The following is a 71,743-nucleotide window of genomic DNA, read 5'->3' on the forward strand; positions in this document are numbered from 1 at the left end:
ATCGAGTACGCACTTAAAAAAGAGAAATGTGGAAAGCTCAAGGGATGGGAATATGGATTTGGAAAGGTTGGTTTGGAAGATCTTTATAGGCCAATTCTGATAGTGCGTGACAGTGTCACATCATTTTCAGTCTATAGGTTTTCAATTAATGAGCCCTTATGTCACATGTGGAAGTGACTTAGTGAAAATTTTAATTTCATTTTAAGGTAGTAATTGTCTTACGCAGTTTTTCTTTCTGCAATTTTTTATTTTGTTTTCATTCTCCTGTATTTTATTTAATTATAAGTTTGAAATGTGCAGAAAGAGAAAAAAATGATTGCAAAAATCATTTCATTTGTTGGATTCTATTGTCTTTTTTTTTTTTTGTGTGTGTGTTTCAAGTCAAACGGAAAGCGGGAGATTAAAACCCTAGTTATAGGCATATAAGAGTAAATATTCGCCACCACTAAAAGTACAACGCCCCTGTAATATTATTACTCCTTAATAAAAGTAAATGATAAACGCACATATTTTTTTAACTTTTCACGTACTTTTGTTTAATTTTGACTGTTATTTCTATTTAATTTATTCAATTCGATGACTGAAAATAAAAATTATGTGTGAAAAGCTAAAAGTACGTGTCACAGCCCGTTCCGGAAATGTACATTATTTTATTATCATTGATGTGAAAAGACTAAAATGCCCTTGAGCGTTTGTGACATTGTGGGGCATGTGTGGTTAAGGGCCAATGTGTTAAGTCCCTATTATTTTGGACCCAATTGGAAGTAAGAAAATTATTAGTTGTGATTGGTGACTTTTGGATCACACACACACCCATAACTCTCTCTCGCTCTCTTCCCTCCCGTGTTCTCTCTCTATCACTCAGACTCTCTCTCTCTTCTCTCTCGTACGGACTCAAACCCAAAGTCCTTTGAATTGTGATAGATCGAGGATTCTAAGACCACCATTGTGTTTGTGAGGACCATACGAGTCTTAGGGTACACATTTCAGGTGAGAACTCCATCGTTTTCACGTCGAAACCATAACCCTGATTTGAGGTACTATTCATGCTCACGTAAAATGTTGATTTTTAGGGAAATCTAAGCTCATAGGAAGCTTAATGAGGTCCTCACGAGTCTCGAGGTAGTTCGTTTAAGGAATTTGGACGTCGGGATCGCAAGAAACGTCGAGTTGCAGTTTTGGTCGGAATTTCGAAGCTTCCCTGACATGATTTCGTGAGATTTGAAGCTTCAAATAGGTATAACGCCATTCTTCTCACTCTAAGCTTTCATATGGTTCAAATTTCATGAAAAATCGTTCAAAAATGAGTGAGAACAAAGGTTTTAAAGTTTTACTCAGTTTTCCGGCGACCGGCGAATCGCCGGGGACGAAGACGGAATATTCCTAACGTTGTTTCTGTTCCGTTACACGTGCCAGGCACGTGGCCGCGCGTTTTGCAATGCCCTTGCCGGCGCGTGAGGGGTCGGAAAAATAATCTTAAAATATGGGGATGTTCGTGGAGTTGTGTAGGTCACTGTGGTATATTCATATACCCATTTTGAGCATTGTATGAGAAGTTATTAGCTAGTTTTTCCTATGTGCTTTAAAATAAGGTTTTTATAGTTAATTCGCATATAGGTGAGGCTTATCCCGAGACGAGCGTATCCACGTGCGACTCGGCGGCTACGACCCTTCAACATACCAGTGAATGGGCATTTGGTTTTCAGTATATATTTATATACTTGATATTTTCCCAGAAAATGTGTTTAAATGATAATATGCCATGCATATGCAATTATATTTCATACATGAATTGGTATGTGATGCTTTATATATTCAAATGTGGTGCTGTGGACGCTCAGGTAAGCTCAGGTAAGTTGTGTTTGGTTATGTGAATCATCGATGATGTGATATGTGATTGATTAATGCTGAGCTCATAAAACTGCACCTAGGGTGATTGTGATTTAGCCAGAAATATGATACATGTTTGTTTATTATGTCACCCTTGCACTATATGCTCACATTGGATCCAATTTAAGTACACAATCTTGTCGTACAGACCTATTTATGGTTCCGACTCGTAGATGACTAGCGATTTATCACCCGGCTATTATGTGAGAGTTGTATTGAGCATGATTATATTACACCAATTATTGTCGTACAGACCTTTTCATTTGATTCCGACTCTTGTGCAATATATTGCCGTATAGGTCATTATAGTGACTCTAGCTAGATTGACTTTTGAGCTATGATTTCAGCCATACAAACTACCACAGGGGTTCTGGCTAACATATCACATTTCTATAAAATCATTCTTACCTGGATTGTTTACTTTGTTATATCTTGGCATGGCATACATATGTTTATGATTATGTGAAGTATGATTGAATTGATATGATTTCATATATATATTTATGTATATGCTTATATTCTGATTCTGGGAAAAATTATACATGTACAGCGAGGGGTTAGATATGTTGATAAACGAAATGGTTTTGTAAAACATTTGTTTTTGCCCACTCACATTTTCTGTTGTGTGCCCCTCCAGGTTTTAGTAAGCTTGTTGTTGGTGGCACAAGGACGTCGGCAGTTCTTACCTATCTAAATAATAGTAGGACATTCCTGGTACTGTGTAACTAGTACTTGTCCTACTGGACTGCACCTAGACTTTTATGCTTTGATTATGAGTGTTTACTGTTGTAACTAACTCCTATCAATTCCTGTTTAGTAGTGCACTTTAGTATTTGGTTTTTAATTATTCATATAATTCCTATTTTTATTGCTTCCGCACTGTGCACGTGGCTATGTCACTCTCACGTGACGGCCAGCATACCTCGATCTCGGTTGGGGTGTGTCAGTACGTGTAAAAATCATTTCCCTCAAAAAGTGGGAGACAATCTATTTGTTTTCTAGTGACATGAAAAACTTTAGGAATGCATGAAATCCAATTGTCCCCGCATCAAAGAAATAATGTTTTAGCATAGAGTGAAAAAAGCTTCAACGTTTTAATCTTTATCTCTACTAATAGAATGCCAAAAGTGAGTTTTGGTGTCTTAAAGCTTCACAAAAAAAAAAAAAAACTGGACACAAAAGCCCTTGAAACAAAAAAAAGTAAAACTGAAGTAAATTATGAATCTAAATGTTCCGTGGGCATTTGTGTAAATAAAATTAAAAAAAAAGAAATTCAAACGTGGGAAAAGGCTGGAGAAAACTGCACCACATTCCATACAAAACAGTTTCCCTCAAACTATGTAACTTCCGTAAATCCCATTTCAGACCTCACGCTTTCTTGGCAGTTAGAACTTAGAACCCTATATATATTTACCCAATTGGTAAAATTTAATTCGCAATACATTGCAGTGGAAGCTTTTTTACTAACTATTTTTTATGTTATTTTGGCATGCTTTTTCAGCACTGGATTTACTTGAGTTTAGATTGTAGAAAGCGAGGATAAGAGAATAATTAGAGTTTGCAAAGGTGTTGGATGCGTGTGAAGAAGAAAGAGGGAAGAAATCCATGATTCCCATATCCGAAAGGTACTACAATTTTCCGTTTTGCAATGTTGCGAAAAGTTATTAACTTTCTATAAGCCAATGTCAAATAGTTAATAAGTTGTGTTTTATTGTAATGCTTCAGGTTCATGGGGATGAAAGCTGCTATTTACAAACAATTCAAGTTTGAAATCTTTTGGTACCAAACTTGATTTCAGCATGATCCAAATTGACGGTTTTTTTTTTTAAACAGTCCAGCCAGCACTGAATAGCCAGTTGATTTCGGAGCATCTGAGTTTTTGGTTTATCTTAGCTGAAGGAAGATGTAGGTTGTTGTTTTGTTAATGACGGTGGATGATTTGGATGAAAGTATGTATCTTGAGAATTTTTTTGCTTTCATTTGTGTAGGCCCGAATTGAAGTTTTGTGGAATGAGATTCTTATCATATTCTTATACCAAATTGTTTCTCCGTTCATTGCAGGTAATATAAGATTCAACGATTTTTCTCTGTTTATATGCCTTCATCAATTTTCTTGGACCAATAAATTACATATTTATAACTAACTTTGATAGGTGGTTCAACAAGTAGCTGATTTCCTTTTGCCCAAGCTTGAGTACTCTCAAGATTATTGCTCAAGTTAGAACAGGGCAAGTTGAAGACTATTTCTAAAGTATGACGTGATCCCCTCTTCCCTTCTCTATTAATTTTTATTTTACTAGATAAAAATATCAATCCTTGCACGTACATTATTTCACTAGAACAAATGTTTACCTGTACCAAAGGATGCAAGGCCAGCAGTATTGGGGGATCTGGAGTGAAGAGCAAGTCTTAAATACTTCACTGCATTCTTAAAATTGTCATTAAAAATTGCCTTGCGCAAATGCATGAAATCCTCACTATTTGTAGAGTATGGCAATGGTATGGGCAGGAACAGTGACTTCAAAGCCCTCTGGTATGGGAACAATGTGTTATAGTAGAAATATTGCTTTCAGATTCAATCAGCTATTATAAGAACATGAACTGAATTAGTTGGTGATTTCGAAGTAATATGATATCATTTCCAACTTTATTGTTGTACTCCATGAGAACTAAGTCTCTTTCTACATGGTGACTTTGAAAATAATTTGAGTTCATTTTTGTATTCATATTTGACACCCTTTTAATGATTGGAGTAATGAACTTATTTCAAGGGATTAATGAGGTCAAGTTAGTCTTGAATGGACTAGAAATGTTAGATAGATGCCCTACATAATTGTTACAAAGGGCATAGGAGTTATGAATGACTGATACCTTCATTCACAAACCTTTATAATGCCTACGAAGTGCAGTTATTTTCTTCTTTAATAGTTTGTAGTTCATTCCTTACTAATTTGACCTTAATTCTTTGGAACTTTGATGTCCCTCTCATCCAAACATATGATCTTTTGGGCGGTCTTTTGCATGCGCAAGAGCAAAACAATTAACATGAATAAATATATTTACTTCGTTACGTATTATGTCTTTATGCGTTAGTGAATGTAAAAAGAAAAAAATGACTCTAGACGCTGCGCTTAGCACGCTGTGATGTAAAAAAGGCATTTCGCACGCGCATAAGCGCGTGCAGAAATGCTAGTTATTTATAAAGCCAAGAACCCATTTTGGGGTCACAAGCTTCACCAAAAAGTTTTGGACAAAAATGCCCCCAAAACAAAAAATTTCAAAAGCAACCCAAAATAATGAACTAAATGATGCAGAGGTATTTTCGTTATTTTAACAATGTTTTTTTAATAATGAATTCTTTTTGTACAATTTTTTTTTAATTAGTACCTCACAATAGGCTAGCAATAATGTGATTCAATCAGTTGTTCATTAAATATTATTTTCTTATCTTTAAACATATTCAAAACATCTTAAGACTCGTGTAATGCCGGTTATAAAAAAATATATATTTTGCACGCGCATAATAATGTGATTAAATTAGTTGTCAAATAATTTTTTTTTTAACAAACGATATTATCTACATTAAGGGGGAGGGGGTGGCTTAGCCTCACAATGTGCTAGCAATAATGTGATTCAATCAGTTATTTTTTAAATATTATTTTCTGTAGTCTTAATGTAAATTCAATAGAATGTAGATGGAAATCGAAAGACCGATTTTATTATGTGAATTGAGCTGCTTTGATTGGTTTGTGAGGGGTTTTTTCTAGCATGATCTAAGATTATTCATTTACTTTAAATCGCCCCTACTTTAATGCTTCAACGACAATTCTAGCTCCATACCTATTCATGGAATCTCATGAGTTGAAAATTAGATTACGTTTAATAGATGAACAAACAAACGATGAAACTTCATATATTATTTTATTAGTTATTTTGTGGATTGGATTTCCTGTCTACGCTCCATTGTGTGTGCTCGCGGTAGATGTATCGCCATGTTATTAAGTATTTTGATTTAAATTCTTTTCTTTCTAAGAGGTGGAATAAAATATCCCGGTTGAAACGTAATGATCATACGTCTGTAATGGATTGTATGTCCCGTAATAGTGCCCATACGTTTACCCTTTGAGTCAATGCGATTCATAGCTCTTACCTTGACACCAAAGAAGAGTTCGAAAACAAATTGTTATGGCCCATCTCTAATTTGGCGTATTTTATTTTTTTGAAGTTGTAAAATGACGAAACTGTCTATGTTGGGCTAAGTAGAATCCTAGAATCCTACAAAGGTTATAATAAAACCTTATTTTTTGCCCACTCTCACTTTCTATAAGGCACCCTTCCTGAACTTAGTAGCTGGATTTCGATGGCGAGCGAGGGATAACTAGTCATTATGACATTTACTCCAGTTAATGTCAGAAATTTATTTCTTGTTTGTAATGTAATATCCATCCTACCCAGGATGGGAATATTCTTTGATGTATTGTACTGTTATCTATGCTTTGACACTGCATGCAATTGAAATAATGGTTTCATCCCGCACTGCACACTCTCACTCTTAGAATATATTAGTCTAGACTTTGGTTTTAATTTATTGCACTTTTTATGCACCAATTGCATATTATGCTTAGTCACCTTTCAGGTGTCGACCATCACACCTTGATTCTAGTATCCACTTGGATATTCGGGTTGAGATGTGTCGCAAATAAACAAGATTATCATGACAACTACAAATTGAGGGCTACATTTTGATTAGCTTACCTCTCAAACTAAATTACAAGCCATATTTATGGAGAACTAAATTTACAAAATCTTAATACGTAAAACACCAAAAATACCCTAACTCCAAAATAAATCTAAAATACAAATATTTTCCAACGTCATGTCCTTTCTAGATGTTGGATCGTTTCTTTGTCTTAACTTGGAGCAACTTTCATTAATTTCAATTTGTTTTTATCAAATATTATTTCAATTTCAGTTGCTAATTTAAGCATGGAATGATATGATATTTTCTGTTTTTGGATCTAGAAAGTGTGAGATCAAAGTACGCTCTACAAGTACTTCTGAAATTTGGTGGCAGCAAAGTATTGGGCGGTGCCCCAACTGGCAAGGCACATCGATAACCAATCAAGATTGGTGAGTGGTCCGTCTGTACGGACCGACTCTGAAGCAAACCGAAACCGATTAGATATCATATAAATGCAGCTACTTAATTAGACCTGTTGTCAGTATTCATGCAGTCCTGTTGTCACTGGTCATGCATGTTACTGTCTATTTGCTAAAGAGTCAGGACTTGTAATTGGACTCTAAAGTTTACATAACTTGCACATGCAGGAACCAGAATGCGTGTTACTTTCAGTTTACCTTGTAATTTTGATATGCAACTAGCTACATTTTAGAATTAAAAAGGGGTTGCTTAAGCAACTTGGATAGTCATATGGAGATGCTGGCCGTTGAAATTTAAGTACAGTACTACATATATACTATAAATGATTTAAGCAAATTTAGTAAAGAGGAGCCTTAAGTTGTCATAGGAGCTAAAAGGCATTTGACTGTCGGATATAGAAAATTTTCTTCTTTGAATAGTGATGAAAAGCTCTAAGATGATTTTTTTTTTTTCCTTTGTGGGAACGTTGCTCAAAGTTACCGAGTTCATGGGGCACGTCGGTATGTGAAATGAGTATAGGGTATGAGATAAGTTGGGAAGGGGCGATCACTTTGACTAGCTCATGTTGTATGTAGACAACCAGACTTTGTATTATATGTCGTACACAATAATTTCTCCGAAAGTGACCAAGCTTTGGATTACACATCAAATTTTGAATTTCCCTGAAAACTCACATGAATACAAACGTGGAAATCCAATGAAACACCCTCAGCTAGAGGGTGTTGAACAGCACTGGGGCTAAGTTTTTAGGGCTTTGAAGAAAGGGACATTGAAATATATTGAATACAAACATGCAGAATAAATTCACTGAGGTAAGGAAAGCAACACAAACCTGCCATTCATGGCCCTTATCAAAATTTAAAGGTGTAGGTTAGGTACACTTTTGTCCGAGTTCCCCAGCTGCGGCTTGTCCTCACAGACAACAGAAACAGCTCATTAGTGATCATAAGTATACTCTTGGAACGTTTTTACTATGTTGCCCCCTATTTTTCTAATCGAATCCATCCTACAGCTTTAAACTTCCAATTTAAGTGCAAATTTATTCTTCAAACTAAGTTATAAGTTGAAAAAAGTCTCTCCTATGACAGGGAGGAGAAAAACTTGCTTAGTCAAGTAGGTTTATTCGTGTCACATGGCTGTATTTGAGTTGCAAAATAGTAACACTAAAATATTTGGATGTGTCGAAAAAGCTAATGAAAATAATATATTTTACATTTTCTATACAAGTTGTCTTTTATCTCTATCATTTTGCTACTCAACATTACTACGTGACATGAACATGTAAAACAAATAAGAATTGCATGTTTATTCAATGCAATCAGAGAGATCATTAAAAGGTCATTAAGAGATCGTTAAGCAATAACCGCATTCAATTCCAACTTCCTAAACCACGTATTAACAAACTATAGGTCATAGTTTATGCAACAATGAAAATTAGTGAATCTTACTTGCATTAGAAGACGTGATGGTCCAACAATGGCTTTGTCTTCTCTTCTTTTGGACTCAGAATTGATTCTAGCTCTCAATAGGACAAGCTATATTACATAATGAACGTACATGTCTAAGAAGAACCGAAACCATTAACTTATATTTGCAAATCCTCCCTCCTATTAAGGAAGTAGTTGCCGGCAGTTCCAAGTGGTTTTAATTCCCCTTATTCAAAAGTTGTTCAATAAACTTTCCTCCAATAAGGTTTAATCCGGGTTTAAACCTTCATAAAGACCAACATAATAATTTGATAAAACTCTAAGTAAGAAGACTCTTACACAGCGCCCTGCACAAGTTTCTGCATTGGCAAATCTAGTGTCGATCGGAGCTCATCGTGTGTGGTCTTGGCTTTGTTTTCTTGCATGTTGTTTGGGGTTTGTGTGTTCGAGTTGGGTTTTGTGTCATTCCAACTTCTTGGGTTGTGTTTTGAAGGCCCATAATTCAGGAGCTAAACTTCTAGTTTGCCAATTTCTCACCTCCCATGGTCTTCTACTGGTGCCTCTGCCACAGTCGCGGTCAAGTCACCCTCAGTCCACACCCACTGCGTTTGACCAAGCCTTGAGCTTTTCCTTAGATCAGTTATGGCAAAGAATTTGGCAGACTACTTTTCCCATTTGGTTCGAGGATTTTCTAGAATCTCTTCAATCACAGGGGACTCAAATTTATTAACGCGATGTTGGACTTTGTTTACTAGTTCAATTCATGAGTCCATCATCATCTCTTCATGCAGCATCGAAATAACATGGAGGAGTCGAAGTCCACGATAAACATGCATGTTCTTTTGATTAGCTTTCTTTTTTTCTTTTTTTTTTTTGGTCAAGCTATTTTTTTTTTTTATAAATATATATGTTTTTCACAAAAGCTTAGGTCATTTGATTACGTTCAATAGTATAATGAGCCTAGCGAGTCTAGATTATATCATCATGCAAGAGAGCATGCACCCAGAAATTGCAACAAATACCTCTAGGTTGAGAATAAATTACATGAAACAGATTTACCGTTATTGTGGCGATCAGGGTTAATATTCTTATGTTATGTGTAAATTTTTCTCCACATAATATGATATTATTGAATTAAAACGCTACTTGTCACTGAATCTACTCTGTATAAATTGTTCTTTTTATTGGTTACAGAAGAAAATACAATCCCTTTAATTGGTGACTCACAGAAAGCACTGTATACCATTCCACATTGTATTTTTTTCCGAAAGAAGCCTCCGAATCCGACCAGACCTAGAAAACTTTTGATGTAACGTACTAACGTAGCTTCATTTGTGTTGACCTTGACAAAGTGTGTATAGAGCTAGTAGTAGGACCCTAACAACGTTCAAGACAACATGATGCTTTAAGGACTAGCTAATTTATTTATTTATTTTTAAAGATGGGGAAAAAATAATATATATATATATATATATATATATATATATATATGGTATAAACCCAATGTGAATTACGATGTGCAACACAATTGTCAATTGTTTTTTTCCTAGATTTAGGATCAAATCATTAATTTGGTTTTTGGAGCCACACTCGCTTGCAAGTTATATGAGTTAAATTGCAACGATAAGTCTTTTTGTATTGGTGAATTACACAATAGTAGTTTAAATGAGACTAAAATGCCTCTGTGAATTTTCGAAATTCTCGAAATAGTGGACTACTGTGAAGAAATTATCAGCTGATTTAAAAAAAAAAATGTAGACTTGAGTCACACTGATGGATCTTCCAATCACGTCCCACTTAATATTATTGAATTAAAAAACTATGTGTCACTGAATCTATTCTGTATAAATTGTTTTTTTTATTGGTTACGGAAGAAAATACAATTCTTTAATTGGGGACTCACAGAAAGCACTGTATACCATACCACATGGTATTTTTTTCGGAAAGAAGCCTCCAAATCCGACCAGACCTAGAAAACTTTTGATATAAGGTAGCTCCATTTGTGTTGACCTTGACCAAGTGTGCAGAGAGCTAGTAGTAGGACCCTAACAACGTTCAAGACAACATGATGCTTTAAGGACTAGCTAATTAATTGATCTACATTCAAGGATGGGGAAAAAAATACATCTATGGTATAAATCCGGTGTGAATTATGATGTGCAACACAATAGTCAATTGTTTTTTCGTAGGACAAATTTAGGATCAAATCATTAATTTGGTTTTTGGAGTTATATATGGGTTAAATTGCATTGACAAGTATGTTTTACATTGGTTAATCACAAGATAATAATTTAGAAGAGACTAAAATGTCTTTATGTTTTTTAAGTCTTTGAAATAGTAGAATGCCTTAAAAAAATTATCAATTGATCCCTATTTTAAAAAATCAAAAAAAAAAAAAAAAAACATTGCAGACTTGAGTCACACTCCCATGGATCTTCCAATCATGTCCAACTCATGACCCCTAGCTACTTGATTGGACATGTCCAATCATGTCCAATTGAGGGCAGTCTTCAGATGCACGGCAACACACGATTTCCTTTATTTAGCTGTTAATTACCAATTATAAGTCATCGATCTGAATCATTGTAAAGTTGCACAAAAACATATTTTGTTGTGTAAAATCATGTGGATATTTTGCACTTCGCTTTTACGTATATTACTGTAGCTATTTCGTGTACATGTCAAATCTGAAATCATACTAATAGTGATTATGACCCATAATATGTACATACATTATTGATATGTTATAGGGTATGTTTGGAAGTATTTTTAAAATAACTAAAAGTGCTTTCGTATTCTCTAAATAAAGTGCTTCTGACTATGTTCGGCAAAAACAAAAAAAAATACTTTGAAGTGCTTTCTAGAAGAAGCACCTGACCATATGTTTGGCAGAAACTTCAAATACAATTCCAAGAAACAGTTGCATTTTTATTAAAAAGTAAAATGCTCCTAATAAAAGCATACACTCTTCAATCGACTACTTTTGATCATTTTTCACATTTTCGTACACAATGGTCTATTTTTTAGACCACATTTGAACTATGATTTTCTACTCCTCTCACATATATCGCAAAAGAAATGTTGCAGACAATTTTGCTAACATGGGCTTATTTTCTCCAACTTTGGTACGGCATGATTCTTCTTTTATTACGGTTCGTGCTACTTTGTTTTCATATAATGTTCGCTTGCCTAGCTTCCGTTTCTCAAATTAATGCATCTCGTCATATAGGTTTGTCTCAACTTTTTTTTCCCTAACCTTGTGGTGTTGTTCAACTTATTTTGCAGGTTTAGGCCTTTGAAGTTTGGCTTTAGAGGGGTTAGGTTTCATATTCACCCCTCTTTTCCTTGTATTTTTTTGCTTTCGTTTCTAAAAGAAGGTTTAGGTCCCCCTTCTTTTTCAAGTTCTTTTTCCCCTTTTCTTGTATTATAAGGGGTAAGGTTTATATCTCCTCTGGATAGATGTAAATTCTTTTTTTGTTATTAATAAAATTTCTCTCATACCACCGATGTTTTCTAAAAAAAAAAAAGCGGAGAAATAATTTTGTTTATTCTACTAACTTTTCATATGGTAATTTTTCTTGTTCTATAGTTGGAAGCTGGAATTCCTGCTTCCGAATTAACTAAAACTATTATATAAAAAAAGGTTTCTTAAAAAAAAAATAACAAGAACAAAGAAAATTGCTTTATTAGTAATCAAAACTACAGAATAGATAAGTTAATTACATGGGCACATATACAACGTCACAACCTCTGAGTCTGACGAAGCACACAAAGACACCTTCCAAGTCCCACATTAGAACAAGCTAAATTCAAACACCACCCCACCACGAAACCGGCCTTTGCCGATCCCCTCGCGTCTCCTCTCTCTTACTAAAATATCACTTTCACAAGCTAAGCTTATTGCTAGTAGCCAATTTTTACTAATTTCATGATTGTTGGAATATTAATTAAATCCCCTTCGAATCATTGACTTGCTCTCTCCTTTTGTTAAATATTTCATCTCACCACATTTCTTCCTCTTTATATCTATCCCTTGCCCTTTGAGTTCTGACTACTAATATATAACTTGATAGAGAACTATACTACTTAAGATTCCCAAAACATCACCATAAACCCAGTAGAGTTAAACTCCCGTGTTCTTTCCATCGATCTTCACCTTCATCGGCATGGATTATTCAACAGGAAAATCTCCAAGAAGAGAGCTTCAACTCCAAGGTCCACGTCCAACGCCTCTCAAGATACACAAAGACTCTCACAAGATCAAGAAACCTCCAGTTGTACCACAACCGTCACAACTACCAAACCAGCAGCAGCAGCCCCATCACTACCAGCAGCCACGTCAACCGGTCATAATCTACACGGTGTCCCCGAAGGTCATCCACACAAACCCTAGCGAGTTCATGGACCTTGTCCAACGCCTCACCGGCTTACCACCATCGAATTCTTCTACTACATCTTCTTCCCCGCCTAGAAATAACAATATTCATCCTCCGAATTACGTTAACTATAATAATCCTCCAGCTCATGATGATCAAGGGATGAAGAAAACTAGTACTGCTCAAGATGTTGTGGAAGAAATGGAAATTATGGATGGTGGTGGTGGTGGTGATGGTGGTGTGAGGCAAAAGGGTTTGTTTCCAGGGATCTTGTCGCCTGGGCCCGCTTCGCTTACTCCGATTCCTTCAAACTTCTTCTCTCCACCGGCGGATAGCTTCTTTCATGATTTGAGCCCCGTGCTCCATGGCAACAGGAACTTCATAGAAGGTAGTTTCATGCCTAGTCCGTCAAACTTCTTTTCCCCGTCTACATCCATAGACTTATTCAACAATTTTCCATATCAATAGTTTTTCTCATTTATTTTCTTGTTATCAAATTCTTTTACTTCAAAGAAAGAATGGGAACACATTGTAGGAGAATTATTCAGAGATGTGGATTCTCTTGGTTTAATTTCTTGGAGTTTTCTCGGTTTCTTGAGGTTCCCTTTTTTTAGGAGAGTTTGAGGGTTGAATTTCATTAGTGAAGACAATAGAATATTAAGGGATTGAGCTGGAATTTTGATTTTCTTTTTGGTGGGAAGGCAGGTGGGTAAGTTATTGATTAGTAGGTAGTTTAATATTGTGGACCATAAGATGGAGAGTGCCTAGCTCTCATATATCTTATGATACCCATCCTTTTGTTTTTATACCATTTCTTGTCATGTTCCTTTGGCATGTAATTTGCAATACATATATAGTTGACCTTTCTCATTGCTCTTTTCAGTTTGTTTTCTCTGTGCTGTTGAACTAACTTATACTAATGTACTTTCGCATCTTTCTGCTTGCAACACATATATAGCTAACACAAGTTTAATGTATAACTGTACATGTATGCATGTTTCTTTTGTATACATAAAAGCAACATTTAGGGAGAGAAAATCGAACGTATACAAATGCACATACATATTAGTTATTGATAAAACTTGACATGAAAATGACAAGGAATTTTTGTTTTTCTTGAAAAGTATATCATATAACATATGCATTGTTAGCTGCCAACGATTGAGTTGTAATTGATAACTCATTATATTTACGCTATGTTTGGCCAAAAGAATTTCAAAATTCTAAAAGATTAAGGTCAAGTTAGTAAGTAATGAATTATAGAATGTTAGATAGAAGGATTAAAAAATGCACTCCATAAGCATTAATTGCAAAGGCATTGTATGGAGGATTCGTAAATGCCCTCACTCAAACAAGTGATTTGCAAATCCCCTCACATGTCTTTGTAATGCTCACGAAGTTGATTTCTAATCCTTCACTAGTACAAAAACATGTTTGCGCGACGGAAACTTGCGCGACGCATAAAATTTCGTCGCGCAAAGTATGTTTGCGCAACGCTAAACACAAAACGTCGCGCAAACATACTTTGCGCGACGACACTTTGCACGACGAAGACTTGCGTCGTGCAAAGCTGTTTTGCGCGACGAAGGTGCACCTGCGTCGCGCAAAACAGCTTTGCACGACGCAAGTCTTCGTCGTGCAAAGTGTCGTCGCGCAAAGTCGACAACTTTTTTTTCTAAAATAAGCACACACAAGAGCCTTTTTTCTTCACACTCAACCTCTCTCTAACTCTTTCCCTTTCACTCTCTTTCAGACTCTCCATCTCTCTCAACCCTCACCATTTTCACCTTCTCCTTTAAAACCCACTCACTTTGTTCTGCTCACGTTATGAGTTAGCAGGTTCTTGCGTCAGGTCGTTCAAACGGGGCCTTCAAGTAATGTATTTATTTGATTAATTAATTAACTATTTATTGATTACATTTATGTTTGGTTTTTTTTTTTTTTGGTATATTTATGTTTTTCTTTAATTATTTTCTGGGCAATCTGAACATAAGTTTTTTGGTTACATGTGAGACTAGCAAAGGAAAAATGGATGTAATATATGTAAACGACTCAAACCATAGGAAGCCTTTGTCCAATTCCATGGGAAACTCGTATGTTACTTTTATAATCGCTTAGTTACACTAATATACGTGTGTGTGTGTGTAAGTGGTTATGATTTGGAGACACAAATTTTGACACTCATACTATAAGGTCCATTTCATAACATATTTGTTTACTATGAATTGTAATAAATGAGTGTCTTATTTGTTTATTCCAAATATGGCAGTTTGTCTTTTAGGACACGGATAAGTACTATACCTACGTCGCGCAAAGTTTTTTTTTTCTTTTCCCCTTTTGCTTTTCTTTTGGGGTTCTTGCATTGCCTTTTTTTTGTAGTATCCACTTGTGTAAATATTTTAAATTGACGATCGAATTAGTTCATTGTATTCATATAAAGTTAAAGAGTGTAGATATAAAAAATCATCAAAATCGGAGTTAAAATAACCGTTAAATCGTGATTTTTTGTTTATAGCCGTCGAAAAGGTTTGTCCCGTTATTTGATATCTGAATGTTTGTTTTTTGTGATTTTTGGCGTATGCAATCTCGAAGCATATGCAAACAAGTTTGACGGTTGGATCGTTGAAACTAGTTTCGTACAATACGTTTCCCATCAAAATGATACATTTACTAACACTTCGAGTTTTATTTATACTTTCATTAAGTATAACATAAGATTTTGTGGTATCCACTAGTGTAAATATTTTAAATTGATGATCGAATTAGTTTATTATGGTATATATATATTTACTAAGTAGATTTTTATTTATTTATTTTGTACTTATAAGCAAAAGGGAAGAAGGAAAAGGGGCAAAAAAAAAAAAAAACACTTTGCGCAACGTAGGTACACCTGCGTCGCGCAAAACAGCTTTGCGCGACGAAGACCTACGTCGCGCATAATGTTTTTTTTTTTTTTTTTTTTGCCCTTTTCCTTTTCTTTTGAGGTTCTTGCATTGCCTTTTCTTTTCTGGTATTCACTTGTGTAAATATTTTAAATTGACGATTGAATTAGTTCATTGTATTCATATAGGGTTAAAGAGTGTATCTATAAAAAATCATCAAAATCGGAGTTAAAATAACAGTTAAATCGTGATTTTTCGTTTATAGCCGTCGAAAAGGTTTGTCCCGTTACTTGATATCTGAATGTTTGTTTTTTGCAATTTTTGGCGTATGCAATCTCGAAGCATATGCAAACAAGTTTGACGGTTTGATTGTTGAAACTAGTTTCGTACAATACGTTTCCCATTAAAACGATACATTCACTAAGACTTCGAGTTTTATTTATACTTTCATTAAGTATAACATAAGATTTTGTGGTATCCACTAGTATAAATATTTTAAATTGACGATTGAATTAGTTTATTATGGTATATATATATATATATATATTTACTAAGTAGATTTTAATTTATTTATTTTGTACTCATAAGCAAAAGGGAAGAAGAAGGAAAAGGGGCAAAAAAAAAAAAACACTTTGCGCAACGTAGGTACACCTGCGTCGCGCAAAACAGCTTTGCGCGACGAAGACCTACGTCGCGCAAGGTTTTTTTTTTTTTGGCCCTTTTCCTTTTCTTTTGGGGTTCTTGCATTGCCTTTTCTTTTCTGGTATCCACTTGTGTAAATATTTTAAATTGACAATCGAATTAGTTCATTGAAAAGGTTTGTCCCGTTAAATCGTGATTTTTCGTTTATAGCCATCGAAAAGGTTTGTCCCGTTACTTGATATCTGAATGTTTGTTTTTTTTTTTGGCGTATGCAATCTCGAAGAATATACAAACAAGTTTGACGGTTGGATCGTTGAAACTAGTTTCGTACAATGTGTTTCTCATCAAAACGATAGATTCACTAACACTTGGAGTTTGTTTATACTTTTATTAAGTATAACATATGATTTTGTGATATCAACTTGTGTGAACGTTTTAAATTGACGATCGAATTAGTTCATTATATTCATATAGGGTCAAGGAGTGTAGCTATTAAAAATCATCAAAATCGGAGTTAAAACTACCGTTAAATCGTGATTTTTCGTTGATAACCGTAAAAAATGTTTGTCCTGTTACTTGATATCTGAATGTTTGTTTTTTGCGATTTTTGGCGTATGTGATCTCGAAACATATACAAACAAGTTTGACGGTTGGATCGTTGAAACTAGTTTCGTACAATGCGTTTCCCATCAAAACAATAGATTCACTAATACTTGGAGTTTATTTATACTTTCATTAAGTATAACATAAGATTTTGTGGTATCAACTTGTGTGAACGTTTTAAATTGACGATCGAATTAGTTCATTATATTCATATAGGGTCAAGGAGTGTAGCTATTAAAAATCATCAAAATCGGAGTTAAAACTACCGTTAAATCGTGATTTTTCGTTGATAACCGTCAACAATGTTTGTCCTGTTACTTGATATCTGAATGTTTGTTTTTTGCGATTTTTGGTGTATGTGATCTCGAAACATATACAAACAAGTTTGACGGTTGGATCGTTGAAACTAGTTTCGTACAATGCGTTTCCCATCAAAACAATAGATTCACTAATACTTGGAGTTTATTTATACTTTCATTAAGTATAACATAAGATTTTGTGGTATCAACTTGTGTGAACGTTTTAAATTGACAATCGAATTAGTTCATTATATTCATATAGGGTCAATGAGTGTAGCTGTGAAAAAATCATCAAAATCGGAGTTAAAATAGTCGTTAAATCGAGATTTTTTATGTATAATCATTGAAAGGGTTTGTCCCGTTATTTTGTACGTATAACACTTAAGAAATTGAATGGTAAATATATTTGTTAAGTAGCTTTAAATTTATTATTGTAATTCGGATCGGGTTTTTGTTAGAAAAATATATTATTGTGGGCTTTATGTTAAAAAAATTGAATTTAAAAGGAATAAAGTCACATTTTCAGTATTTAAAAAAATATATATATATAACTTGCGCGACGCCACAATTAGATCGTCGGGCAAAAACACTTTGCGCGACGTCATGATGTATACCTACGTCGCGCAATCTATCAAAATTTTGGCGGCATTATTTTCGTTAATAGGCGCTTTTTTTTTAAAATTATTCCAATTTTTCCGGTCTCTCTTCCCTCTCTTACTCGATCTCTCTCGTGCCTCTCTCTCACTCTGTCTCTCTCTTCCTTCCTCCGACTGCACCCAGCCTCCTCCTCATCCTTCCTTCCTCCCGTCTGCACCCACCCAGCCAGCATCCTCATCATCCTTCCTTCCTTCCGACTGCACCCAGCCAGTACTTATCTTTGCTTAATTCTGTATTTTGCCTGTCTCTCTTCCCTCTCTTACTCGGTCTCACTCGTCTCTCTCTCTCTCACTCCGTCTCTCTCTCTTCCTTCCTCCGACTGCACCCACCCACCCAGCCTCCTCCTCATCCTTCCTTCCTCCCGTCTGCACCCACCCAGCCAACATCCTCCTCATCCTTCCTTCCTTTCGACTGCACCGAGCCAATACCTATCTTTGCTTAATTCTGTATTTTTCTTCTTTCTAATGCCTTAATTTGAAGATTTTGGTATTGTAATTAGATTCAATTAGGAAAATTAAAATAGAAATTGTGGGTTTTAGTGTTAAATCGAATTTTAGGATTAAATTGGGGGTTTTAGTGTTGAATCGAATTTGAGTTATTTTTGTATGTTTTTGTTGGAATTATTTTAGTTTAGCTCACATGTACTGCTTTCTTTCGTTCTTGCAGCTGATTAGTATTGTGTTAAAGCTTGTATAATTACTAGCTCTGGGAAATTAATGGTTATTAGGTGATGGATTTTTCTCATATGATCACAACTAACTAGTTGCATTGCATAGAACAACTTTCCATGAAATTAATGATTATTAGGTGTGGACTATACTATAGTCCACAGGCATCCTTCTGTTTCAATCCACAGTTGCTTCTGTTTGTAGCTAGGACCCTGTCCTGAAACCAAAATAGAAATTGTTCAGAATTTACATGTTCTTTAAGTTGTTTAGATGACTTTATTTGCAGATAATTTGATGCAAACAAGGTTTTTGTATTCTTTGCAGAACATATCATTCAGTGATCAGAACATATAATTCAAAATTTGAAACCCCTGATTTTGCACTTAATGGCAATGCTATCATTATCACAAGCTAACTTCATATCAGTTACATGTCATATATAATTTTGGCTACATTCTTAGGTTTTCCTTTTGTCTTCCCTTGTATTAGATTACGTGCATGCAGATTTTGATACCTATGTTCTAGGTTCTGATACGCTATTGTCTTTTCTGAACGAGTAACTGCCAAATGAAAGTATATTGAACTATTCATGAAGAACCATGTAGTTTAGTTCAATCTTTCGAGTTGATCTAGCTGATAGGGAGGGGTCTTACGCTGCTAATGTTGAATATTTGATTTTAATTACGAATTACGATTGAAGTTTGTGTTCTGAACAGCTAACCAAAGTTCTTCCAATTTTGACCTTCCCAATTTACCAGGCTGCTGCATATTACTATCATGGTTTGATCCTTGATGAGGGTAACACTGAAAAATTTCATGGGATGGCTGTAGCTGCTTTGCAAGCAGCAGATGAGTATTTCAAAGAAAGTAAGGCATGCGAAGCATTTAACGCTGCTCCCCCTTTGTCAAGGTAGGTAGAGGCTGTATTTGCGTATTCATTTTGCTGATTTTATTGGCTGACATCTAGGAGATTATCTGCCTGTTTTTTCTAGGGGCAATAAAGTATATGTTGTAGCCGTAATATCTTTATCCTCTCTCCCTATCTCCAAGAACGTCAAACACAAACACGTACAAGGAACGAACATAAAATTGTCTTTCGTATGAGATTTGCAACCTTAGGCCATTAAGATGGAGTTCAGTTTCTACGAGAACTCTTCCTAAGAAAACTGTCTCCTAAATTATCTACTCTAGAGTCTAGTCCAATCTCTAGATATTAGCAAAGATTATTCTACAGGCCCTTCTTGAAATTTGTGTCGTGTTGTGAAGATCTACCGTCTCGTATGTAGCATTGGATGTTTCATGATTGAAATGTCCATTAGCTGATCAGTTTTCTTCTTCTTGTCAATCTTTCTTCTTTTAATGGTTAAGTGCTTTTTTATACACATTATGCAGAAATCCACCGCTCTGGGGAACCATGAAGTATCTATCTGAGAAAATTCCAAAAGATGCTTCAAGCAAAGTGCGGATAAAACGTGATCTGTACTCACACGAAAAGTATGTCCTACCTGAGAGAACTATTACCAATAGTATTTTGTTTATGCCTAAATGCAATCTCCTTTTCACTCTTGGCACCCCTAATTGCAATCTCAATGTTCTTGGTTGATGATACATAGAAAAAATCCTCGGGAATAATTAACGTGTGTTTTTGGATATTTCAACTGCAGAATCATGGAGATAGCACCAACATTGCCCAATTTCGCATTGGCCTTGAAACCAGAGAAATTCCAACGTCCTCCAGTAGACCCCTCTTGGAACATGGAGCACATGAATAAGGGCTCCAACCAGCTTAGGAATGACAAAATATAAGCAATACATGAGTGTAGTTTTTTGCATTCGATTAGGCCCCATGTTGTAGTTTTTTCTTTTTTGTTTGGACATCTTGTATGTACATTTTCATATATTTCATAATTAAATACTTTTTCTTGGTTTATTAATTATTGTTTAGAATTTATTACAATATTTATTAAAAAAAAAACAAATATTTTTACAAAAAAAAAAAAGGGTTTGCGCGACGAAGAAGATACCTGCGTCGCGCAAAGTGGGTTTGCGTGACGCAGGACCTGCGTCGTGCAAACCCACTTTGCGCGACGCATAAGTTACCTTCGTTGCGCAAACCCACTTTGCGCGACGCAGGTCTTTCGTCGCGCAAAATGGGTTTGCGCAACGAAGGTAACTTCTTCGTCGCGCAAACCCTTCTGTCACTGCCTTGGCGCGACGGTTGGTGCGCGACGAAGGTTCGTTGCGCTAATTTTTGCGCGACTTTTTTTTGACTTTGCGCGACGAAGCTCCTGCGTCGCGCAAAGTGTTTTTTTTACTAGTGCTTCTAACATTTTGTAGTTCATTCCCTACTAACTTGGCCTCAATCCTTAACATAGCCTTAAGTATATTGAATGTAGAGGTGAATGAGTTTTCCTTTTGACAGCATTAGTCAAATTACACATAAAGAAAATTTATCTCTTCCGATCCTTCAATTTTGAGGGATTATAATAAATAAATTTTCTTAGTGAGTAATTCATCTTCTACTTTAAATTGTAGCATCAAGTTGAACACAATTTTTTCATTTCAGCCTTGAACATATCTTTTCTCCCCTCTTCTCTTGTAAACACCAATACCTGACAAATTATACTTGGAAAAGAACAAGAAAAAAAATACAAGGGAGACATGTAGCCCAAATTCTGTGCGCGATAAAAAAACACAAGAAATGTCAAAACAAGTACAAACCTATATGAAATGAGGATGCTAAGTACTAGACCAATTTTGTTCAAGGCTGAAATGAAGAAAAAAAAAAACACAAGAAATGTCGAAACAACTATGTGATGTTTCAACATATGCTTTGAATATAGTGAGATATATTTTTCAATCCAATCCTAGAAACAAAGCCTATAATAAAGAATTGGTATCATCCAACTATTAAGGAAGGTCGCAACAAGTAAAAAGTTGTGTGAAGTACACGAAGGGTCTTTCAACATATTTAGAATACTGTGAGTTATATATCCCAATCCAACCCTTATCAACATACAGGGATATATATCGAATCTTGGACTTATACCAATTACGAAGAAAAATATCATTAAGCTTAATTCCTTTTTTTTTCTTGCTCCCAAAATTTATGTATTCGACAAAAGAAAAAACCTCTCGGCTGGAGGGGTACCTCTATATGATTAAGGGAATTTTACACAAATGACACTAACTGAATCTTATCACTTTTGTGTATTTACCAACTGTGACTACAAAATTACAGTTAATTACCTAGCTAGGCTTGAAACACAATATGCTACATTCAATTACCTACCATGCACACTTTTGTTTTGTTAGTCGCGTGACTTGCATAGTCTAACTTTTTGAGGTCAATTTCGTTAATTTACAAGCAGTGGCAGAATAAAAGTGAAAAGAAAATTCTTATTCTTGCTATATATAGAGAGTTGTTGTTCACACTCCAACACAATACTTTTTATTACGAAACAGAAGTTAATATTATAGAGTTTTGGAACATTCTAAAAATTGCAATTTTGCATGCATGTATGGGACTATGCCCAGGTTATCCAAATGGAAAAATAAAATAGAAAATGTTGTATGGCCAATTCATCCCTCCATAAATCCACCGGCCGGACCCGAACAAAAATTGTTAATGGCCAGCCAAGCTAACCCAACGAAGTACCAAGAACAAAATGCCTTGTGGCTTGTGCTTTGATTACTTTCAACCTTGAATTTTACAGACTCCTCAAAACTCCAGCACTAATTTGTATTCTCCACGAGCAGTCCACGACTCTCCAACTACACCATATAAATATAAATATATGACAAAATGCTAAGGGGACTATCTCAAAAGTATGACTCTTTATAGACTTTCTACCGTTTCACAGTTTAACGTCAATTCTCATGTCAACATTATAAAATATTGTGCAAAAAAAATGATGTGATAGAAGATCCATAGTGAGTCTCCTTAACATTTCTCTAAAGGGTAATGCTAGATAGACAAAAAAATTTAACTAAATTTTGTAAACCAAATGATGAGGTTGTTTATGATTGGATTATTACTTAACTATTGATTAATGTGTTTATTTCTTATTAGTGACACGTCATTTGGTTTGCAAATTTAGTTGTACTTAACATTATCCTTCTATATATATATATGTGTGCGCGCGCGCATGATTAATCTGACTTTTACAGATTAATTTTACTTTAACTAATAATAACAATGTGATTAATCAAAGAAGTTTCCTAGATATGGTATTTGACTACGTAAAAGTAAACTCCTTCACCTGCTCACTTTATTATCCCTTCCCTCTAGAAGATTAAAATAAAGTATTGCCGTTAATTATCTGGTGCTTAACGAGACATCCATAATCCATTTTCGGAGGCCTCAAAGTCAACATATTCATTTGCGTGCTTGGTATACTTTTATTTTTAATAATTTTATATTAAGTATCCGATAACAATGCTTGAAGTGGTTAAGTGCACATAATTAAGGATAGATTATTCCACAAAAGATCAATTTGTAACATTAATTGTTGAAAAAAAGAAGAAGTTACATTTAGGTTGGCGGCCTCAACAGGCTGGATTAATACAGAAGTCCAGGTTGGACATCAGCTTTTCTTAACCTCATTAATACACGGACATACAGATACGTGCAAGTTGTATAACTATAACTACAAAGAAAGGCTAGTATTTGTTTCACGATAGATGATAAAAGAATAAAAGAATATATATATATATATTTATCGGATTGAAATAATGAAAATAATAGAATCTCCTACATTAAGTTAAAATGAAGTAGATTTTAGTTATCAATATTGGACCGACTAATTATTGATCTAATCATATTTTTCTTTCCAAAAGGATAAAATAGAAGTTCGAGTCTCTCATCTCTCACCGACTCTCTCATAGATCTTAAGATATCATCATTCAATATCGCAAATAGGAATGGGGCCAGTGGGATGCCCAACTAAGACTAGTGGTGGCAGAAGTTATAGTAACGGTGGCGGTGATGGTCTTCGGTAATTGCAAATTGAGTTCCATCTCCTTAAACGCAACATCTAAAGAAAATAACAACTCTTCACGGTGAAACTTGTGTTTTTTAAATGTGAAAATTATATATTGTGAGACTCTACACTTTAACAGCCTGATGTCATGGTAAGCCTAATCAACCAAGAATTCACGTATTAATTGAAGAAAGAATACTTCAGTTTAAGTTTGACATATCGATAAAATGCTCTTAATTTAAGTTGATAGTCGATCACATGAGCATGATGACGGGTATGACTATACTGTTAGTAACAATTTCACTTATATATTTACCTATACTTAAAACAAAACAAAACAAAAGTGTTAAAAAGTTATTAACAAGCAGGCTTAGGGCAAGTAACCAATGTTCAAAATTATGCAAGATTTGAGTACCCTAGACACAATTGTTTCATCATTTACCTTTTTTAAACTAAGTGTGGTATGACAGATGAGACACATACCTTGACCATTAAGGCCTATTTCCTTGTAGTTGCGTAGAGTATGAGAAGTGAAAATGATAACATTAGTACTTTCGATCGTTTATAACATGCTGAAAAGGACTGGCAACAACTATAGCACTATGGCTTTGACAATTTTTCATTTATCACTTCAATCTCGCACTCGGCATTCCTTTTTTCTTTTCAATGTTTTCATACTGTGACGAGAGAGAGAGAGAGAGAGAGAGAGAGAAATGGCATGTAAATTTCTCTCCTTCCTGGCATCTTCCGCGGATCATCCTTTACTTAAAGCTTCTGGAGTTTTTGTTTGTGGCCACTCTTGGGCCTCTTTATTTTAACCTCATTGGTTTCTTGTTGGGTGAAGCCCATTTATGTCTTTGTACGTAAATATTTTAGGAGACAAAAACTGTAGTAAATCTCTCCGCACATTCTTTTTTAAGGTATTGAGATCCTCTCCGGATCTCAGAGCCTACGAATCCAACAATCCGGACACTTTAAGACAGAGATATATGAACGTTGGTGAGAGATTGTGTGTGAAGTAAACCAATAGAATGGGCTCATGGGGCTGCAATGCTGCATGACTTAAATTCAAGAGTCTAGATTACTGAGTCCGGCTCCAAAGTGTGAGATCCAGAGAGGATCTCAATCCGGTTTTAAGAAGTGCTGATGTGCATTATTTGGACCCCAACCATACTTTGTTAGGTGGTAAATTGTAAAAACTTTTAGTTCATGGTAGTATTTGCGCACTTACCTAAAAGTCCAAGTGCCATATGTACAGATTTCACAATTAGTTTTCATTCAATGGGAACAAAGCTGCCCTATACATGACAGGCCGGACAAGAAGTCTTAACACTAAAAACTACATCCATGCGTCACTAAAATTAGTAGCATCTTGAGGTTAAACTAAACATAATATACAGGGTTTGATTAAAATACATCACATGACCGATGGACAATATGAATTCAGAGGCACGGGAGCACAAGTAATATCAACATTGTTGCTCAACGTACTAACTGGACTCTGCCCGTAACAGGTTAAGGGCATCGCAACGTCTTTCTCCCCGACACCAACACTACTATTTGTTAACTGTGGAAATTGCTTTGCCCTAAATACTCCCCACAAATAAAACTTTGTCTGAAATCCTGCAACCCGATAAATTCAATCATGTTATTAACTTGTCCAGAAGAGCTATAAGATTTTTGTTTTCTTTACTTGTGAAAGAAAAGGAAGTAGAAAAGCTACAAACAAGCAGAGATTTCGGGACTCACTTCGATACTGCTCTGGCAGTATAACTGACGTGAAAACTAAGAGCTCAGCATCCTCCAGCACAGCTCTCATAGCTAAATCATCCTGGATCATGCTAACCACCAGGGTATCAAAATCCTTCTCATCTCTGTACCAAAAAATAAAAAGAAAAGGGATGTTGCTTTGTAAGAAATCCAATCCATACAGGAAAAGTAGATGGAAACAAGAAACACGGTCAAATTTATCACCTTTCGTTATCAGGAAAGAAATAAAGAGCAATACTCTGATCGTTAGGTCCACACTTCTCGAAAGCTTTGGGCCACACATCTGTTCTATTAACCAGTTCTGGAAAAAGCAGCAACGGTAGCAATTCTGCCTCCTCACGTACTTTAGGACATGCTAAGCTAGAAAGATGGGCTACAAGTCCACTAACAATGTTGAAGTCTTTGTTGAATATGCTGAGACTTCCCCTGTCATTTAGACAAAGCATCTCACAGTTATACCCTGCACTAGATGTGCTTGAACACGTTCACCATAACTCAAAAGAGTCGGAAAGCAAAAAAAGTTTTACCTCCAGATTGGATCAATAATAGGCTGTGCAGCAACATAACAAATGATTGCTGAGATTTTTAAAGGGTCGCAAGTAGTAACTAGAGAGGTTTCCACAGATTTGGCAATGTCATTGGAGGAATTGAATTCATCCTTATGAACCTCACTGCACCGACTACCAAGCTTCTGACCATTATCACAATCATTACTACCCTCGGCCTCATGTTCAGAGGTACTACCTTCACATATCTGCACCTTTGTGTTAGCCCCTTCATATACCTTCATGTTAGGCCCTTCACATATCTGCACCTTCATGTTAGCCCCTTCACATTTCCGCACCTTCTTTTTAGCCCTGTATATAGGTAAAGTCTTTCTGTTACTCTTCTTTTTCCTCTTCTTGAACTTCTTTTTCCTCTTCTTGAACTTCTTGTTAAGACAAATTTCCGTTGATCTTACTGATTTATCAATTCTAGAAGGTTTTACAATCTTTGGATCACAATCCTCACAAAGCCAAGTCAGATCTTCATCAAAAATATTCTGTGCTGGTACATTAAGGCAATAACTGGAAAACAGAAATAAAAGAGAAGATTCGTCATTCAACCAGCAGCACATGCAGAACCAATTACAAAAATATTGAGAGTTCGAAGTAGGTCACTTTGTGTGCTCTTATATTTGTACATATGATTTCAAGGACTGAACCCAAACTTCAATAACCAGGAAATGAGCATATTTTAGAATAGTGTGGCACATATATAACAGTATTGTCACATCTTTTTAAGGAGACTGAAAAAAGAAAAACAAAAGCACAATTGAAACAAGTTATACCGATGAAGAGCGTAATTCTGGCACTTGTCACAGTAAAGCAAAGCATCTTCGATACCTTTGTCCCCACACGTTTGACAAACAGTCACCTGCATCTAAAAAAGGTCGTACCCAGTGCACAAGGCTCCCGCTTTACGCAGGGTCTGGGAAAGGTGAATGTCGGCTAGCCTTACCCCCATTTATGGAGAGGCTGCTCCCAATATGGAGAGGCTGTCACCTGCATCTAGTACAACATAATCAACGTTAGCATTTTTCTTCCCTATTTATTAATCAATAGGCTGAAAATAACAACAATCGGAAGTCCCACAGCCCAAACCAAATATATACTTGCAAAATACCAACTGCACATAAGCAACCAAACAGAAGAAGCTTAAAGTATAAGGTGATGGGGATGTAAAATATAAATTTCACCCATTCAACCCTTAATCATATGAACAATCCAAAGTTCCAAAATTAAAAAAAAAACAAATGTTTCCGTTCACCCTTAATCTTTGAGTCAGCCAAAAAGGTGTGATTTCACAAACCTTGACATTTTGACAAGGATTACCATTAAAAACATCTATTTAATAGCCCTGAATCAAATAACAGCTGCTACACCAATGAACCAATAAACCCATTTTTTATTGTATACGAATTGCACACACATATAAATGCAAAATATATCACCCGTCTTCTTTATTCCCCCTTCCCCTATTGACTGATAAAAGAGGACATAACCACATCAAGCACCGCAAAATTTGGACACTAATGGTAAAAAACAGTGATTCTCAAACACTTGTAAATATAGGGGTTTGATATCCACAAACCCTTTTTTACTTCTCACACACCCCTTGTTAATTTCTGTCATTTGATCTTCTTTAATTCAATCGATCCAATGCCCGCAAATTAAGAGGGTGTGTATAAAGTAGAAAGGGTTGTGTGGATAGCACACCCCTAAATATAATGCATGTTATGCAGTTTAACTGGGGAATGTACAACTACTAAAAGTGAAAAATTAGAACCACTAAAGTACAGGCAGGTATATTGTAATCTGGTTAACCATCATTCTCCAAAATCTTAATACTTTCTCCATCATCAAGTCAGTTGGGCTTTTTTATTTTTTAACATTAGGTTTGAAGTGTTTTTCTCTAAAGATCAAGTACCATCATCTTTTAGGATGGTACAGTACATGCACACTGCAGATATGGCATAGTCAAAATATGGTACACCAGTCTCTACTTTAGACAGTCAAAATAAAAAAAATTAACATAATGGACCATCGTTGAATGTCGTAGTCACTAAAACGCAGCATAGCATATGTCAAATCTACTGCTTTCCCGGTAAAACCGACATCTTTATGGCCACAAAACTTAAAGGAGGAGACCAATCGACAAAGTTCAAACGCTAAAAGGTTTTTGCTTTGCCAATGGCACAAAACCAGATCACCCACCACTTCACTCTCGAAAACTTTACTTCAAAAAACTGCATTATTCCCTAAAATCCCATAATTCTACTCCCTCAAACACCCACCAGAGAGTTCCTACTAACTTAACCTAGGCCCATTCAAGTCTAATAATAATTGGCAGATCCAAACTTTCAAAAAGCAAAATTCAAAAAATCAAACAAAATTACAAAATTCAATTGAAAAATCGCAAGAAAAATGAACTGGGAAATGGGCAAAGAAACATACCATAGTTCGCCAGTAGCTGAGGAGTCCGACATGCAAGTGAAGCGCCTCAATTTTCAGAGAAATTGACTGCAATGCGAGGGTTTTTGGGGAAATTCAGAGCGAGAATGTAAGGGAATTAGAGTTCGGAAGGGGCCATCTTTCTCTCAGTCAAACAAAGAATTCAAATTAGTCAGGAATTCTTTCTTTTGTTTTTTGTCAACAAATTGTCAGTCAGAACAACTCAGAAGATACAGGGTTGAACTCAAATACCTGCTTTCAATCATTTTAAAACCATAACCAAACGAATGGTAGAAGCAATGGGGAGCTTTCGACGGAACTTTTGAAAGGCCTAAATTACCCCCTATATAATATTCAAATTACAACACTTACCCTAACTTGACTCTCTTTGGCGTCTTGGGAGTAGACTGGATTTTGCTCTGTGTTTCTCTCCAGGCAGCAAGCTGTTGCCGCCAAACCTCTCCGCTTCCAGTGGCCGCCAACAATCCGTCGCAGCTACTACCATTAGGTTTGCCCACCCTTTTCCTGTTAGAGGTTTTTTCCTGGAAAATACGCAGAGTTGATCGACCGGTGCATAGGGTCGAAGACGTCACTGAATAGTATGATTCAACTTTTAGATTTATTGATGGGGAATTTATACGAAGAACAAGACAGTTGGAAGTTAATCAAGCAGAATTGTCTATTTCAGTCAGAAAAATTGATCAGGGAAAACAGTTTATGGAGAAGTCTGAATCGAGCTCTTACAAGTAATAGGCAGTACAATTCATCCAACCTCACTAATCTCTTATTATTATGTCGATTCTCTGGGATCATCCAACAGAATATATGAGCCTTCCGGAGCCATCGTCGGTGTCGAATGAATCGTTCATCGCTGTGAAATTCGATACCAGGTTTGATCCTATGGTCGCTGACCTCAATGGTTTACCACATTGGTACTCATGTGAACACGGTTGTGAATGTTGCCTGTGTCGATGTTGTTTTAAGAGGAATTGATTTGACGAGTGGGAGGGAGATTATCGCTTGATTTAGTACAGAGATGCTGTCAATATTTTCGGGTTTGGGTCAGATCTCGTCAACTAGGCTTCCAACGCCTCTTCTTGTTGCTCAGATTGACCTCTCCAACCAGTTCAAGGAGTTCATGCGTGTCACTTTTTCTGCCTAGAATGGGCAGGGCTCTTCAATTCACCTTGTTGGCAGGTGGAGATTCAAGACTTTCGGATCTCTTCCAACTGGGATTACTACGGTTGAGTTTGAAGAAGGGGACTGCTTCACGTGCTCTTCACCAGAAGATTCAAGTACCAAAAGCAGCCCAGAAAATCGTTCTCATGGAAGAAAAACAAAGGTACTGGAGATGGCTCTTGGTTTGGGAGGTTGAGCCGCATTTGTCCTCTCCATATTCGCACTCCATTTCGTCATTTGTTTTGTATGTGTGTAGAAGAGAAAAGTCACTGCCAGAAGGAGCAGAGAGGGCAAAACTTGTTGAGTTGAGGCAAATAAAGTTTTGAAAAGTTTGTCACCAAGATCAGCTAGAATGGGGTTTAACCGAAACAGGGTTGTTGGGGAAGGGGCATCGGCTAAGGTTTATAAGGAGTCTCTGCCCTCTGGTGGATAAGTGATAGTGAAAAGGTTTGAGAGGGCTGATGGAATTGGTAGTCTCCTTAAACCATAAAGTTTGCAACTATGGTGGGTTGTTTGCGGCACAAGAATCTGGTTCAGCTTCATGGGTGGTGATGTGAGGGTAATGAGTTAGTCCTGGTGTACGAGTATACCCAATGGAAGCCCCTGCTAAGTTCTTCACAAAAGCTTCAATTCAGCAATTGTTCTATCCTAGAAGCAAAGGCTTAATATAGTTCTCGGAGTCTCATCTGCTCTTGCATATCTTCACGAGGAGTGTGAGAGGCAAATAATTCATAGAGATGTTAAAACTTGCGACATAATGCTCGATGCAGATTTTAATGCCAAACTTGGGGATTTTGGTTTAGCAGAAGTGTATGAGCATAGTGTTGACATGTGGCTCGATATAAATCTTGGTCAATTACTTTGTATTGGTTATCCTTGTTTTTCTCTCCATCACAAACTTGTTTATGGCTTTACGTATTAGAAGGCAAACCACTTGTTTTGTAATAAAAGGAGCCCACGTAGAAATAATTTGTGTGAGCCAATATGTGAGATTCTTCTTTGTACATTTGTTATCTCAATCAGTTAATAAATTGAGAGTTATTTCTTTCATTTTATTTGTTCCATTTGGTGCTCAAGCACAACAATTGGTATCAGAGCCACTAGGCTCATCCGTATCAAAGTTTGCATTTGAAACCAGCTTGACGAAGATGGGTGATCAATCAGAATCGGGAGGCGCGCATCCTTTGCCGGAATCACACGCTTCGCGTTTGGCAAAAACGACAGTTCAAAATGCAATGTTTGAAGTTGAAAAGTTCGATGGAACAATAACTTTGGTATGTGGCAATGTGAGGTTAAAGATGTGTTGGCTCAACAAGATTTGGATCTGACATTAGAAGACAAGCTAGAGGATATGGAAAAAGTTGAGTGGAACAAGTTAAATCGAATGGCTTGCTCTACAATTAGCTTATGTCTTGCAACACCTCAAAAGTATTTTGTCATGCGAGAAATGTCATCTAAGTCGCTATGGCAAAAATTGGAGGACAAGTACATGACAAAGAGCATCGAAAATCGCCTCCATTTGAAAAAACAGTTATACCGATTCCAATACAAAGAAGATATGAAAATGATTACACACCTCGATTCATTTAACAAATTAATCGTTGATTTGTTAAATTTAGATGAACATGTCAAGGATGAAGATAAAGCCTTGATTTTGTTAAATTCATTACCTGAGGCGTATGATTATTTAGCTACTACTTTAATTTATGGTAAAGACACCATAAATTTTGAAAATGTGTCTAATGCATTGATGAACCATGAAGTTAGACATAAAGATAAGCAAGTCCATAATACAGCATCAGATGCTTTGTTTGTTAGAGGCAGAATGAATAAAAGACGGAGATTCAATAACAGAAGAAGATCTCAGTCTCGACCACGAGGTAATTCACAAAATAGAAAAATATTAGACAAAGATGAATGTGCATTTTGTCATACAAAGGGACATTGGATAAAGGATTGCCCTAAGTTGCACAAGAATAACAGAAACACCAATGCTAATGTTGCACTTAGTGATGATGAATCTGATTATGTTTTGGCTGTTACTTCTGCTTGTGATTAGGATGTATGTATTTTGGATTCTGGTTGTTCTCATCATATGTGTCCAAATCGAGATTGGTTTACTAATCTAGAAGTTGTAAAGACGGGAACTGTTTTATTGGGTAATGATTATGCATGTGATAAAAAGGGAGTAGGAACAATTAAGGTGAAACACCATGATGGCATCGTTAGAGAGTTGTCTAATGCGTGGTATGTTCTTGCTTTGAAGAAAAATTTAATTTCTTTGGGTGCCTTGGACAACAATGGGTTTAATGTAAATATGTCAGATGGTGTTCTAAAAGTTATTAAAGGTGCTTTGGTTACGATGAAGGGAATCCGAAAGCAGAATATATATTTCCTGCAGGGAAAACAGTTTTAGGCGGTGCAGCCACAATTTCTGAAAAATCAGATACTAACAACACCAAGTTATGGCATATGAGACTTGGACATGCTGGTGAAAAAGCTCTTCAAGCCCTTGTGAAACAGGGACTGCTGAAAGGAGCGAAAACTTGCAAGCTCGACTTCTGTGAGCATTGTGTCTTAGGTAAGCAAACCAGAGTTAAATTTAGTATTGTTGTGCATCAAACTAAAGGAATCCTAGATTATGTGCATTCAGATGTTTGGGGTCCTACCAAGATTGCATCATTGAGTGGTAAGCACTGGTTTGTAACCTTTATTGATGACTACTCTAGAAGAGCTTGGGTTTATACAATGAAACACAAAGATGAAGTGTTAAATATTTTCTTAAACTGGAAGAAAATGATTGAAAACCAAACTGGTAAGAAAATTAAAGTTTTGAGGTCAGATAATGGTGGTGAATACACCTCTGATCCATTTTTGAAAGTTTGTAGAGAAGAAGGTATAATAAAGCATTTCACTGTTCGTGATACTCCCCAACAAAATGGAGTTGCTGAAAGGTTAAACAGAACGTTACTCGAAAAGGTTAGATGTATGTTGGCTCAATCTGGTTTAAGTAAGGCATTTTGGGCAGAGGCAATTACATATGCTTGTCACATTATCAATCGTTTACCTTCGTCTGCAATTGAAGGTAAAACACCTATTGAGAAGTGGACTGGAAAACGAGCTTCTGATTATGATTTTCTTCATATTTTTGGTTGTCCATTTATTTCCATGTGACTCAAAGTAAGCTTGATCCAAGAGCCATGAAGGCTATTTCTATGGGCTTTAATAGGGTGTCAAAGGTTACCGTTTGTGGTGTCCAGATTTGAAGAAACTTGTAATCAGCAGAGATGTGACTTTTGACGAAACTTCTATGTTACAAAGCAACTCAAAGACAAGCGTTGATACGACTCAAGTTCCTAAGAGAATTTTTCAGGAGGTGGAGTTTTAAAAGATTGCTACCACTACTCCACTACCTGTTTTGATTGAACAAAAAGTAAATGAAAGTCAAGAAGATGAAGATGTCTCTTCCCAGGATGAAGAAGAGGCTCATACCCAACAGCCTCCAGTTATAGAATGCATTGCTACAAGCAAAGCCAAGATAAACACAAAGAGACCAACAAGATATAGTGATTATGTTGCTTATGCTCTTCCTATTATTAATGCAGAAATCCCAGAAAGTTATAAGGAAGCTATGAACAGCTCTAAAAATACAGAGTGGGGTAAGGCTATGGATGAAGAAATGAATTCTCTTATGAAGAACAACACTTGGGAGTTAGTTCAATTGCCTCTTAGCAAGAGAGCTATTGGCTGCAAGTGGGTGTATACCAAAAAAGAAGGTCGTCCAGGAGAAGACAATGTAAGATTCAAAGCACGAGTGGTAGCAAAAGGATATACACAAAAGGAAGGTATTGATTATAATGAAGTATTTTCTCCTGTTGTGAAGCATTCATCTATTCATATTATGTTAGCCTTTGTTGCACAATTTGATCTTGAACTAGTGCAACTTGATATTAAAACGACTTTCTTACATGGAGATCTTGATGTTAAGACGGCTTTCTCAGCCTGATGGGTATCAGGTAACTGGAAAAGAGAAATGGGTTTGTAAATTGAATAAGTCTTTGTATGGATTGAAGCAATCTCCAAGACAGTGGTATTTGAAGTTTGACAAATTCATGAGAGGTCAACACTATTTAAGAAGTCAATATGATCATTGCGTTTATTTCAAAAAGTTGCAAGATAGGTTTTTCATTTATTTATTATTGTATGTTGATGATATGTTAATTGCATCGAAAAATGTTAAGGAGATTGAAAAGTTGAAAGCAATGATGAAGAACAAGTTTGAGATGAAAGATCTTGGTGAAGCGAAAAAGCTACTCGATATGGAAATTACTTGTAACCAATAAAAAGGCTTGGTGTATCTTACACAAAAGCAATATTTGTGTAAATTGCTTCAATGTTTTGGTATTAATGATGCCACCAAACCTGTAAGTACTCCAATGGCTCTTCACTTTAAGTTAAGTGCTTTGTTATCTCCAAAAAACAATAAAGAGAAGCTACAGATGAAGAATATTCCATATTCTAATTTGGTTGGTGGCTTGATGTATATTATGGTATGTTCTCGACTAGATATTGCTCATGTCGTTGGTTTGGTTAGTCGCTATATGCACAATCCAGGAAATGAACATTGGCAAGCAGCTAAGTGGATTCTAAGATACTTACATGGAACTAGAGATGTTGGCTTATGTTTTCAGCGAAGTGATAGCAGTTTTGAGAATTTTGTGGTTGGATATGTTGATTCTGACTATGCTGGAGATTTGGATAAAAGAAGATCGACTACTGGCTACTTATTTACCATGGCCAAATGGCCAGTTAGTTGGAGGTCCACACTACAATCCACAGTCGCTTTGTCAACAACGGAGGCCGAATATATGGCAATTGCAGAAGCTGTAAATGAGGCCATTTGGATACATGGACTGATAAAGAATCTAGGAATTTATCAAAAGCAGGTGGAGCTACATTGTGATAGTCAAAGTGTTATTCACTTGTCTAAATACCAAGTTTATCATTCGAGGACAAAGCATATCGATGTTCGGTTTCATTTTATTCGTGAGATTTTGTCCAAAAGAAAGATTATTCTTCATAAAGTTCCAACTGCGGACAACCCAGCTGATATGTTAACTAAAGCCCTCAGACTTGCCAAGTTTGAGCATTGTTTGAACATAGCTCATATACTATGTGCCTGAATATGTTTGTGATTACGAATCTCGCCAAAGTGGAAATTGTTGACATGTGGCTCGATATAAATCTTGGTCAATTACCTTGTATTGGTTATCCTTGTTTTTCTCTCCATCACAAACTTGTTTATGGCTTTACGTATTAGAAGGCAAACCATTTGTTTTGTAATAAAAGGAGCTCACGTAGAAATAATTTGTGTGAGCCAATTTGTGAGATTCTTCTTTGTACATTTGTTATCTCAATCAGTTAATAAATTGAGAGTTATTTCTTTTATTTTATTTGTTGCATTTGGTGCTCAAGCACAACACATAGTTCCATCAGTGCAAGGAAACAACTATACCGGCCGGAACAATGGGATATCTTGCTTCGGGATACGTTTATTGAGGTGTTCCAACTGTTAAAACTGATGTTTACAACTTTGGTGTGGTGGTGTTAGAGTTGGCGAGAGCGAGAAAGCCGGTGGAGGATGATGGAACAATGGTGGTAGATTGGGTTTGGAGCATGTGGGAAAAAGGGAAACTGATCGAAGCTACTGATCCAAGGTTGTTGGGGAAATTTGATACGGTAGAGATGGAAATGATGCTGATGATTGGACTTGCTAGTGTGCACCCAAACCTTGTGAAGAGGCCAACGGTGAAGGAAGCTGCAAAGATTTTTAAAGGCGAAAAGACGCCTCTTCTGTTGCCTTCAAGAAAACCAAAGGTGAGCCTTCGGCCTGTTTTGCCTGATGATGTACAATATTTGACTCCGAAAAGCCACTTTGACAAGGATTAGTTGCTTGTAATAGATCAAGTAACCTCACAATTATTAGGATTTCAGTGCAGTTTGTAGAAGAGAAACTAGAAACTTGTTGTTGGCTAAGGAACTTGAGGAACCCCTAACTTGTTTCAGTTAATTTGCAGATTTTGTAGTATGAAATTGTGTTTGATGTCTTATAGTAATGAAATGCTCAGTGTCCTTGTCTGTTTTATCATGATTGACATGGTCTCAAGCATTTTGTTATAAGATGATGGACTTAATAATTCAAATGATGTTCGAAAGATTGAATTAAGTTTCGTGTTTCATCCAAATATTCCTTTCGAATTTTGTTATTTGTACAACAATATATGACTGCAGATCAAGACAACAGTGTTTTTTCCATTAGTTACAAAAACAGACTGAAACACGTCAATTCTGTAGTTCTATAAAATTTAAATTCAACTCCCCGATGTTTTCAGAAAATGAACCTCGTGGTTCATTCTTGTACCAGGAAGAAACATTGAGGCCAACTCCACAGCGCTCGGATAGTATTTGTCCTACTTCAACTCCAGCTTTGCCAATTCTTCCCAAGTTCATGATGCAACTGACTTTACAGGGAACTGAAATGAAATGAAGAAATGAAAAACTATTGCAATGAGAAATTAAGCAGATTTTTCTTCGTTCTTTGTAACTCATGAGATTGAATTCATTGACTAAGATGGCGAAGCAAAAAAATATCTTTAATGACAATAAAGCTGATGGGATAAATCGATGGGACTTGCCTGCATTTATTATAAGATAGTAACTAGTAACAATGTCTTTTGTGGATTTGTTCTGTGTCGTTGAAGCTAGCACTTACAAGTCCACTTGAAGTTTCCTCGTCGCTATATTCATGTGTTCGTTTTAGGATTTTCAATGTTTGGTTTAGCTCTTCCAAATCTTGCTTGTACACCAAACGAGCCCCACACTTCTTCACACTATTGAAGTTTGCGCATTGTTTTGGCACTTCGATATTTTCAATGGAAGTTTTGAATAAAAATTGTTCCTGATGACAATTTTCACGAGTCCAATAAAATACCCAAAGATGTTCTGACAGAAGTGACCCTATTTCAAAACCCAAAAGGTTATCCGCTAAAAACTTAATAATAAAATAACCATCCTGAGAAAGGTCAAGTGCATTGGGAAAGTTTTGGTTAGGATCTTGAAAAACAAGACAAAAGGCAATTCCCAACCAGTCGGTACATGATGGTGGTGGAAGCTTCACATTTACTGAATTTCCCACACTCTGATTACTGAACCACTCTGGAATTTCACTTCCAGGCCATACAGGGCGCATAAAGGTATATGGATTCGGTAACTGTAACAAAAGAACTATTTTAGAGAGAGAGAGAGAGAGAGAGAGAGAGAGAGAGAGCGAGTGTGTGTGTGTGTGTGTGTGTGTGTGTGTGTGTGTGTGTGTGTGTGTGTGTGTGTGTGTGTGTGTGTGTGTGTGTGTGTGTGTGTGTGTGTGTGTGTGTGTGTGTGTGTGTGTGTGTGTGTGTGTGTGTACGTACCGCACGATAAGTGGCAAATCTTGGAATCCTTGAGAGTATTGTATTAATCCAGCCTTCATCTTGAACCAATGCAATGCAATTCTTGCAAGTGAAGTCAAAGTCATACAAATTGGTGAATCTGCTGCTCAACTTGGATGCATCTCTCAACCTTTTTAAGGATGTACAATTGTCTACATTCACAGATAATTCGCTATTTGATGGAAGAGGTGGCAATTCTTGAAGTCTTTTGCACCTGTACAGATAAAGATAGTTGAGCTTAGAAAGGCATCTAATGCTTTCAGGTAGACTGACGAAATTATTTCCACTAAGATCCAATCTTTCCAAAAAGGACAAGCAGCCAATATCATCGGGGATATCTCCTTCACAGAGTTCACAATCTTGTAGAATCAACTTTCTCAAAGAGCAAAGACGATTTAGAGAAGACAACACCAAACCCCAACAAGGAGGATCAAGATGACTCTTTCCGAGTCGTAATAAGCGGTGAATGCCCCACCCCTCCCTTGCTTTAGCTTCCGATCCCTCAAATATTAGATATCTGAGATTTTTCATACCCACAAGCGGCTCTTTCATAGTGGCTCCCAAGTTAAGAAACTCTAAGTGATCCATGTCTCCTGGGAGTTTGTCAATCTTTGAGCATCCTTGCATTCGGAGTTTTCTAAGAGACTTCAAATTACAAATATCCCTTGGAAGGTTCAAGAGTTTCTTGCAGTTACGTAGACACAACTCTTCAAGGCCCACCAGATGTCCAATTGATGAAGGTATTTTCTTGATCGCAGTCCCTTTTAAGGAAATCAGGGACAAATTCTTCATCTGCTCCCCAAATTCTGGAATCTTTTTCACATTTGAGCAGCCATCAAGATTGAAAGTCTCAAGAGAATCCATTTCAAGCTTACTTGGGAGGCTTTTAATGCTTTCACAGCTATTAAGGTTCAGAACTTTAAGTTTTTTAAGGAATGCAATAGACCCGTGGATCTCGACTAAATTCTTACATCCCAAAAGATGCAACGTCTCAAGATTTGGAAAACCACTAAAATCTGGGGTATTAATCAATTGATTGGAGAAGGCAAGATCAATATATTTCAAGTTGGGCAAGTCCTGTACAACAATCGATAAGGTTCAGATCATATATTTGGCTTCTACAACCTTAAAATTTATTCAAAACAATAAATAAATAAAAAGTAAATGATTATTTTGTAAATTAAATAGCATTTATTCAAGGATGAATAATAATTAGCTACTCATTAGTGAGTACTCTAGACTCATTTTTTGTTTTGGTCCAATAAGAAAATGTCACATGTTCTTGTTTTTAACATGTCCATTATTTTTTTTAAACAATAAAATATGTGTTAAAATATCATTGGACAAAATTAGAAAATGAGTACTGACTAGGGATTTATTTAATACTACTCTTACCACTTTTCCCTCCCAAAGCCGAAGAAGTTTGCTATTACACATCTTAAGTTCAGTAAGCAAGTACAGGTGAAAGCTGGTTGGAAGAAACTTGGAAGGATAGAAACTCCAATTTATAATTCTCAAGGAACATGGAAGAAATTTGGGGCCTGAAGAAAAGATCAAATTATTGAATTCCAAAAACCTCAGGCCATGCATCTTAGAGAAGGCTTCGCAATTCCATTGGCGTACCTCTTCTACTTGGGGCGGGCGTAAAGATATAGCTTCAATTGCTCTTGACCCCTAACAATTAAGAAAAAAGGATAAATTAATTTTACAATCAAGTCTACTTTAGTGTCAAAAGAAATAGTATCTTCTTTCAAACTTGGAATTTAACTTCTTACCGTATTGGTCGTAAGTATATGAAAAATGTCATTGGAAAGCCACAACCTACTGCGCAGACCAGGCTCTTCAGACTCTTCACGAACAATTGTCCATGCCATTTCTTGTATCAAATCATGCATCTCTATCGTGTTCCTGGAACCATTGTATACGAGAGATCTCTCAATTAGTACATCTATCATACTACTACTAGAAATTCCAAATGAATTGTCTAGTAGCCGCAATACTTCCGTCGTGGGCTTCCCTTTGTGGAGACATGCAACATCGAGAAAAATTCTCTTCTCCGTCTTTTCTAGTCCATCATAACTAACTTTGAGTGAATCAAAAACTGTTGGATTAAGAATTTTCCTTAGATTATCTCGTACACTATTCCATGCATCTTGACCTCTCTTATACAAAGACGACCCCAAGGTTTTAAGAACTAATGGAAGGCCTTTAGCATAATCTAGGAAATGCTTAGACAGTTCCAAAAAATCTTCCTCAGGTTGGTCTTTTCTAAAGGCGTGCAGGCTAAACAGCTCAAGTGCTTCGGCATCATTTAACACCTCGACATTATGACACAATGATACATCATGCTCGACCAGCAGACGTTCATTTCTAGTTGTAACAATAATTCTACTTCCCATGCCAAACCAATCTTTCTTTCCAGCTAGTACTTGTAGCTGGTTTACTTGATCCACATCATCAAGTACAAGAAGAACCTTTTTGTTGCATAAGCATTTCTTCGTGTAAATGATCCCCCATTGTTGGTCACTAACGTTTTCAATATTTTCTTTCAAGATTGGGAAAAGAGGTTGTTTTTGAAGACGAACTAGAGTACGATCTGTTACAGAAACAACTCTAACGTTTTCAAGAAAGCAATGAACTTCAAAATGATGGAAGATTTTATCATAAACTAGCTTAGCAAGAGTAGTCTTGCCTACGCCACCCATCCCAGTTATCCCAATAAACCGAACATCATTTGCGTCATGAGCTAACAGCAAACTTAGTTGCTCGAGCGCAGAATCAGTTCCGACTAACTTCTGTGAGGAATCTAATAGCGTGCATGTAGCTTGCACTTTCCTCTGCACGCATTTGACAATGTCATCAATTAGCTGTCTTTCAGACCTGGAAGGAAGAAAAGTATAATAAGTTAACCAAACAGGGGCACAAAAGCAAGAAGAACAACGAAACATTCAAATATGCATGCTTACTTAAAATTCTTCGAATGCCACCCAGAAATTTTGGATACTTTTTTCAAATCTGCTCTCCACTGGGTCACCTTCTTTTTGTCTTCGGTACTAATGAACTTTTCTTCATGCTCAGTGAAGGCTTCGGCAAAGGACGCCCTCTGATTGCCTATGTCAGATGGATTTGTCTCGTAAAAGACCGGCATAATTGATTTCCTCGCTTCCATGCATTGAACAATGTTTGTGAGTTCGTCCAAGCACCATTTGGAATGAGCATATTTTGGAGAGAGAACAACGATTGCTGTATGCGATGCTTTGATTGCACCTAGGAGCTCTGGAGAAATACTTGTTCCTCTTTCAAGCTCTCGATCGTCATAGAAAGTCGTAATTCCTTGGCACTTGCACAATTCATGGTATAAATGAGACACAAAACCCCTGCGGGTGTCTACACCCGTGAAACTCAAAAACACATCATACTTCCATCCAGGAGCTAAATCATTCGAAAGAAAAGATGAAGAGGCTCTTTGGGTGCTCCAAGTCAATGCCATCGGAAAAAACAGTTGCTGTAAATCGGGTACTGCAAACAGTAACTGAATGAACAAGTAAAACGATAGAAGATCAACGAGAAGCACAGTTTCACTCTATTCTTGATTTGTTCTTCTTTGAGAGCAGACCTTCCGACCCAACAACCATTTGCATATATAAAGGTCCCCTGCTATACCAACACAAATTCAAATTCATATATATTATCCAAATGTAAACCAATTCTTAGCTAATTAAGTGAGTAAAATTATTGACAAACAGAGTTTAACTAGTTATATATGTATGTGTGTGATTAAAACCCCAAAATAGACTATAAACAAAGCAATGTCCACCTACAGGCATGCCAGTTTAATTAGTTAAACCCCAAAGATTAGAAAACGTAGTTAACAAAAAATCAGGCATACGTGCTTCTTTGTGATAACTATGGATGTAAGTTTATAAATCTAGCTTTCATAGAACCTCTATCTTTTGAACAATGAGCACTTGAACAGTGCCAATCTTTTGATAATTATAAACTTACGTATACAAATGTTTTATAACAATGGGCAGTTCAAATAACGTCCAGATTCCTTTTCAATAAAACTATTTAGACACACAATATTAAGATATTTGATGACATATTAATAGATGTGAGCTTTCCAATTGCATATTGGACTAATCTGTATCATAGAGTTTGTCAATAAATGTGTTAGTTTTGTGTGTCTTAATTTATAGCATCACTATTTCGATTAATAAATTGTCTGCACAGTGAGTATGATAAAATGATATATTATACATGTAACCTAATTAAGTAGCTATATTAAACATTGAGTAAAGAAAAATGTTCAAGCAACCCAATATCTGTAAAAGACTATCCTCTAAATAGCCACAATTGGCAGCACTGATGAGGCAATTTGTACCCCCATGAAGCACCCATAGCCAAAAAAACAGTTCAAAAGCCAGGAATCGATAACCCATTAAGGAAAAATGATAAAGAAAGCAATTGGGAATAAAAAGTTGTTTCATTTGTAACCGATCAGACCTTTATACATTTAGTGTACTAGTACTATATAACTGAAAACACAATCTAAATTCATCAACGTTCAAACTTAAACAATCATAACCTCAAACAACCAAAGTCTAGGGAACGAAATCTGATACTCATAGTACATAATTCATCTCTCTCTCTATGCGTAAAACATTTTAAAAAAATCAAATGCCAGTTATTAGAATGGAAAGTTGAAGTACCTGGCCAAGTTTATCTTTTTATCCGAAGATTATCTCCACTTGCTCTAAATATAAGGGAAAAAACAAGTGCATCCAATCACCAAAGTTTACATAAATTTGTCACGAATCCATGCCACTGAGTGACACAATAGGATGTTCAAAATCAAAGCAGTTAAGAGTCAGTGTACACATCAACAATTGAATGTTATAGATGGGGTGCAAAATCACGTGGAATGAAAAACAAACAAACAGTTAGGGGTTCAGAAATTTTAACATATATTACTATAACTCAACCATCAGAAAAAACCCTCCAAACAGTTAGAAGTTTCAAATTATCAAATGAAATTGCACTCTAGCTAAAGCTACAGTGCCGCCGCTGCCTACTCTTGGAACAGAGTAATGTTTTAAAATTTAAGAATAGAATTTGAGACTTTATATCTTCTCTTGGTAATACAAGATGCAATTTTTATTCATAACTACATAGATTCATTGCGGTCAGATATTGGGCTCAATGTCAACATATATTGGACAATTCGATTTGATTTTACAATCTTCGATAACTCAGTTTAAGTTGTTGAATCATATGCAATTACTGGAAAATGAGTTATGCAAACAAAAACAGTATTCAATGAACGAGTAAATAAAAATGAGCAGGAAAAAGAAAATAAAAACTATCTTGTTTTGGTAATTGAAAATGTATATTAAGCAAAAGTGATTAAGGACGTAGAGAATTATCAAACAAAATATAAGATCAACACAGACTTACACAAGTAGAGAAAAGTGACAAATGGCAAGGCAAGAAGCAGATAAATCACACCGAAAATTCTCGCAACGAAATTGTAGGAATATAAGAAATTCAGAGAGGTAGGATAGGAAATAAATGGGAGGGAGATGGGTACTTATACTGGTAGTGAAGGTGGTGGGGACCATACCGTTCAATGCCGGTGATTGTGTCGGATGAATTATTTCTTTGACAAAGAAACGTTAGTATGATTACTTATCTAAACAGGAGTAAAAGAACTAAAATTTTAAGATGATCTATGGTGAACTATTTAACGGTAAAAATATGTTAAATATCTCATACTCCGTTAAAATTCCAAACAATTAATTGTCCTGGCCGATGCTTACTGTTGAGTTTTGTGGCTCATTCCTATTGGACCGTTTACTTTGACTGAAGCCAATGTTTTTCTGGATAAAAAAAAAAAGGTTTCAGTCACGTGATGACTATGTTAAAGGCAGCAAGGAGCCAATATTATAAGGCATTGGATGCTTTTTCTTTCGGTTCGCACTTCCCATCACCAAAGAGGAAAAGAAAGGCAACCTATCCCATGCCTTTCAGTTCCTAAAAATGAAAGGCAAAAAAATGGAGCAGCATTATAAGGCATTCGATGCTTTTCTTTTGGTTCCCATTAGCAAAGAGAAAAATAAAGATTTTGGGCAATTACACATTCAAGATATTGGTGTTAATGCTTTTGGGAGAGACGAAATTATGTATTTTCATTTCTTCCTTTTTTTTATCTTTTTTTTTAGTGAGAATTATTGGGTGTGTCTAGGATTTGGAGTTTGAGAGTTAAAACTCTATTTGTGATCTCCATTAGTTATTAGTAAAAATTCCTTACCATCTCTGTACTGGATGTAGGCTTATGCCAAATCAGTATAAATCTTTGTGTCACTTTGAATTGTTTGTTTTGTCCAATTTTTCAGAATTAATTTATTAGTTTCACATTTGACGCTTTCAAACAACACTTACTACTAAGACCATCTCCAACCCTTGGTCTAAAACCTAAAATCTAGAAAATTTAGGTTTTAACTCAGAAACAACTTTTCTGCTCCAACCCTTCTGACCTAAAATTTTAGCCCTAAATTATTAAACAATGAATTTAGGCTAATTTTTTTCTTCTTAAAGTAACTTTTTTAAAAGAAAAAATTATGTAGATTATCTTAATTTAATTTTATGAACATTTTAACCAAAAAATATTTAGATTTTGAAAAATCACTAACCAATACCATGAAGCTCGTTAAACACTATGAAAAAAATATGAAACACATAAAAGATTTTTTTTAATTACTTTAGCCGTTAGATTTAAATTTGGACCGTTTAATTTTTATTTTATTTTTACTGTTGAATTTCATCAAATTAAATCTTAACCGTTAGATTTTATGAATTTATAAATATAAAACTAAATAAAATATACATATATGGTGGGTCAGGCCCACTAATATTGTCCTAAATCTGGCTTTGTTTTAGGTTATAGGTTTTATGTCCAATTTTAAGCTTGGGTTGGGTTGGATTTGGAGGGGGAATATAAAGTGAAAAATAGGTTATAGGTCAGGGTTAGAGATGATCTAAAACAATGAGCTAAACCATTTAATCAAATTAAACTACAAGTTTACTACACAAAACTGCTCATATTGGTTTCATTTGACTGATTTGAATGTTTCATCACAAAAGTATAAAGATAAACTTTGATTAAAAGTAAGAACAAATACAAATTAGATGAGAACATCAACAATTAAACATTGGCGTCTAGTATCGAGCCAAAGACAAGTTGGAAGGACCTAGCAAGCAGCTCCATCAGCCAACATTTCTATCCAACACCACCACACAAATTAAACTCTCAACAAAAAAAATTAAATGTGAAAAAGAAAGAATGAATTACATAAAACGAGAATGTCAAAATAGCGGTGCAATTAACCTATTACGTATTATCACACCACAAAATTAATATTTTCTTTAAAAAAGCAACAAAGAAATCCCCATACAAAAACTGTTCACTTTTCAATACTCGTTGAAGAGAAAAAGCTGAAGAAAACACGTTAACACATGGACTTATAAAGGGAAAAGACAAGTATTTTCCACACAAAAAAGTGGAAGACTTGACTCTGATTTCCAATACTCGTTCCAAAGTGAAGGGACATTGGATTTCAAGCAAAAAAACAAGTGGAAGACATCATTGTGAGAAGGACATGGATTGTCTGCCCTCCCCCATTCCATCTCCTTCTCATCCCTTCCTATTTATGTGGTCACGGTTACGCTATGTTAACATTTTATATTGATTTTTTTTATGGAAATAATAAGACAATAAATAATGAAAATATAAAATGCTGACGTGACTTAACCGTGATCACAGAAATATGAGAGAATAAGAAAGGTATGGAATGGGTGGGCAGACAATCTAGGTCCTGTGAGAAATTTCCAAGAAGCTTCACCGTTTCTCTGCTTACCAAAGTGATTAGATGCGAGACTTGTGACTTGGAAAATAATTATGTCACCCACTATGAAACCTGAATCTAGGTTTTTTCACACAAGAGCAGTAGAGGGGTAATCCAACACGTAAGGCCATTTTGGCAATTGCACAATATTAGCCCCAAAATTAACATAAGGATTTACCGCTCACATGTTATCCAACAAAGGTTCCTAATTCTTTTTATCTAGAACCTGGCTATTACACATACAGAGTCTAAAAATGAATTCTAGTTGCCAATTGCTGTACCAACACCTTGGGTTTGCGGTTCAATAGCTGCAAGACATATAAAGGGGGTGAGCGAAATCACAGTGCAGTAAGGTCATAAATCTCATCATGAATAATTGATCAAACTAAACTAAGTGACACATTAAATGTTAGATTAGTTATTGACGAAATTTGAATTCACACCGTCATGTAAGGACCTAACATTTTTTTACCACTATAATAAAGAGCTACTATCTAATTTAATAAAAATTATCGTGTTACCAAAAAAAAAAAAAAAAAACAACAACAACAACTACTAAGTGACACATAATCATATAGATTTCAAGCATAAAAAATAAATTCTAGTTTCCAATTGTTGTACCAACACCTTAGGTTTGCGGTTCAATAGTTGCAAGATATATAAAGGGGTGTGCGAAACTACAGTTCAGTAAGAACATAAACCTCATCATGAATAATTGATCAAACTAAAATAAGTGACACATTAGATGTTAGATTAATCACCAACGGAATTTAAATCCACACCGTCATGCAAGGACCTAACACTTTTCTATCACTGTAATAAAGAACCACTATCTAATTTAACAAAAATTATCGTGTCAAAAAAAAAAAAAAAACAACAACTAAGTGACGCATAATCATATGGATTTCAAGCATAAAAAATAATAGTTCCATGAATGCACGAACGTTCCCTCATTCCCAAGGAAATCCCCAGACACATGTACTGCCATTACTAAAGAGAAAGGACAAAGATTTTCCATAATAAAAGTGACAGGATGCAAGACTTCCAAGTAAGTTTCCAACTTTTTTACTAGAATATCGAGAAAAAATATTCATGTTCTTGTTGCAGTCTTATTGGAATAGAAATGTGATTGTGTAAATCCTAGTAGATATGAGAATGTATCTTATATTCCTATTATGAGTAGATTACCTATTAAATGTTGTAATCCTAAAAGGAAAAGTTTTTACCTATCCTACTACTATAAATAAAGGCACAATGGGGTGAAATAACAAACACACACAATTACTCATCTCTCTCTTTGTCTCTATCTATGCCGCACCCCTGTCTCTCTCTGGCCTCCATAATTGTTCAGTAAATTATGCCTACAACACGTTATCAGCACGCTCTTGACGCTGCGCTAAAGAGAGTTTATTCTTCAATCAGGGGAGCATTATGTTTTAATCATTCTTGTTATGATTAATTTATTATTTTCTTGAATTGATCTACATGCTATTGATTCAATTTAATTTTTTTATGTTGAACGTGATACAACGCATTGGGATGCAATTCCGGCTTTCCGAGAAGGATCTTCTACAAATTCAAAGGCTTTTATTGTTTTATGCCAATCAGGTACGCTTAAAATAAAGTAAGATATTTGAAACGACCATGAAGCATGAAAAAATTCCCCATGATGCATGAACCCCCCTATGTTTATATTTTCCTTCCGATATATATATTGTATATGTTCATATATTTGTTTTATGCCTTACGCAATTATAAAATCGCTATGTGGAATTTGTGAGTCAAAGTATATTCATAAATTAGAAGCAATTATAAGGTTTTCCTAAACCTAACAATGTCGGAAAAAAAAATCTGGGTTGATAAACCTAAAGGCCTGCAGCCCTCGGTTCACCCTGAGTCCAAGCTAAGAACTGCCTGAAGCCGTTTGCTGGGCCCCCGCTTCGCCTCTGCCCACACGACGCAGGCCCTTGGCTTGTTGGGCTTGACCCTCCCAGCCCGCGTGTCACCAAGGCAGCCTAGTAGGCTGGGATTCTTTTGCCATGGACCCAACCCATGGCCATCCGTTGCTAGGCTTGACCAGTGCCCCCCCCCCCCTTTTTGGCCTAAAGCTAGCAGCTGCTGCTGCTGCTAGGCTCCCTTGCCTACGGCATGTGGCCTGAAACCACCCCATGAGCTGCATACTGTAGCCAAACCTACACGGCACCCAGCCCAATTTTTTGGGCTATGGTTTTTTTGACCAAATGCTATTATTTTAGCATTCTAAATAATTTAACCCGTATGTTAATATTATTTTGCTTCTACAATCGACCCTGTATGGCCCGATTTATTTAATTAATTAAAAGTGACCTGCAGTCCATTAATCTGATAATGAATCCAAAATTATTGACCTGAAGATCACTTTTGGACATTAACGATTCAACAATTTATTTTATACTTTGAACCGTTGACTTACTTTCGTAGTCCCGAAGCACTCACACTTGAATTCCCAAAGACAACTCAAATCCACTACACTTAGTTAGTATATTGCATTCTGTGTTTCTTGCAGGAACCTCTCTTTTATGAACTAAACGTTCATAAACTAAATTGAACATGTAGTTTCAAATTTAGTGCCTTTGAAACCCGAAGTTTTCATAAAACAATACACCCATGAAAACCAGACGTTTTTCATGAAAACCATGTCTTAGAACTCGAATGTTCTAACTTTGATGCATATGGATGATTCATTCCCATAGCACCAATCATAACCTTGTTCCCTCCAAATTCAGTGGATTGTCGAACCGTCACAAGTTCTATTTTCCTAATTTGGACATTTCTAATAGAAACCACTTTATGTGGGATACAAGACGTGAATCTCCACCTGACTATCAAGAAGCTGAGAAACCATTGAAGCCAACAATGGCATGGAAGAGCTGAATAAGCCTCCGCCATGATCTTTATTCGAAGACTTATGCTCAAAGCATTACAAATGGAAATACCTCCCAATCGAGGATTCCATGGCTCTTTGGCTCGCTCCTACAGACTGTCTAATCATGAAAGACATTGCCTGAAGCACTTCATGATTACGTCCATGAAAGAGTTCAATTCTGAAGTTTATAAATCCGATCGAATATTGACTAGAGAATACTTTTCTCATCCTTCCTTGCTTCTAACTTGCCCCTGAAGCAGTAGTGTAGATAGCGGAAGTTTACCAAATTCTCGGATCTGATTACTACCACACATGTGAGAGAAAGGTATGAACCCAGTTCGGCTAGAGTCTACCGAGTAGCTCGACCCAGTTCGGTCAAAGCCTACCGAATGGTGATGCACTGCTTCGGTAGGGATACATCGAATGACATATTCTCTCATAATCCAATTTCAAGTTTGTTTTTACAACATATGGTAGAATTAGGGCCTACCAAGGTGTGGCATCATGCCCGAAGCATGATCCTTTGTACCTAAGACCTAAAACTTCAAGAATAAGGGATAATATTCCCAAACCTCAACCCTGCAGAATCTACTTCCGTATCAATGAAATAGATCATTGGTTGTGCACCTGTTCGTGCACCTACCAATGTTGTTGAAGAGTACCATTCTAGTAGTCAATATATGAGACTAATTTTGCTTCACCAAACATCGTTAGATTTACATGGATAGCCTTGTTGGCCGAATCCCATTAAGTAAACCATTTACTTTGTGAACATTTTTCCATGTTCTTGGATTCAAGTTTGGTGTATGTTTTACTTATGGATAATCTTATTGATATTGTCCTTGAATATAAGTTAATTGAATCATGTTTCTTAATACATGTGACCGATTCAATTAAACCACATAACTTTACACCTAAATGATAGGAGCATATTTATGCGACTTAGTTAGCTTGTTCTTGCGCATTTACGTTGTGTTTTCTTGGTTATTTTAGTGTTTAAAGTCATTTTTGTGTGTTTTCAGATTCCAAGGACAAAATATGCAAGAAGATGCATTTAGGAGGCCTTTGGAGCAGTTTCGGGTTTGGATGGATAGCAAATGCTTGGAGCAAGGTGGATGGACGAAATTGAAGATTAAAGAGGCCAAGAATGTGAAGAATTATTGTACAAAGGATAAGGAACTCAGCCACAAAAGGGTGTCACTCCACAATACACCTTCCTTGCCGTGCAATCCCCATTGTATTCCTTTTGGATTCCCATGTCATGCTTAATCACCCTTGTCCCCTACAATATTTCTGATGTTATGCCTTAATACACTCAATTATTACACTCAATTGCTGCATACCTCTTGTTCCCTTCACCCATCAGATTTCACACAACTTTCACAACCATTACATGCACCAATTGATGCTCCATCAGCCACCTTTGGGATCCTATGCCGTGTGCAACACATGTTGCTGCACCTTTAACTAATTTCTGAAACATTTCACCTCCCCTTTTCATTTCTATGAAATGTACACAATCATTCATGCTCCCTAGCTGAAATACCACTCCATTTTACCCTCCATACTTTGCATCATTACTTCATTTTCATCATTGGACCATTGCACACCACAAATTCACCCTCCTTGCTGTGCATTTCATCCATGGCCTAACCTGATTCTTTAGAGTTTTTGGGGCCTATATATACATGTTTACATCCCTTGGCCAAGGGATTACCATCTCCCATATTCATCATTCATCACAGAAAATTCGTCCATACACACCCTAGGCAGCAAAACACCCCAAAAACACCATTCTAGTGCCCAGAAAACATAACAGCCACTCCACCCTCTTCCACCCTTTTTGCCGAGTTCTCCACCACCCTCCAACCATCAAACACTCCTCCACACTCACCCTAAACCTTTCCATACCATTCCTCATCCATTCTACACCATAAAACTACCCAAAATCTGTCCACAACCCAATCTGCCGCAAGCAAGGGAAATGAGAAATCTTGGATGCACTTGCTGCCAAGTTGGAGCATTCTAGGTGTTTTCTTTCTTTGGATTTTAATGTCTAATTCATGTAATCTTTGTTTTGCTTTAAGTATGATTGGCTGATTTTGTTTTGGCTAAGGGTGTATTCAAAACCATGATTATATATGTGAAATAAGTTGATTACTTCCAGTTATCGTTGCATAAGTTGTGAATACAATTTGCTTAACCGTTGGATTTAGAACTTATTCTTGCATGTTGATTGAGAGTGCATGCTTGATTTGCATGTTTGAATTTGGTGCTAGGATATAAATTTGTTTCACCTAATCGTTATGAATTTATATTCGCAAGTAGTGAAGGTCGCTAGTCACGATCGTGTTAAGTAGATTCCTGGCAAAAGTATCATGCTTTTCATAGTTACAAATGCCTTGTCGATGCTTATGATTTCCAAAGAACGTAATGATTCTAACCTGTGTCTTTATCATGTTGTTCATATAGAGAACTTGTTAGGAATAATTTGTTTGCGATGCATATTCATCCAATTCAATGATTCTAGGGAAATCTAAAGGTTAATTTAAGCGGACCTAATTAACTTGGAGTGTCGAGGTTCATAACTTAATGAATTGATAACTGGAAATTGATTTATGTTGCATATATTTCATGTGTGGATAAGAAACCCTTAGCTATTCCATCATCCATTGATTCATCACAATTTTGTCTTACAATCTGTTTTCTTTACAATCTGCCAAATTAATTTAATTTCATCCAAACACAATTCCCCCATATTTTGTTGAGTCTTAGTCATTCAAATCTGTGTTATTTTGTGTTCTTAAGCATTTGGAGTCATAAACACTTTGGATTCTGTCCAAATCAAGTTCTAGTTTCTTTTTGAGTCAATTTGATTGTTTTAGGCAGTTTTGAGTGCTTTAAATCTGTTTTGAGTCATAGTAGTCTTGTTAGAGTCTTTAAGTTTAGTTTTTGTGTTTTTGAATCAATTTACATTAGATTAGCACCCCTAGTTAATCCCCGGTTAGAAAGATCCCTACTTACATCATTATTACAATTGTTACAAATAGGGTTTAATTTGTGTGTTTAGTTATTTTACGCATCACTAAATCACATCTCTAACAACGACTTCAAGTCTATCCAACCTGATTAAGAGCATTGGCACGATCCTCGTTGTATGAATGGTACTGAATCACCATTTAAGGGACCTTAAATTCTCCCTGACGTTGAGTTTTTAAGGATATTCGAGATAACAATGATCATAAATGAAACCACTGAAGAAAATACAGTGAAATATATTTGCACCACCTCCAAAAATGAGCCAGAAGCTTTGATTTGGGGCTAATGGGTTGTCTCCCAACTGGGGCACACGACACATATGGCCGGGCTATAGCCGGGTGATTGAGCAGTTTACTTGCTTTGGCATGACCTTTTGGGACACTTAGGTCGAACCATGATGCTACAACGCATCTCCTTACCCGAAGTAAGGATCTTGTGCCTACAAACACACTTTGCCAAAGCCTGCTTGTTTTAGGAAATTTGATTTCTAAATCATCCCTAGCAAAGTTACAAAGCGACTCCTTTTTCACAATGGATTCAAGGGAATATATGTGGACTAATCCAACCAAAATGTGGACCATATAAATACTTATAGTTTTGGTTGATGAATCGACAAACTGGTCACATGTTTGTCCACAAACATTACTGCTAAACCTCATGGCTGATTAAGGGTTCACCACCCTACTTATCCCTTAAGGTTCGGGAGACTGGAAAATGCTGGAGAGTTTATATCGACGGTTTTCGATAAAGTATTGCATGTCGTTTTGGGTTTATAATTGAACATCGAATTCCCATGTTCACCCCAAATAGCCTCGCCTAGCGATCATAAAGCGCAATTTAAATGATCACCCGACTTTTGGTAAACGTACCAAGTTTTCGGTTTCTGCCTAGGGCTATGTAATCCTTGTACGCAGTTATGTTGGTCCACCTTGAGGCCCATTGCCACCTAACCTATATGACGTTACAGTTGGTTACTGGATACGAACCTGACGATTTTCGTATTTACGCATTTGGGTGTGCATTATATGTGCCAAGTTGTGCCGCCGCAACGTACCACCATGGGTCCTCAAAGAAAGATGTGTATCTTTTGTCGATCATGATTCTTCTTCACACTAGCTTTCTTAGAGCTCTTGCACGCGATCTTTTTACCCTTCATTTACGGGTTGTCACTTTAATGAGACAGTCTTCCCGCCGTTAAGGGGAGATTAGAACGTCAACGTTCCTGTAGAACAACTCGAATTTGCGTGGACGTTACCCACTATGTCTCATCTCGATCCCCATACCGCACAAGTGTGATAAGCAAGTGCGATGAATTCTATATTTCAGAATGTTGCTCCAGACGCATTCCTTTGATCTAGCTAAAGTGACGAGATCATATACCAGCTGCAAACATGCCTGCAAGGATATATGTACTTAACGGACATCGAGTCAACATCCCTGGAGGGTATGCCGCCCCTATTGGACGGTTTGGACTCCCATGTTGGACGGTCCGGTACACCGGCGGATAGCCAATTAATCTGTCTTGGCCTGGAGCACGACAGATCATTCGGTTCATAGGATTCACTTCCCTAGAAAAGGAAGATACGGCACAATAATGAATCTAAACTCGATCGCTGTCTCAAATCATTTCCATCTCATGAGATTAATTCGGATTTCTCCTAAGACTTAAAGTTCTTGGTCCAGTATACTAGTTTGGATGAGAAAATGGAATTGAAATAAGATTATCATCGATGATGTTTTCACTTATATGGTAGCTACCGACATAAATGAAAAGTGACGATATCGAACCATGTTCCGTTGATTAAGTGACAACGTAGAACTGATTGGACAACTGAAATTACAATCCAGGTCAAATTCCTTACCAAAGTGTGTATTGAACCTATCGTTCCTACACTACCTAAGGTAACCCTGTTGTGTTCCAAGTGGGAAAGGAAACGTTATGAGATTAATGAAATAGTGCGATATGATGCACAATGTGGTTAGTGTTTTCTCTATGGGGATATAGATACAGAGATTTACATGTAAATTCTCGAAGAATTACATGGACTGTTTTAAATAGTTCCAAAACCACGAAACACCCTCTTAACTTGCTTGGGCGTTCACTTACAATCTGACGGATGTGGTATACCCGTCTAAGTGATTATTTGATCAGTCAGGGATATGAATTATGCCCTTGTGTGTTAAACTATGAAGTCTTATTCCAAATTGCTAGAGTTACAGTTTATGTTGTTAACACGAATCTCACTAAGACTTCAGAAGAGCTTGAGAAAACTGCCTCGCACCTGAAGATGGAATTTGAGATGAAGGATCGTAGGAAAACTCGTTTATGCCTTGACCTGAAGTTGAAGCATTGTTCTGACGGTATTTTGGTCTACCAGTCAAACTACACCCTGAATGTGTTACATTTGAGTATACCGATGATCATCCATACGTTATAAGCAAATGAAACCCTTGAAGAGGTTATGGAATCCAAAATTCCATATCTGAGTTCAACTTTGCGCTTCGTTGTACTTAGCTCATTGTATTTAGACAGGACATCTCCTTCGCTGTTGATCTTGGTAAAGATGCAGCACCGCGTCTACACGCATCCACTGAATTGATATTAATGACTACCCTGAAGGTACTATATGGGCAAATCCCAACGCATCTTAGCGGATCCAACCCTCTGATCCTCGAAATGATGCTTACCTTGTTTGTTATGCTGACGCAAGTTACTTATCAAACCCGCCCAAGGAAAAATCCCCAAATGGTTATGTCTTTACCGTTAGGGATATCGCAATATCTTGGAGGTCCACAATATGACCTTAGTTGCAAAATCTTCGAATCGTTCCAAGACTCACCTCACTTCACTATGCCACAAGTGAGACATGGTTAGGAGTTCTTATTGAGCATATTCGAAGTACTTGCTGTGTTTTCATCCATCGTTGAGTCCCAACGACGATCCATGAAGATTATGCCGTATGTATCAACCCGACCAAGCCATGATACATCAACAAAGTCTACACCAAGACATATTGCGTCTACATTTACATCAGCAAAGCATCAGAATATTGAAGTCATGCAAGCCGATCCTAGACAACCTTGCCGACCTCTACACGACGTCATTGCCGAAGTCAACCTTCCAGAAACTTGTCCAAGGAATCGGTATGCGTAAATTATCTGAGTTGAATCGCTTGTAGTTCTCTTATTTAGAAGTTATGTCTAACTTAGGGGGAGTATCTAGAAGTATACTCACATGATCTTAATGTACTTTTTTCCCTACGATTAGGAGCATTTTCCCACTAGGTTTTTGCCACCTAACTAGGTTTTAACGAAGCACCCATCATGGGATGATCATAGTCATACTCCATTGAGTTCACTACCTTCGTCCAGTTTGACGATTGTTTTAGACATTATGCATATTTTCTTACTTTTCTCCTTAGTCTATGGGTTTTCCCCATTCTTTGGGTTTTACCATAGCAAGGTTTTTGTGAGTTTTTACAAATGCATACTTCAAAGTAAATTTGAGACTCGCAATCACCCGTTGTGCCGACAACTTCATCAATTATACTTGCTTCATCATTGAAGACATGATGCGCCATTTACTTGAGTATTTACACACTCAAATGAGAGTGTTGCAGTCCTATTGGAATAGGAATGTGATTGTGAAAATCCTATTAGATATGGGAATGTATCTTATATTCCTATTAGGAGTAGATTACCTATTAAATGTTGTAATCCTAAAGGGAAATGTTTTTACCTATCCTACTACTATAAATAAAGGCACAACGGGGTGAAATAACACACACCCACAATTACCCATCTCTCTCTTTCTCTCTATCTATGCCGCATCCCTCTCTCTTTCTAGCCTCCATAATTGTTCAGTAAATTATACCTACAACAGTTCTTTGTTTTTTTGTTTTTTGTTTTTTCTAAAAAGGAAAATATTTATGTCACCCACTAATCTAGGTTTTCTCACACCAGCATTCCAAGGTCAGGTTCTCCTTTCGATATATGTATGTGATCAATCTGCCCAATGCCTCCAGCTATTAAATATGATTGATATTCGCTAAAATAATGCATAATGACAATCTTCATTAGGCGTACAATCTTTACGAGGCAAATAAAATACTCAAAGGTATTCTGACGGAAGAGAATCTATTTTCGGTTTTTCATTTTCAAAGAAAACTTGTTTGACAACTACTTTTAGTTTTTAATTTCTAGAAAAATTAAACTCTCAACAGAAAAATTATATGCGAAAGAGAAAGAATGAATTACATGAAAAGAGAACGTCAAAATAACGGTATAATTAACCTATTACGTGTTATCATGCCATAAATTTAAAATTTCCCTGAGAGAAGCAACAAGGAAATCCCATACAAGAGCTGGCCACTTTTCAATACTCATTCAGCAGGAAAAGCTGAAGGAAACACATTAACACATGGACTTCTAAAGTGAAATGACAAGTATTTTCCACAAAAAAGAAAAAAAAAAGTGGAAGACTGACTCTCATTTCCAATACTCGTTCCAAAGTGGGACAAACGGTTTTCTACAAAGAAAAATGGAAGACTGATCACTGTGAGAAATTTCCAGGAAGCTTCCCTGTTGGGGACGTGTTATCCTTCTTCACATTTTCTCTTCTCACCAAAGTGATTGGATGCAAGACTTGTGACTTATCTGTAACTTCCCAGCTTTCCCATTTTTTCCAGAGGAAAATAATTTTTCAAGAGAAAAATTAACATAAGGATTTATAGCTCACATGTTATCCAACAAAGGTTCCAATTGTTGTACCAACACCTTGGGTCTGCGGTTCAATACCTGCTTCGATATATAAAAAGGTGAGCAAAATCACAGTTCAGTAAGGACATAAACCCCATCATGAATAATTGGTCAAACTAAACTAAGTGACACATTAGATGTTAGATTAGTCATTGACGGAAAGGTTTGTTGGCTATCCCACATCGGTAGGGGAAGTCAACAATAATGACTTTAAATAGGATTACCTTACCCTAATTAATATCGATGTCTATTGTGATAAACCCCACACTTGACGGGTTGAGCATGCGGTAATTACCAAGTTAGAGAGGCAATTCCAACACGAATACCATGGGAATTGCCACATTAAGAAGCAACTTTGAACGAGACATCATGGAAAGATGTCTCCCATCAGGACAACAAATTGGCGCAAACATAAGGGAAATATGCTCTTCCTCCACCATGGGCAGCCCAAGCACCATGTACTGCCCTCCATACCTTTAAACATTATAGCCGGCAAATAGGCCTTCAAACCGTCTAGACTCGTTGTGAATGAACCTGGGCTGTGAGGGGTCACTGCCACTACCTCGCACACCACCAATTTGAGGGCCTAGGACCCACCCCAAATGGGCCATATGCTGACACCCATTTGGAATTGTAGTGCTTTTTTGGGTACAGGTTGCATTCTAGGAGAAACTAATGTGAAAGGAATTTTGTCACTTATTATTACGGTCTAGTGATATTCTTCTTCATTGGTAAGTGAGAGGTCTCACATTCGATTCTCGCCAAAGGAGAATTTGCTAGCTCATTGTGAGACTAAGCTCACCCCTTCCCTTAGGCGAATTTGAATCATTTTATTGCTAGTCCATTATAAGGCTAAGCCCACCCCTTCCCTTAGGCGAATTTGAACCATATTATTGCTAGTCTATTATGAGGCTAAGCCTATCTCCTTCCCTTAGTGTAGATAATGTCGTTTTTTCACAAAAAAAACATCAATTGTTCATAAAAAAAAATTAAAAAAAAAAGTGAAAGGATTTTTTATTTTAATATAAATTTAATTTTTCTAATATAGGATTGAAATGTTAGAGCTTACGTATGTGTGTGTGTATATATATATTATATATTTCTGAAGTGATTCTGAATTTTGGATCAACCCAATCTTTGAAGGAAATGGCTTATTAAGTATTTTGTTTCTTTTAATTTTTTCTTGTTTCCAAAAATTGGATCAAACAATGTATCCGAATCTCACTGCAATCCCAAGGCTGGTTTACAGGTTAGCTGAAATCTGTAGAAACATGATTTGAGCGTCTTTTGTAATCAAATTCCAGATTTTTTTTCTGTAAAAAAAATAAAAAACACCCAAAAACAGAACTGCAACCGAACCGGAAAAGCCAAACCGAAATTAATAGAACAAAATAAAAACCGAACACTAATTTTATTCAGTTTTTAATTTCGGCAAACGACAGAACCGATTGAAACCGAATCCAACTCTACCTGGCACTGGTAATATTTAGATGGCCTATGTAGTCATGAATTGATGGTGGAGGAAGTCCTCAATTATGGCTGGGTGGAAGTCTAAGTGATCCATGTCTCCTTGGGGTTTGTTAAATATTCTGCACCCTGTCACTCTGATGTCTCTAAGAGACTTCAAATTACAAATAGCTCTTGGAAGGTTCAAGATATCTTTGTATTTATCCAGATACAACTGCTTAAGGCCAATCAGATGTCCAATTGATGAAGGTATTTTCTCGATCGCAGTCCCACATAAGGAAAGTTGGGACAAATTCTTCATCTGCTCCCCAAATTCTGGAATATTTTTCACATCTGAGAGCAGCCACTAAGATTTAAAGATTCAAGAGAATCCATTTCAACCTCACTTGGAAAACTCTTAATACTTTTACAGCAAAAAATGTCCAGAATTTTAGGTCTTTTGAGGACTGTAACAGACGGGGTGAATCTCAACTAAATTGTACAATGCCCAAGATTCAACTTCTCAAGGTTTGGTAGACCACTGAAATCTGGGGCACTCATCAATTTAAAGGAGTAGGTAAGATCGATATATTTCAAGTTGGGTGTTCAGATCATATATTTAGCTTCTATAACCTTAAAAGTTTATTCAAAATAATAAATAAATGATTATTTTGTAAATTAAAAAGCATTTATTCAATACTACTTACCTTTTTTCTCTTCCATAGCCAAAAAGTTTGCTCTCATGCATCTTAAGTTGAGTAAGGAAAAGCGTTGAAAGCTGGTTGGAAGAAACTTGGAAGGATAAAAACTTCAATTTATAATTCTCAAAGAACATGGAAGAAATTTGGGGCATAAAGAAATGATCAAATTATTGAACTCCATAAACCTCAGTCCATGCATATTAAATAAGGCTCTGCAATTTCAGTGCACCTCTTCTAATTCGGGTAACTGTAGTACTATGCCTTCAATAGCACGTCTCCTAATAACCAAGAATGTAGGAAACGTCAATTTCACATGCTAACTTTATATTAATAGAAATCATATCTTTTTTTGAACTAGGTACATATCTACATAATTTCTTACCGTATTCGTCATGAATACATGAAAAATATCATTGAGAAGCCACAACCTACTCCGTAGACCAGGCTCTTCAGACTCTTGACGAACAATTGTTCATGCCATTTCTTGTATCATCATGCATCCCTATCTTGTTTTCAAAATCATTATCTTGAAGAGATCTCTCAATTAGCAAATCTATTAGAATACTACTAGAAATTCCAAAAGAATTGTCTAGTACTTGAATTACTTGCTTTTTGCACTCCCCTTTTTGGAAACATGCAACATCAAGGAAAATTCTCCTCTCCATCAACCGGAGTCCATCATAACTAACTTTGAGTGAATCAAAAATTTGTTGATTAGGAATTTTATATAGATTATCCAACTCACTATTCCACGCATCTTGCCCTCTCGTATACAAAAACGACCTTAAAACTTTAAGAACTATTGGAAGGCCTCTGGCATAGTTTAGGAAACGCTCAGAGAGTTCCAAAAATTCTTCATCGGGTTGGTCTTTTTTGAAGGCATTCAAGCTAAAGAGCTCAAGAGCTTCGCCATAATTCAATCCCTCAACCCTGTATGACTTTGCTATACCATGTTGGACTAGCAGACCTTCATTTCTAGTTGTAATGATAATTCTACTCCCCATGCCAAACCAACTTTGATTCCCAACCAGTACTTCTAGTTGATGTAATTCATCCACATCATCAAGTACGAGAAGAACCTTCTTATTGCACAAGCACTTCTTAGTTAATTTGCTTCCGCACTCTTCATCCCACATTTCTTTCCTACAAGATTGGGAAAAGAAGTCTTTGAAGACAAAACGAGAGTACAGAATCAAGCGAACATCATTTGCATCATGAGCTAATAGCATAGTTAGCTGCTCGAGTGCAGAATCAATTCCGACTAACGTCTTTGAGACATCTGACAAAGTGATTGTAGCTTGCACTTTCCTCCACACACATTTGACGATGTCGTCAATCAGCTCTCTTTCACACCTGCAAGGAAGAATAGAATAACAAAACAGAGAACATGAGTAAGCTATCAAGTGTGTGACGATATTAAGACATGGGCAAGAACGTTGTTCATGCTTGCTTGCTTAAAATTCTTCAAATGCCACCCAGAAAGTTTGGACACTTCTTTTAAATCAGCTTTCCACTGAGTCACCATCTTTTTGTCTTCAGTGCTAGTGAACTTTCCTTCATGCTCGGCAAAGGCTTCGACAAACCACCCCCTCTGATTTCCTACGTCAGAGGGATCCACACCATTAGAAGACTGGGAGAATTGAGTTCCTGGCTTCCATGCACTGAATAATGTTTGTAAGTTCAGTCAAGTACTATTTGGAAGAAGCATAGTTTGGAGAGAGAACAACAATTGCAGTATGTGATTCTCCGATCGCACTCGGGAGCTCCAGAGGAATACTTGTTCCACCTACAAGCTCTCGGTTGTCCATAAAAGTCGTAATTCCTTGGTACTTGGACAATTCGTGGTATAGATGGGAGACAAAACCCTTGCGGGTGTCTACACCTCTGAAACTCAGAAACACGTCATACTTCCAACGAGGAGCTGATGAAAGAAGAGACACAGAGGCCCTTTGCGTGCTCAACGTCATTGGAAAGTGGCTCCTCACAATCTACGTCAGAGGGATCCACACCAAAGTAGGAACAGATGATGAAGAAAGGTTTTTCTTTTTCCTTTTTCCTCCAAAAAAAAAAAAAAAAAAAGAACATTTGTATGTAGAGCCAAAACAAAGAACTGGAAAAATAATGAGGAATCCTCAAGAAAGAGCTGAACCCGGCCAACACCAAACTGAAAGGACAAAATTTCACAACTAAAAACGTGTGAAAGGAGAATTGACTTAATAGTTACGAAATTTCAGGGAAGGTTACTCATGACGTGTTGCGAAAATTCTCGAGAAACTAAAGTATAGTTTGAATGAAATTTCAAGGAAGCTCACTCTTGAAGAGTTGCGAACAGTCTTTCTAAGTAACAAAATTAACTAAATAATCATGTAACAAGTGCATGTTCGTAAATGAAAATCTGGATATAAGTTGAAGTATACTCGTAAATTTCGGAATAAAGCAGACAAAACGTCGTCATCATCTGTATTACCATAATGATAAAGACAGCACAATTCACGTCAGCAACACAAACGCATAGCACCCCATACATACACGAAGAAATGATTCAAATGATAGAACTAGAATTAGAATTCTTGTCAAATAAAAAACTAGAAATGGAATTAATTCAAATGGCACTCCAAGATTAATGGCAACCAGCATGGCATTTGGTCTCAGGATCCAGAAAATAGCATCCACAACACTCACGAAAAATATAACCAATTTGAGTTCCCACTGCCCATAACGAAAACAAATATCTCAAATAAGAAGCAAACTGTTTTGAATCCATTAACCAGAATGTGATGATTCTACCTCTTTCTTCAACATATGATAGAAGGTCGTACACAGATACACATCTGATGATTTGCACTGACATTTTAAATGTCCAGTTTATTTTCATGTAAGCATATGCTCAACAAATAAAACATGTATGAATACGTAATGCAACAAAAAGCAGACCTCTCATGTAACCAGAAAAAAATAATAATAAAGGAGCAATTCTCATGAACAATGAACACAGAAGTACTAACCATGTACGGAAATGAACACTTTTTCTGTGGAACACCACTCTCTGGCATTCTGGATCACCCGCAACCATGGACTAGGCCCTTTCTTGTCCACATCCCACTCTTGGGATACCATGGGAATTGCCACATTAAGAAGCAACGCTTTGAATAAGCCATCATGGCAAGATGTCTCCCATCTGGACAACAAATTGCCGAAAACATGAGGGAACCCTCATCAGAGGCAGCCCAAACACCCAATGTACTGCCCTCCATACCTCTAAACATTATAGCCGGTGACTAGGCCTTCAAAACGTCTAGACTTGTTGTGAATGAACCTGGGGTGTGAAGCGTCCCCGCCACCACCTAGCACACCACCAATTTGAGGGCCTAGGACACACCCCAAAAGGGCCATAAGCTGACACCCATTGCAAACACCAAGACTTAAAAAGGGTCTGGTCGCTTGTAAAACTCCTGAAATTGATTTAAAATGGGCTAATTAAATCGAACTGAAGCAGACCAACCTTCCACAGAATCAAGCACATCAGCATAGCTAAAGCCCACAACAAACACAACACCATGCAATTTATCCAGTCATATGGCTCCATGAAGAAGGCCTGACCTTGTAACATCCCATGGTTCAAAACCAGACGCATAAAATGCTGCAGCCAATTCTCTGTCCCCATTGCTGCCATCTCAAATTACTGCCACTTTTGGTGTGTAGGTGACAATCATGTACTGACAATTCCCATGAAGGCACATGCCTGGCTTTCAGCACTTCTTTATCTAGAACCCCACGACAAGCCAATCATCAAAATTTTACCAAACGAAAACTAGTTTCCTCCTTGAGTCCTCCAAATGAGTCGCCTCTGTCAAACCAAATGCTCTGCAAATTGACACGGCATTAGAAGACCAAGCTGTTGTAAATGACAACTGAGGCCAAACCTCAACAAATTCTAGGCCTCACAAGCTGAAGAAGCCACTTAAGAACCAAAAGCCACTGCTGCATTCCGCCTGTGAAGCGTGCCCAAGAGCACATCGCTTCTTCCTTCAAAAGAATTTCTATGCAAAAAAAGGCTCTGCCTACCCTTCCAAATAAAACCGAAAAAGATATATAAACATATATGCAGATGAATTTACTTCCAATCGAGCTTTTCTACTAGAATGTTACAATAAATTAGTAGTTAGTAATCAAACACGATATTACAAGGAATATGTACCTGTAGGAATGCAGAAGCAGCCGTTATTTCCCCAACACCGGCCATTCCATCAACCTTGAAGAAACAAAATTCAAACAAATTCAATTTCCAAAAGTAAAAACATATGATTGCCACTGAAACAAGCAGAAGCAGAGTAAAAAACTCGCCTTTCAGAATTCGATTCGTAAGCAGTCGGGTTCTGTCGGTGTGGAAGTCGACAAGTTTTAGAAGATAGCTACACAATCACTGGCCTGCCTGCCATATGGCTGAGCCTTCAGATTCCGCGAGAGGCAGGGTGATGAAAATTGAAATTCCGCGAGAGAGGGAAATCAAAGTTTTGGGATTTAGGGTTTAAGAAGAACAGAGGAAAAAGATTTTGGGAATATTTGCCTTTTGGTGACTGGAGTTGAATCCTGAGCGGGAGTAGGAGGAGGATCTGGAGGGAAATTTTGGTAGAATTTTCAGTCAGACGGTGCGTTTTGAGGAAAGTGGGATTTTCAACATTTCATTTTCTTCAACTTTAACTAGGTAGGGTTTTTTCGGTACGGTTACCGTATAAAAATCCTCGTATCAATTATTATATCAAACTTTTGATATAACGAAATTGATTATCATTACTGTGCCAAATTTTCGGTATACCAAATTTCGGTATATCAAATAATAGTATAGTATGGTAATAGTAAATTATCATTTTGTTTTGGGCTACTTTTTTGAACCACAATCTGATTTTTTTTCCTTCAACCCAATTCAAGGCCCATACGTTTTTTTTGACCTTTTTCGGTTCATGTACTGCTCTCCCAGTTTATATTCAGAAGGGTGGGATTTTGAAGACAGGTTTTGGGGGTGCTGTGGGGGATTTACTTTTTTGGGTTCACGTACTGCTCTGAGTGCTCTCCCAGTTTATATTCAGAAGGATGGGATTTTGAAGGTGGGTTCGGGGTGTTGTGGGGGATTTGGTATGTGGGTAGTGGTTGATTTAGGTGGGAGTGAGAGGCATCTTACCAGTTTCTTTTTTTTAATATTGAAATATTATATACATTATTTATTTATATATTATATATATTTATATGTTTCGCTATGGTATGGTAATGCCGTGATAATGATATTGAATACAAATACCCTACCAAAAAATTTTGGTTCGGTATAATAGGACAAGAACTTATCAATGTAATTAGTGCGTACGCACCTCAAGTAGGGTTGGATACGAGTTCGAAGGAGAAATTTTGGGAAGATCTTGGAGACTTGGTGCAAGGAATTGCTCAGACGGAGAAGTTATTTATAGGAGGAGATTTAAATGGACACGTGGGCAGGGAGACAGGCAACTATGGAGGTTTTCATGGTGGCCATGGTTTTGGGGAGAGAAACGAGGATGGGGAAGCTATCTTGGATTTTGCAATGACATATGATCTCTTCTTAGCCAACACCTTTTTTAAGAAGAGAGAAGAACATGTGATCACCTACAAGAGTGGGTCGTCAAAAACACAAATAGATTTTCTTCTAATGAGGAAAGGGGATCGTATAACTTGTAAGGATTGCAAAGTTATACCAGGAGAGAGCGTGGCTAATCAACATCGCTTGTTGGTGATGGATGTACATATCAAAAGAGTAAGACAAAAGAACAAGACTTGGAAGTGCCCAAGAACTAGATGGTGGAATCTAAAAGAAGAAAAACAAGCCATTTTCAAAGAGAAGGTAATCACCCAATGTGTGTGGGATAGAGAGGGGGAAGCTAGCCAAATGTGGGATTCCATGGCTAGTTGTATCCGAAAAGTAGCAAAAGAGGTATTAGGAGAGTCCAAGGGCTTTGCCCCACACCAAAAGGAATCTTGGTGGTGGAATGAGGAGGTACAAACAAAGGTGAAGGCTAAGAAGGAATGTTGTAAAGCCTTATACAAGGAGATGACCGATGAAAATGGTGAAAGGTATAGAAAAGCGAAGCAAGAGGCGAAGAAAGCTGTCAGAGAAGCTAAGTTAGCGGCTTACGACGATATGTATAAATGACTAGATACCAAAGAAGGAGAGTTGGATATCTATAAACTATCTAGAGCAAGGGAAAAGAAGACAAGGGACCTAAACCAAGTGAGGTGCATCAAGGATGAGGATGGAAAGGTTCTTGCTACAGAGAACGCGGTTAAAGACAGATGGAGAGGTTATTTTCATAATCTTTTCAATGAAGGACATGAAATGAGTGCTTCTTTAGGGGAGTTGAGTAACTCAGAAGAGTGTAGAAACTACTCTTTTTATCGTCGAATCCGGAAGGAAGAAGTGGTTGTAGCTTTGAAGAAGATGAAGCATAAAAAAGCAATAGGCCCAGACGATATACCAATCGAAGTGTGGAAACTTTTGGGAGAGACAGGTATAACATGGCTCACTGACCTTTTCAATAGGATTTTGAAAACGAAGAAGATGCCAAATGAGTGGCGAACGAGCACTTTGGTGCCTATCTACAAGAATAAGGGCGACGTACAAAATTGCATGAACTATAGGGGTATTAAGCTAATGAGTCATACAATGAAGCTCTGGGAGAGAGTCATTGAGCATAGATTGAGGCAAGAGACACGGGTTTCAGACAACCAATTCGGGTTCATGCCAGGGCGCTCAACCATGGAGGCAATCTATCTCTTACGAAGATTGATGGAAAGATATAGAGATGGGAAAAAGGATTTACACATGGTCTTTATAGATTTGGAAAAAGCGTATGATAGGGTCCCAAGAGACATTCTTTGGAGGATTTTAGAGAAGAAAGGAGTACGAGTAGCATATATCCAAGCTATAAAGGATATGTATGAAGGAGCAAAGACTGCCGTAAGAACTCATGAAGGACAAACCGAAAGCTTTCCCATAACTGTATGATTACATCAAGGCTCATCCTTAAGTCCTTACCTTTTTGCGTTGGTAATGGATGAGTTAACAAGACATATTCAAGATGATATTCCTTGGTGTATGCTTTTCGCAGACGATATAGTGTTGATAGATGAAACTCAGGAAGGGGTAAATGCAAAGCTTAACCTTTGGAGAGAAGTGTTGGAATCTAAAGGTCTTCGCTTAAGCCGATCAAAGACAGAATATATGGAGTGCAAGTTCAGTGCAAATGGAGGCCAAAACGAGTTAGGGGTGAGGATCGGAGATCAAGAAATACCAAAGAGCGATCGTTTTCGTTACCTAGGATCTATCTTGCAAAAGAACGGAGAATTAGATGGAGATCTCAACCATAGAATACAAGCTGGATGGATGAAGTGGAAGAGTGCATCCGGCGTGTTATGTGACCGCCGTATGCCACTAAAGCTCAAGGGAAAATTTTATAGGACGGCAATAAGGCCGGCGATGCTGTATGGCACAGAATGTTGGGCGGTGAAACATCAACACGTACACAAAATGGGTGTAGCGGAGATGAGGATGCTTCGTTGGATGTGTGGGCACACGAGAAAGGATAAGATTAGGAATGAGGATATCCGGGGTAAAGTAGGAGTAGCCGAAATTGAAGGAAAGATGAGAGAAAATCGGTTACGGTGGTTTGGACATGTGCAAAGAAGGCCTACTGACGCTCCGATTAGAAGATGCGACTATGGGACAGAGGTTCAGGGCCGAAGGGGTAGAGGAAGACCTAGGAAAACTTTGGAAGAGACTCTAAGAAAAGACTTAGAGTACTTGGAGCTAACGAAGGACATGACACAGGATCGAGCACAATGGCGTTCTAAGATTCATATAGCCAATCCCACTCAGTGACTTGGATTTTCCAAGTCTCCAACCGAGAAGTTTTCCTCACTCGGAAAATTAAGGGAACACTACCCCAACCTACATGCTCCACTCAGAAAGCTTCAACATACAAGCTTCAACAAAAGAAAATTCAAAGAACTTAGCGAAGAAGGCTTTGGTGTATTTAACACAATACGTTGAAATGAAGGAAATCTTATTTATTGATATCCCCGATAAGCTACAAATATGTACATATACATGAGTCAAAATAAACACACAAGAGGGAGCCTTCACAAAGGTTGCTTAGGAGAAGTCTCAGCAGTCGGTAGAGCCCCAGAAAGAGAAGGCACCGGAGGGGGATCATTTGGAGCCTCAGTACTGGACAGAACCCTAGAAGGAGGAGGCATTAGAGGTTGATCATTTGGAGCTTCATTACGCGGTATAGCCCCAGAAGACGAAGGCAATAAATGCCTTTGGAACAAACCCACAAATCTCTGATGATCAAGTAAAACCTGACCATCAGTTTCCTTCATCTGGTCAAGCTTCCTCTTCATGTTTGTAGCATAGTCATATGCGAGCCGGTGCAACTGTTTATTCTCATGCTTGAGCCCTCTAATCTCCTGTTTGAGACTCATCACTTCAGCCGCCAATGATTCAACTTGGCGGGTTCGAGCAAATAGGCGTTGGGCCAAATTAGACACAGAACCTGCACACTGAACACTGAGAGCCAGCGAATCCTTAACAGCTAACTCATCAGACCGTTTGGAAAGTAGTCTGTTATCTTTGGGAGTGAGAAGGTTCCTGGCCACCACCGCAGCGGTCATATCATTCTTCATCACGGAATCCCCAACGGTAAGAGGACCAGTAGGGGAGACGAAGGATGGGCGCCATATGTTGTCTGGAGAAGGCGGGGCTGCCTCTTCAACAAGGTTCAAGTCAAAACGACGGTCGGAGGGGCCAGACATTTTCAAAGGTGTTGAAGAGAGAAGAGGTCGGACAAATCAAGATCTTAGAAGTGCAAGAATGAAGCCTCTACTGGTGGAGATTCAAGTGTGCTTTGGAACTTAATGCCAGCCCTTATAAAAATCTGCACTCGACGGAGCTTCAGAAATCGAAGAGGCGCCTGCTCAGAAATCGAAGAGGCGTTTGCTTTCTCAAAAGCTGGGCTGCTTAGAGATCACGATAGTTGATCTCAGAAATCGAAGAGGCGTTTGCTTTCTCAAAAGTTGGGCTGCTCAAAGACCACGAAGGCTGATCTCAGAAATCGAAGAGGCGCTCGCTTTCTCAAAAGCTGGGCTCCCCAGAGACCACGAGGGCCGATCTCAGAAATCGAAGAGGCACCTACTTTTCCAGCCTTGTCAGCACCTGTCACACGCACACTCAGCTTTGCGGAAATTATGGGCATTCTGTCGAAGACTTCTGGTGAAGTAGAAAACACATGAATCTTACTGTTCAATCACCCACTTCCCACACGCAACAATAGCTCATGGGTACCACAGAAAACTTTGCCAAAGTTCTCTGCCAAAGTTGAGAACGTGAAGCTTGCAGCTCCCACTATATCGCTCTGACCAAGAAGGGTAAAATAATAGCAAAGAAACAGCACTAACAAAGTTTAGACCCATAAATTTTGAAGCTCTAGCTACCATATTATTACCCACAAGGGTAAAGGAACAGTACCACTGCTGGATAATTGGAAAGTCCCTGTGTGTCAACCTCTGTGCTTCGTGGCAAGGTAGACTAGCAAACATGCCCAACCTTTACTCATATTCGAGAAAACACTCCCAATAAGATTGCTTGCTCCAAAATCGAAGAGGCACCGTCCTCTGAATCTCTAGAGCCAGACTCCCAACATGACTACTTTCTTAAAAATCGAAGAGAGGGTAAGGGAACAGTACCATTGCTGGATAATTGGAAAGTCCCTGTGTGTCAACCTCTGTGCTTCGTGGCAAGGTAGACCAGCAAACATGCCCAACCTTTACTCACATTCGAGAAAACACTCCCAACAAGATTGCTTGCTCCAAAATCGAAGAGGCACCGCCCTCCGAATCTCGAGAGCCAGACTCCCAACATGATTACTTTCTCAAAAATCGAAGAGACACTGCTCCCCGAATCTTCGAGAGCCAGACCCCCAGCATGATTGCTTTCTCAAAAATCGATGAGGCATCGTTCTCCGAATCAATCGAAGAGGCGCTCGCTTTCTCAAAAGCTGGGCTGCTCAGAGACCACGAGGGCCGATCTCAGAAATCGAAGAGGCACCTACTTTTCTAGCCTTGTCAGCACCTGTCACACGCACACTCAGCTTTGCAGAAATTATGGGCATTCTGTCAAAGACTTCTGGTGAAGTAGAAAGCACATGAATCTTACTGTTCAATCACCCACTTCCCACACGCAACAATAGCTCATGGGTACCACAGATAACTTTGCCAAAGTTCTCTGCCAAAGTTGAGCACGTGAAGCTTGCAGCTCCCACTACATCGCTCTGACCAAGAAAGGTGAAAGAATAGCAAAGAAACAGCACTAACAAAGTTTAGACACATAAATTTTGAAGGTCTAGCAACCATATTATTACCCACAAGGGTAAAGGAACAGTACCACTGCTGGATAATTGGAAAGTCCCTGTGTGTCAACGTCTGTGCTTCGTGGCAAGGTAGACTAGCAAACATGCCCAACCTTTACTCACATTCGAGAAAACACTCCCAACAAGATTGCTTGCTCCAAAATCGAAGAGGCACCGTCCTCCGAATCTCGAGAGCCAGACTCCCAACATGACTACTTTCTCAAAATCGAAGAGAGGGTAAAGGAACAGTACCATTGCTGGATAATTGGAAAGTCCCTGTGTGTCAACTTTTGTGCTTCGTGGCAAGGTAGACTAGCAAACATGCCCAACCTTTACTCACATTCGAGACAACACTCCCAACAAGATTGCTTGCTCCAAAATCGAAGAGGCACCGCCCTCCGAATCTCAAGAGCCAGACTCCCAACATGATTACTTCCTCAAAAATTGAAGAGACACTGCTCTCCGAATCTCGAGAGCCAGACCCCCAGCATGATTGCTTTCTCAAAAATCGAAGAGGCATCGTTCTCCGAATCTCGAGAGCCAGATACCACAGACCACTTTTTCAAAGTGCTCTGACAGAGTTAAAACATGTGAAACTGGCAGCTCCCACTACCGTGCTATGACCAAGCAGGGTAAAGGAATAGCATTACTACTTGTTAGGGAGACTCCTATATATGTCGACCCCCATCCCCAACGGACAGGCAGACCTGCAAAAATGCTCAACCCTTCATCATATCTGAGAGGGCACTCCCAACGAAGCCTTTCGAAATATTCAGCTTTCTTTCCCCCCGATAATACCTCTGCAAACAAGCTATACTAGAGCAAGAATATCTCATATCATCAGGGTTAAAAGCAAGAGTATCCCATATCATGCTTTTTCCCTGTCTTTTCCTTTGGCCTTGTTTTTACCTGCAAGACAAGGAGAAAGAGAGCAATCAGTCAGCACTTGGAATCAAGCTTCCAGCCAGGATCTGACTGCCTGGAACCCCTTACCTGATTACTTACCTGGCATTGCTCTCGAGTACTCATCTTCAACATCTTATGTTTCCAGGGAAGATTCCGCATTTGCTTGAGGAACAGATAGGGCAAGTGCGAAGGATACTAGGAAGCATGTGGAGACAAGCGTAACAGCACACGTGCCGATACATCCATTACTCTGTCAAAAGCAAAAGTATCCCATATCAGCAGGGTGGAACGTACTCTAGATTTGATGGACTTGTTTTGACCCTCAAATTCTTCAGTCGGCCTTATACTCTGGAGGAAACCAGAAAACCCTCCAGCTCAGTTCAAGAATAAGCCTGTGGAAAGTTACTTCTTCAAAAGCAAAAGTATCTCATATCATCTCTTCTCATTTTTCTTCTCTTTATCCTTCATGCTGCTGCAAGATGGGGAGAAGGTGAACAATCAGTCGGAGCTCTGATTGCTTACCTTGTCTGTCACCTCTTTCAGCAGACCCCCTAGCTCGGCGACTTGGGGGACTCCTACTACATGGTTTGTATCGCGCTTGACCAAGCCTGAAACTACAAGTAAGCTTCAAGTGAAATTGATACATTACCTTGTGCATCTCCACCAGTTAAAGATACCACCCCTGGATGGAGGAAGAGTACTTCCAGAGAAGATGCCACATCTACCTATGAGACAGATAAGGCAAGTCAAGACGACTCCACACTCTGATACTTAGAAGTTTCGTGATTACGAGATCATTCTCCCACAATATTTCCTAATGTCATTTGTACTAAATCATTCACTTGTACTCACTAAAGGAGAGCTTGAACCTATGTACTTGTGTAAACCCTTCACAATTAATGAGAACTCTACTATTCCGTGGACGTAGCCAATATGGGTGAACCACGCACATCTTGTGTTTGCTTTCCTATTTCTATCCATTTATATACTTATCCACACTAATGACCGGAGCAATCTAGCGAAAATCACAAAGACCGTTTTCGCTACCTAGGATCTATCTTGCAAGAGAACGGAGAATTAGATGGAGATCTCAACCATAGAATACGAGCTGGATGGATGAAGTGTAAGAATGCATCCGGCGTGTTGTGTGACCGTCGTAGGCCACTGAAGCTCAAGGGAAAATTTTATAGGACGGCAATAAGGCCAGCGATGTTGTATGGCACAGAATGTTGGGCGGTGAAACATCAACACGTACACAAAATGGGTGTAGCGGAGATGAGGATGCTTCGTGGGATGTGTGGGCACACGAGAAATGATAAGATTGGGAATGAGGATATCTGAGGTAAAGTAGGAGTAGCCGAAATTGTAGGAAAGATGAGAGAAAATCGGCTCCGGTGATTTGGACATGTGCAAAGAAGGCCGAATGACGCTCCGGTTCGAAGATGTGACTACGGGACAGAGGTTCAGGGCCGAAGGGGTAGAGGAAGACCTAGGAAAACTTTGGAAGAGACTCTAAGAAAAGACTTAGAATACTTGGATCTAACGGAGGACATGACACAAAACCGAGCGCAATGGCGTTCTAGGATTCATATAGCCGACCTCACTTAGTGGGAAAAGGCTTTGTTGTTGTTGTATAATACCATGTCATTACCGATTGACACAAAATCAGTATAGTATGGTTGACAATTTGATTGACAGTAATTTGTAAAAAAATCCACCCCTATCTTCAACGGCTAATTTTGATGAACTTTTTCAAGGGCAATATCCCCCAATTTAAGAAAACTTCAGTAAATCCTCCCGAATTTTTTACCATCTTTCACTTTTAGCTTTTCGAAATTTTACTTTACTTTTTGACTTTAAACCACCCAAAAGTTTTAATTTATGACATTATTTTACAACCTGTAGTGTTGACAATTATAGTATCAATTTTGTACAATAGAGACCTCTGAATTTGCTCCAACTATGTGAAATTTAATACCTTTTGAAAAATTTCTCATAATTTAATCATCAAATTCTCAAGTATTAACATATTTTCCCTGGGAATGTAGCATTTTCTTTTATGTGTCGGTAAAAATTGGTCATGTAAATCGTACATGATAAAACTAACCGGAAGTTGTGACAAATTGACGTTTGGAAGGAGATTGACATTAACTGAAAGTTCCAAAGTCAAATGTGAAGCAAGGTCCAGAATTAAAGGGGCATAAAACTTTCTGCACATATTATTGTTTCCTGTCAACAAAGGGATTTATACATGTACAACCCTGTAAGCTGCAAAAGTTGTTTACGAATACAAATCCTTTGGATTATGTTTGCAAAGCAATAACATCGCTCTCTAACACCATTAACAATTGCACTACTTCATTCATTCATTCATCCATTCTTAGTGCAAAACAAAAACTCATGAGAGAGTTTACTGATCATAGAAACAAACTCTACCGAAAACTTATCACGGTAGAATGATGGCGCTACACTGATATGTCCTAAATCCGAGATTTGCAGACGTTGGATGAATCTAACAAAGGCATGACTAACAAATATCGGAAGGCACAAAGGAAGAAGCAGATTAAGAAGCAGATAAAGGCTAGGAGTGAGATGGTGACTTACTAACATGAATTCTGAGATGGTGAGAATTCATTTATTT

The 71,743-nt window shown here is 37.4% G+C and overlaps 5 protein-coding genes and 2 long non-coding RNA genes across 16 annotated transcripts in view; 3 read left to right on the forward strand and 4 right to left on the reverse strand.

The window, feature by feature from the left end:
- The window catches only part of LOC103436893 (ABC transporter G family member 22-like), a 4,755-nt gene extending 4,705 nt beyond the window's left edge, over positions 1-50 (reverse strand). Inside the window, exon 1 of one of the 2 annotated variants that reach the window (XM_070807076.1) lies at positions 1-50. This exon is cut by the window's left edge and continues 22 nt beyond it. The gene's annotated coding sequence lies outside the window, so the exon portion shown is untranslated. The other variant, XM_029109179.2, reaches the window with a different exon arrangement.
- Positions 51-12,447: 12,397 nt separating this feature from the next.
- Positions 12,448-13,724, forward strand: LOC103436591 (protein MKS1). Its single transcript, XM_008375033.4, has one exon. It carries the CDS (start codon positions 12,645-12,647, stop codon positions 13,320-13,322), a length of 678 nt encoding a protein of 225 aa, XP_008373255.2. The 5' UTR covers positions 12,448-12,644; the 3' UTR covers positions 13,323-13,724.
- Positions 13,725-19,280: 5,556 nt separating this feature from the next.
- On the forward strand, positions 19,281-20,535 carry LOC114827241 (uncharacterized). Its single transcript, XM_029108896.2, has 3 exons — positions 19,281-19,515; positions 19,998-20,099; positions 20,270-20,535. The coding sequence occupies exons 1-3, from the start codon at positions 19,427-19,429 to the stop codon at positions 20,409-20,411; spliced, it is 333 nt and encodes a 110-aa protein (XP_028964729.1). The 5' UTR covers positions 19,281-19,426; the 3' UTR covers positions 20,412-20,535.
- Positions 20,536-24,773: 4,238 nt separating this feature from the next.
- On the reverse strand, positions 24,774-28,948 carry LOC103436597 (PHD finger-containing protein 1-like). 5 transcript variants are annotated; one of them, XM_070807120.1, is made up of 7 exons: positions 28,723-28,948; positions 28,354-28,489; positions 26,688-26,901; positions 25,885-26,424; positions 25,562-25,783; positions 25,337-25,461; positions 24,774-25,210 (listed from the first exon to the last, which is right to left on the reverse strand). In XM_070807120.1, the coding sequence occupies exons 3-7, from the start codon at positions 26,777-26,779 to the stop codon at positions 25,005-25,007; spliced, it is 1,185 nt and encodes a 394-aa protein (XP_070663221.1). In that variant the 5' UTR covers positions 26,780-26,901; positions 28,354-28,489; positions 28,723-28,948; the 3' UTR covers positions 24,774-25,004. The 5 variants fall into 5 exon arrangements, with proteins under 5 accessions (XP_070663221.1, XP_070663220.1, XP_028965026.1 ...); XM_070807119.1 differs by having other exon boundaries at positions 26,688-26,907; XM_029109193.2 differs by having other exon boundaries at positions 26,688-26,773; positions 28,723-28,943.
- A 6,326-nt stretch (positions 28,949-35,274) lies between these two features.
- LOC139188960 (uncharacterized) lies at positions 35,275-36,128 on the forward strand. Its single transcript, XR_011572396.1, has 2 exons — positions 35,275-35,406; positions 35,922-36,128. It is a non-coding gene; the product is annotated as an uncharacterized lncRNA (long non-coding RNA).
- Positions 35,738-43,382, reverse strand: LOC114827407 (TMV resistance protein N). 4 transcript variants are annotated; one of them, XM_070807113.1, is made up of 8 exons: positions 42,471-43,382; positions 41,726-41,840; positions 39,980-40,667; positions 38,789-39,893; positions 38,409-38,687; positions 36,996-38,090; positions 36,225-36,799; positions 35,738-36,062 (listed from the first exon to the last, which is right to left on the reverse strand). In XM_070807113.1, exons 3-7 carry the CDS (start codon positions 40,501-40,503, stop codon positions 36,248-36,250), a joined length of 3,555 nt encoding a protein of 1,184 aa, XP_070663214.1. In that variant the 5' UTR covers positions 40,504-40,667; positions 41,726-41,840; positions 42,471-43,382; the 3' UTR covers positions 35,738-36,062; positions 36,225-36,247. The 4 variants fall into 4 exon arrangements, with proteins under 4 accessions (XP_070663214.1, XP_070663215.1, XP_028965023.1 ...); XM_070807114.1 differs by having other exon boundaries at positions 39,980-40,670; XM_029109190.2 differs by lacking the exon at positions 41,726-41,840.
- A 15,079-nt stretch (positions 43,383-58,461) lies between these two features.
- LOC108170015 (uncharacterized) lies at positions 58,462-62,405 on the reverse strand. 2 transcript variants are annotated; one of them, XR_011572395.1, is made up of 3 exons: positions 61,965-62,405; positions 60,772-61,827; positions 58,462-59,754 (listed from the first exon to the last, which is right to left on the reverse strand). It is a non-coding gene; the product is annotated as an uncharacterized lncRNA (long non-coding RNA). The 2 variants fall into 2 exon arrangements; XR_003776541.2 differs by lacking the exon at positions 58,462-59,754 and having other exon boundaries at positions 60,507-61,827.
- Positions 62,406-71,743: the final 9,338 nt, after the last annotated feature.

Source organism: Malus domestica, chromosome 10, assembly GCF_042453785.1.
Source record: "Malus domestica chromosome 10, GDT2T_hap1".
Taxonomy (NCBI): domain Eukaryota; kingdom Viridiplantae; phylum Streptophyta; class Magnoliopsida; order Rosales; family Rosaceae; genus Malus; species Malus domestica.

Excerpts from the sequence above, each read along its gene's own strand:
- LOC103436591 (XM_008375033.4), top strand. The coding sequence starts at position 12,645 with ATGGATTATTCAACAGGAAAATCTCCAAGAAGAGAGCTTCAACTCCAA.
- LOC114827241 (XM_029108896.2), top strand. The coding sequence starts at position 19,427 with ATGGCTGTAGCTGCTTTGCAAGCAGCAGATGAGTATTTCAAAGAAAGT. Across the intron at positions 19,516-19,997 it reads GCTGCTCCCCCTTTGTCAAG|AAATCCACCGCTCTGGGGAA; the intron begins GTAGGTAGAGGC and ends CACATTATGCAG. Across the intron at positions 20,100-20,269 it reads GATCTGTACTCACACGAAAA|AATCATGGAGATAGCACCAA; the intron begins GTATGTCCTACC and ends TTTCAACTGCAG.
- LOC103436597 (XM_070807118.1), bottom strand. Across the intron at positions 25,462-25,561 it reads TTCTTTCCTGATAACGAAAG|AGATGAGAAGGATTTTGATA; the intron begins GTGATAAATTTG and ends TTTTTGGTACAG. Across the intron at positions 25,211-25,336 it reads ACTGCCAGAGCAGTATCGAA|GATTTCAGACAAAGTTTTAT; the intron begins GTGAGTCCCGAA and ends ATCGGGTTGCAG.
- LOC114827407 (XM_029109190.2), bottom strand. The coding sequence starts at position 40,503 with ATGGCATTGACTTGGAGCACCCAAAGAGCCTCTTCATCTTTTCTTTCG. Across the intron at positions 39,894-39,979 it reads TGGCATTCGAAGAATTTTAA|GTCTGAAAGACAGCTAATTG; the intron begins GTAAGCATGCAT and ends TCTTCCTTCCAG. Across the intron at positions 36,800-36,995 it reads GATTTGCCACTTATCGTGCG|TTACCGAATCCATATACCTT; the intron begins GTACGTACACAC and ends CTTTTGTTACAG.